Source organism: Chlamydotis macqueenii, chromosome 3 (assembly GCF_036417535.1).
Source record: "Chlamydotis macqueenii isolate bChlMac1 chromosome 3, bChlMac1.mat, whole genome shotgun sequence".
Lineage (NCBI taxonomy): Eukaryota > Metazoa > Chordata > Aves > Otidiformes > Otididae > Chlamydotis > Chlamydotis macqueenii.
Window position 1 is genome coordinate 66586971 of NC_141558.1, and position 69906 is coordinate 66656876.

The following is a 69906-nucleotide window of genomic DNA, read 5'->3' on the forward strand; positions in this document are numbered from 1 at the left end:
CTTGAACATGGGACGTGCTTTGTCTGCCCAGGCTCTGGGAGTGAGTTGAGTTGGCGCTCGGGTTGTTTGGCACTTCTTAAGGACGCCCAGACCTTGCCACTCTAATGGTTTTTGGACTCTGTGCCGGGAGGCTGGACCAAACTGCCTAAAAGAATTAGTTTCCTCATGCCAGCAAAGAGGTCCCTGCTATGCACAGGGAAGAAGCTCTGTGTTACCTGCTGTAAAATCTCTCTGTTGAGGCTTTGCACTATAAAGTCAGGGTTAAATCTGGTCCTGAGATTAAGATGGAGGAAGACATGTCGTGATACCAAAGCCAGGAGCTCCCCGTTGTGGTAATGGTCATGCTTGCAGGGCTGCCAAGCAAAAAGTGGATGTGTACCCACTTGGAGAGACTTACCCCACTGCGAGCAAAGAGGGGACAGGGGTATAACATGTGGCGCTGTGCACTGTGCAAGGGCATGTTGGCCACCTACCCACGTGCACAAGCACTGTCTGTGCACGAGGCCTGGGCACGCTATTTGAGGACCATGCCACTGCTGGGCCAACCTCGTGGCCGGTGTCTGGGCATGTGGCGATGGATGTCAGTTGTTGGCAGGACAGCGTGCGTATGCGCTGAGTGTTGCTGTGTGCGCGTGGAAGCGCGTGGCTGTGCCTGGGCGCCCATGTTTGTGGTGATGAGGGTGCGCGCAGGGATGCATCTCTGCCTCCCTGCCCGAGGTGGTGCAAGTGCGGGGTGTATCTCTGCGGGTGACTCTGGGGGCGCAGAGGGGATGCTCCCAGGGCTGTGTGAATACAGGGATGCATTTGGGTAGGTGCCTCTCTGAGTGGAATGTACCTGTGTGAGTGCCATGGGGGTTCCCAAGGCTGTGAGGGTGCAGGTCTGTCTCTGGGTGTGGGATGCTCCTAGGGGTGTCTTTTGGGGTTCTCTTGGGGCTGTGCAGGGTGCAAGGTGTCTTTGGGTGTGGGATGCTCCCAGGGGTGCAGAGGTGTCTCTTGGGGTGCTCCCAGGGCCATGCGGGGTGCAGGGGTGTAGGGATGTCTCTGGGTGTGGGATGCTCCCAGGTGTACAAGGGTGTCTGTGGGTGTGGGACGCTCCCAGCGGTGCAGCGGTGTCTCTTGGTGTGCTCTCGGGGCCGTGTGGACATAGGGGTGTAGGGCTGTCCCGGGGTGCGGGGCGCCCTTACTCCCTGGGAGAGCGGGGTCCCCCAACCCGCGGCCCCACCCGGAGCCGCCGCGCCGGGGCAGCCCCTCCCCGCAGGCAGTTTCTCCCGGCGGGCGGGGGCGGCGCCGGGGCTGGCGGGGGCTGGGCGGGGCGCGGCCCCGACGGCAGTTCGGGGCTGTGACGGCCCCGATGGCGCTGACGGCGGCTCGAGCACGGGTGCTGCGCGCCCTCAGCCGCCCGTTCCCGCTGGGACGGGTCCCGCTGGCCGCCCGGCGCCGTTACAGCAGCGACGGGAGGGGCCCGGCCGCGCTGCCGCCCGGCGGGTACGGGGCCTGGCAGGAGCGGGCGGCCCGCGACCCCGCCGGTTTCTGGGCGGAGGTGGCGCGGGGGGTTCTGCGCTGGGACAGCCCCTTCCACACGGCCTGCCAGGCCGGCCCGGCCGCCGGCACCGCCCGCTGGTTCCTCGGCGGCCGCCTCAACGTCTCGGGTAAGGCGTCCCCCGGGACCGCGCCTCCCCCGCAGCCCCGCCGGCCCCGGGGCCGCCCGTGCCCGCTTCTGCCTTCGGGGGAGGTTTCCCAGCGGGGCGGTTTTGGCCGACCCTCCCCCTCCCCCTTTTTGAGGAGGGGAAAAAACCCCCGAGGATTTCGGTTGGGTAGCGCTGGGAGAAAGTCTGCGCTGTGGCCCCGCTTCATCCCGCGGGAGCAAGCCCCGGCGCCGCCCGGGGTACAGCTCGGAGGTGAAGGCTTTTAACGGGGATGTTATGTTTCTGACCTTCGTTTTCAGCTCCCGGCAGAGCCCTTCAGTCACCGGTTCAGTAGCGCAGGAGCTGTAACGGCTCTGGCCGCCTTTTTTTTTTTTTGACAGCAAAAGAACAAACCCTCCTCAGGCCTTGCAGAGAACGTCTCCTGCCAGGAGGGGGTCCAGCACCCAGCATCAGAGGGATTGTAGCCAGGCTTCTGTTTTCGTGGATTCCTGTTGAAAGGGAGATCCTGGCTGAGCACAGAAACGTTTCAGGAATCTGTTTCTTTCCTCTGTAGAGTGGGATCAGCACCTTCTTCTGGATCCCGCGTGGGTCAGGTGTCTGAAATCCAGATATTGCTGGGCCTGATTTGAGATCGTGTCTTGGGTCTGGTTCTTCAGCTGGCACTAAACGCCACTTAGTTTCCTTTGCATAGGTAAAAAGAAATCGTAGACCACTGAAACACAGATGCACAGAATTAAACAGTTTTGCTATTGCTGGTTTTCCTCTTTTAAAGCACGATGGAGATGGGACTTGGCCATGGCCGAGTGGCTGGTTTTCTGCTAGGAGGCTCTGGTTTCATCCCTTGATCTCTTCAGTTTGAACATTGGTTACAGAAACAGGGCAACTGTTCAGGTCCCTGATCCAGAGCATCCCATGTGCCCGTCTCCCAGCACAGCTGGACCACAGGCAACTGAGTCACTCCTGCTTTTTGCCTGGGGAGACCTTGTGGTAGGATTTGAGGGAACTGTGAGCTTCAGCACTCCTGGTTTATTGCGCTGTATCTGCTGGCCAGGAGAATAATTCAACAAACTACTGCACTTCCAACCAAGGTGCCGGGTTCTCAGGAGCACATCTTACTGAAATGAATAATTTCCAAGCATTGTTGAGGAGGCAAGAACACGTATGGAGAAACCATTAGGATATAGTAGTAAGTGGAAGGTCACTAAATTCTATTTTGTAAAATGAGCAAAAGGCTCTCATAAGCCTAAGATCAGGAAGGAAATAATAGCATCTGGCCCTGCTTCACCTGCCAGTTCTTACTGAGCAAAGAGCTAAAGCTCTCACTTGGCTCAGCGGGGGCTTGCTGCAACAGAAATTCCCTCTGAGGGCTAGAATGGCTGTTCATGCGTAAGAAATGCTGCCTGGGCGATGAATCCCCGTTAATGTGATTTACTGTAGTGTGGCGCAATATGTGAGGGTGTTGCTGCAATGAGCTTGGAGGTGAGAGTTGCCAAGGGTCGCGGACCAAGCCGCAGTAGATCCAATTACCTATGGACGGATGGCAGAGGAAACCATTGTGTACCTGCTTAAAGCATTCCTCATTAGAGCTTTTGTCTGCCCGTGTGGTATTAGGATGACCTAAGAAATGGCTTTATCTCCTTTATTTTTATAGTATTGCTGTAGGAATTTACATCAAAAAGTAAAAGACTTTAAACAGCTGAAGAGGGCTTTTTCATATTTTTTAGATTGACAGTTGTTCTTGCAATGAAATACACCAAATTCTGAGGAATTTCGCTCTCTGTGCAACTTTAGGGGCTCATTCCCACCTGCTGTGTGGTGGGGCAAATCAGCTGTGATCACAGAACAGCAGAAGCTGACTCCTGGGCTGTGGTTTACATAAACTTCACAAGTTGTGACAGCAATACTCAGCTTTCGTTGCACTTAATTTGTCTAGAAAAATTAAATCCTTTCCCACCAGTATTAATGTTTCCAGGAAATATGATCTGAAACTCAGCATTTTTAAAAAGGCTTTCTCTGAGTTATATAGCAGTGTGCCTGGCTGGTTTTTAATAGCTGTCTACTGAAATGAAGTAACTGCCTTTGGAAAATTATAATGAAATAAGTAAGCATAGTTTAGGGTTGAATTAATGCTTTGCAAGGTTAATCTCTAACCATCAGGCAAGTTGCTGCTGAACATGCAGGCACGTTTCTTGGGTTGATTCTCTATAAGCTTATAGAGAATGGTGGGTGCTCTCCCTAAGTCCACTTGAGCGTCTCACGTAATTGTTCAGGTTTCCTCTACCTGTTTTTGTTACGGGGAGAGATGCACCTTCAGAAGGTGATTTTATACCTTCAGTTTTAGGAGGTGTAGTGCACAGCTTGAGACATGTTCATCTTTCCCAGGTGTCTGGTAATGTGTTGATGTCTGTACTTCATGAGTTCACCCTAGATCCTAAAGTTTTCAGTTAGCTGAGATTCAGCTCTTCCATTATAACCTGAAATAAAAATGTTTCACATGAGCTTTAACTGGAAAATTCAAATGATACAGTACTAAAAATGCAAGCTGGGGAAGACCGTCTGTCAGATTTATGTAGTGAGATGCTGCTCTGGGGAGCAAAAGCATCAAAAGAGTGTCTTGTCTTTGTGCTGCTGGGACCAGGGGAGAGATTTAGGCTGGTTTATGCTTAGCCAGTGGAGCTAAGCTGAGCTGAATCAGCTGAGGCCTCTCCTGAGGATGCCATCTCTTAAGGCAGCTGTACTAATTAAGTGTAGTATTCGCACACTAAGGATACGGCAAAGGACAGCTTTACCAGTGCTACAAGTGCTACCACTGTAAAGGACAACTTCCCTGTGTTATAAAGGAGTGCGTAGCTGGCTAGCTAAGAAATTATCTTTCATCCTCACCCTCTGCTAGCTTCCTGTTACACTTGACCAACCTAATTTTACAGAGCACCTTGCAAATGATCAGGCTTTCTTTAAACCTCTGTTTTCTTACAGTAAATTGCTTGGATCAACATGTTGAAAAGTCTCCGAACAGAGTGGCTTTGATTTGGGAGAGAGATGAGCCTGGCACTGCAGTGCATGTCACATACAGGTATGGCACCTTCTCATGATGTTTTGTGATGCCTGGCAATGTGTGTGTGTGGGGGGCGGGGGGGGCAATGCCTGGCAATGTGTGTGTTACAGGGTGAGAGGTACAGCGGATGTAAGTTAGTGACAGCTACTGAAAATTTCAGATTGGCATCTGGCATCATCTTCTGGTTATGGGGTTAATCATTGTTCTCACCTGCTTGTTTTCTTTTTGCTTGTTAGAAGCATTCATGGGAAAATCTCTGTGAGTGGCCTTTGGTTTCACCACAGCAGCAAATGTCTTGTTGCAAACATCTTGTGTTGATGGTCAATAGCATGATACCGAGTTCTGGCTGGAGGGGACTGGAAGCTCCCAGTGCTCCTCTTCTCCATCCTTAGTGCAGTTTAGAGCAACTTTGAGGCTGCTCTGAGTGATGCCGGCTTGTAATTGTTGCTTTAGATCGTAGGGTTTGTTAGAATCTGGCAGTTCTCAAGCATATTTCTCTTCTCTCTGCTATGTGTCCTCATTTAGGAGATAGGCCTGCCTGCAAATATGCCTTTTACATCATCTGTCTCCCTAGTGAGAAGTGAAGATTTCCCATACTTGTATGTTCATCAGTGTGTATTTTAGGGAGCCAGATGTTTGATCTGCTGGATCAGAAAGCAGAGGAAACATAGAAAGTCCTGGCATCTGACTCTTTTACAGAATGTTTTCTGTAGCTTGTTGGTAGTTGGGATTCCTGGAGCTTCTTGAGTCTAAATAGGTTCTGGTGGTGTGGTTCACCTCCAGAATTTATTAAAGCTCCTGAAAACATTATTCGTTGGATTGAGGAAGCTGGTCAGCAGGGAGGAGTGGCTGAACAAATAACTTTGAGAGGTTAGTGCTCCATGCAACAGAAGTAAACATTATCTGATATAAAGCTGTGGAAGAAGTGGGTTGGTTTTAATCCTGGTATTGTTATTTGACAGGCTGTGTAAGCATGTTATGATATAAATGTGCTGTAACCAACTGGGTAGCTTGGCTAAATGCTTTGCATTTTGCTTTTGCCATTCTGGTGGTAGAAAAGGAGATGGAAAAAAGTTTTCCCCCAGAGTTTGGGGTGGTGTATGTACTTTTACTACTCTCTTCATGCCCTAGGTGTGAAACTGGGAGTAGGTCAGAGGTAGGAATTGTACTCTGATTAACCTGAGAAAGCCAGGTTGGACAGGGCTCTGAGCAACCTGATCTAGTTGCAGATGTCCCTGCTCCTTACAGAAGGAGTTGGATTAGATGACCTTTAAAGGTCTCTTCCAACCCTAACGATTCTATGATTCTAAGGAGAGGAGCCTATCAGATAGCACAGCCTCCTTTACGGCAACTTTAGTCTCTCCCTTAGGCTGTGCTACTTGGAATATGCTGAGCTGCTTCAGACCCTCAAACCATCTTCTCGGGATCTCTGGAGATATGAGAAGGCCTTTCTGAACAGCAACAGAATGCTTTTTTTTTTTTTTTCTTGGCCATTCCAAAAAGTATGTGGAAGAAAGCGTATTTTCAACTTCTGCTTGTATTTGAGAGCCATGTTCCTGTTTCTTCCTGATACTCTTGGTGAGATGTGACTGCATTTGAGTCACAGTGTCTCAAGAGACTTTGGTCCTATGACATGGTAAAACAGGTCACTTGATTCTCTGCTTATCTCATTAAGTCAGGAACAGCTTTGATGAAAACTAATATTATATGGGTGTGTATGCAAGGACAGAATCTAAAGTTTTTCCTTTTCTGTGATCTTTGGGCTGCATTTTTAAAGGTTTTTAATGGGGCAGTAAGGTTTTCCAAGGTGTGTTAGCCCTGACCTCCCTTTGAGGCTGAACTTAGTTGAAAAATTTTTGCAGTAGTGTCTTTTTTTTAGCTGGACCTTTTGTGAAGGAATGCATATCAGAAAAGAGGTGGCTCAGAAACTGTGATGCCGATTGAGTAATCCTCGGAGTGCCTTCTGTAGCAGGGTGGTCTCTGCATGCCAGTGTCAGTGCAGGACAGCTCCAGGGTAAAGAGGGAATGAGAGGGATGCTGGACAGCAGGAGGACCCAAACTCTGGTGTCTGTGGCAGAGATGTTCTCCTTTCCTTAGGATCTGGATGTGCAGTTAATGGGACTGCAGCCTTCAGGTCATGGGCTAGGAAGGTAAAGACTTTAATTTGGCCACTGCCTTACGGACAAGCTTTGAGGAAGGTCCTGGAATCTCAGCTGGGAGGTGCCTAGGGCTTACATTCAGAGAAGTACAAGGCACCCATTATTTTTCATTATCTACTTTGCAACGCTTGCTGCTGTGAGCTTCTCTTTATAGATAAGTCTTGGGTGGCACAGGGAAGGTAGCGGCTGCTGGCGTGAGAGCCCTCTCTTCTTCTCTGGGGAGCTGTCAGGGGCAAGAAAACAGCTGAGTGCTGGCCCCTGCAAAGGAAGCAGGTGGCTGTGCAGGAAAAGGGCTGGAACAGGCTTCCTCCTCCCTGAGGAAGGGAAAGGCCTCAATCAGTGGGACCTCCTCCATGCATTGACAAGAAACACAGCTACAGTGGTGTCGTGCTTAAACCCCAGTCAGCAATTGAGTACCACCAGCCACTTGCTCACCCTCCCTCTCCCCAGTGGGATGGGGAGAGAATCGGGGAAAAAGGACAACTCATAGGTTGAGATGAAGACAATTTACTAGGGTAGCAGAGGAAGATGATGATAATAATACAATATAGGGATAATAAAATTTACAAAATGGATGATGCACAATTTCTCACTATCCCATGGTCCGATGACCAATGCAGCCTGCCCTGGGCAGTGATTGTGGAACGAAACCGAAAGCGATCCTAGAACAATCCTGAGCAGTGAGAGAGAGACCCAGAGAGAGCTGCCCACTGGCCAACCTTTGCTTACATACTGAGTATGATATCTATGGTATGGAATACTTTTTTTGGCCCATGTGAGTCAACTGTACTGGCTATAACCCTCTCAGTTTCTTGCACAATTAGTGAAACCTCAGAAGCTGAAAAAAGTCCTCAGTTTCTTTAGCAACAAGTAATAACATCAGCATTCTTCACATACTAAATCCAAGACACAGGAGCTACTGGGAAGAAAACTAGCTCCATCTCAGCTGAAACCAGGACAAGTGGAAACTGCTGTCCTAACTTGCTCATCCTCAGGAGAAATAAGAGCCTCCGTTTGCCTCTGCTGCCCCACTAACTGCGTGGCTTGCACTGGGCAAAGAGCTGGTGGGGCTCTGCTGTAAATCAGCCTACATCCCTATGCACGCTTGTCAGCAAGGTGGGTTGTGTTTATGCAAGTGCTTGTGCAAGGAGAGGAATCCAAACATCTCCTTATTGGCAAAGATATACAAAGCCATGGGTGAAACATTTCAGTTTTGCTTGAGTGATGATTGCTGCCCTTGCAAGCTCAGTTGTGATGATCTTTTTCACTGCTGAGTTTTGCCCTGTCTCTCCAGCTGAGGCAAATCATCCTTTCAAGGAAAAAAAGTTCCCTGGCCCCTCTTGTGCTTTTTCCCCGTCCTGGGTTTCATTTTTATCAAGCTGAAAATCAGCTAAGTTTCAAATTATCTCCAGTTTTGAATGGGAAGGCAGGAGACTTGGTTTTTTTACTGTTTTGTGACAACATGGCATGCAACCCTCCTGAGATTTGGTGGCTGCAGTCAGCAAAGTGGGGACAGATCACGCCAATCTGTTATTGAGAGGTCTGGCTCTCTGGACGCTAAACCACCATAAACTCATGGGTAGGGCAGTGGTGAAGTAACAGTTAATCCACCATCGTGTGCTGCTGTGAGCAGCCAGCTGACTTTATTGGCAGAAGGGTCCAGCCTGTCTGGGAGTGTTTTGTCCTGCTCTGCGGATGTTGTCAGGGCCCAGGAGCTTTGAAACCTTGCAGAGGAATTCCCCAACACATTGCTGAGCCTGGGTTTTAATTAAGTGCCTTATATAAGCAGACAGGGTTGGTGGCTGAAGCTGTTGGGTTGCAGCCTTCGTAAGCTCAGCAACCGGGAATGTTAAAAACAGCAGCTAAAGTTATGCCAGACCTCCCTTTGTCTGACATGAGGTTATTTATTGTCTCCAGTGTTCCCTTGTTTACCTCGGTCTCCGCAGTTTGGCCACCTGTGAGCCAGTGTCCCCTAGCACCGCAAAATCCTATGGATATTGCCAAAGGGAGCTGTGTGAAGAAGCGGGCAGCAGTCCTATTAGCTAACTTGTTTTTGCAAAGAGTTGCAGGCTGGGTCTTGATGGTGGCGTTTTAGTTTACAAAGGAGCTCACTCTGATGTAGAAAATGCTGTGGGCAGAGGGAATGTTCAAAATGCAAAAAGAAAGTAGGGAGAGGAAAGCAGAAGCAGAGGGGCCAGAAATTAGGGTCCTAGGTAGCTTTTCTTAGGGTCCTATGTAGGTTGGAGAGAAGTGGTTGGACATCTTCATTAGCCACATCACAGATATGCCTTTAACAAGCCAATGGATGGTGGTTTCTCAGCTCGAGCTGAAATGGTTGAAATTGTATTAGAGATCACACTGAAGACTGCAGATGGAAGCCACGTGGATACTTCCCAGGCTGTGCAATACGGAAGGTGTTGCTCATTGACAACAAACTTTTTTTCCTTTGTTCCAGTGTTGGCTTCTCAAGTTGAAGTTACAATTAAGTCTTGCCCAGGCTTTCCGCTTTCCCCATCCAAGGCAGCTCAGGGACTTTTCACTTTCTCACCTGAGAAAGGCCACAAGGGGTTTTCCTTGCCTTGGGTTCAAGATGTCTGCAGGAAGGCTGGAGAACTGTGCCTGGTTTAGCAATTGAACCTATAGCCAAGACGCCTCATGTCAAGCTTTATATTTTTCAGTTATTCTCACTAAAATGGAAAAAAAATTGAGTTATCCTTTTGGGGAAAAAAGGAAACACATGTTTTCTCTATTTAGCAAAAAGTGAGGGAAATTAAGGGTTAAACGGAGGCACTGTCACAGAAGCTGCAGTGAGGAGTGAATAGGCCAGAACATTGACCCATGAAGAAAGGATGGCTGTGAAGACCTACTGTGTCCTAGGGGACTTGAACCCACATCTCAGATGGCAGTGCTTGCAGTGCTGTGATCGCAAGGTATAGAGGCAGGCTTCAAACTGGGCTGCTCCACAGTAATTCACATAGAGCAACAGCTAGGAGCTGAATTATGTGGGTGTTAGGCTGAGAGATGCCCAGGTCTGTTTGGTTTTGTTTGTTTGTTTGTTGTTTTTTTTTTTTTAAACTAACTCGTTTGGGGCATTTGACCTGAATTTTAAAATAGTTTCAGCCTGACCCAAGCTATGGTTCAAGGAAATAAACTGGTCAGTGCAAGAAATCCTCAATTCAGCCTTAGCACTGAGGCAGCAGAGAATATGGCTTGTGCTGAACCTCCTAAACAGGCACTGTCAAAGCTCGTATGTGGCATTGGGTATATTAGGAAAAATGTCTAGAAATGCTTTGCAAAAGGCTGCTTTGCAAAGAAGGTCTTGATGTGATTTTTTTTTTTTTTTTTTTTTTTATGTAAAAAGAGCTGTGTTCCTTTGTTTAGAAAGCCTCAGGCTATTTTGTCATGGCGAAAGATAGCATCAGAGTTTTTTGAAAAATGTTTCTGCCAGGCATCTCTAAAATGTGTCAGAGAAATGCCATGTGTTGGTGATGGGTTTTACAGCAGTCATCGTTTGGGACATTGAGCGATGGGCTTTGGAAACACACGCACCGCTATATCTGGGGAGGGATCTGGGAGAAATGTGGTCTGGTAGTTTCTGAACAGAGATGTAAAGAGAAGTGCTGCGTCTGTTACATTAAACAGAAGCACTGGCCTGAGCAGTGATCTGCTGGCTCTGCTGAGGGGACAGCCGTGCAGGTCTTGTGCTTAGAAGTGATGCGGTGATAGCTGAGGAGATGCCTGCGTAAAGGGTGATGAGTCTCTAGCAGAGAACAGTGTTAATGCTCAAAGTCCTATTTATGGGCAAAAAAGGAAGCACAGATTATATAGAGAGAGCTGAGAGTTTATTCTTAGTATAATTGAGCCCTTAACATTCTGATCTTATTAGTTAAGATGTGATTATTACAGAAAAGGAAAGAAAGAGGTCCTGTTGGTTACCACTTTTGTCCAGCATCAGGTCCACATTTCTTTTACTGGTCATTTGCAGCATGGGGGCCACCAGTGCCAGCCTGTGCGCCAACTCTTTTTGTCCCACACCTGTTCTCCTTCATGCCATGTCCTGTGCCTCCACTTCTCAAGGCCTGTTACCATACCAAGCCTGTATTTCTTTATACTACCTGATTATGCCAGGGTTGTAAACCCATGATGGTAGTGTAAAAAGATAAAGAAGCAGTAAAAAAAAATAGCCATAGTTACCTGGTGAATTAGAAGAATTGCCCTTCAGCTAAACCAAGAGAAGCAAAGCTTCAGGTAGGTCAAGAAGAGCTCAGACAGAGCGAGCATCACAAGCGGTGTTCCAAAGACCTTGCAAACTGACTACAAAGCCTGTGGCGTGTTGCTTGCCATGGCAGTACTGTGTTACAGGGTTGCGGGGACACAACAGGAGCAGACTGCTCTGTCCCTGAAAGAAGATGGTTTTCCAGCAGGTCATGACATGAAACAGCTATGTGAAGGGCTTGCTCCAAAGCTGATGGAAATCAGCGGGCTGTGGGTCAGGAGAGCAAATTCAAGAGCAGCTCTGCGACCTGGTGATGGTTATGAATGTGGAGGCGGCGATTTATGTGCAACCCAGCGTCTCTCTGCTGATGTTTCCTGCTGGCACAGGGGCAGAGCCAGCTCTCTCTGCAGGGCTCTTGTGCATGGCATTCAAAGCCTGTCAGCGTGTCAGCTGCACTGTGAGCAGGCGTGTCATTGGGGTAAGACGGTCCTTCCCTCTGATTTTGGAGGTGCAGAGTTGGGATGGGTAAATTCATGTGAAATCCATGTTCAGCAGCTACCTACCCTCACACCTGCGGTACAGTGAGTGGCTTGGACTTGTCCACATTGTCAGTTGAAATATAATGTTTTCCGAAAGGAGGTCCAGAATCTCCTTCATGTGTCATAGTTTTTCACCTTCCCTGCCCATGTTCATTAGTGCGCCTATGATCTCCCTGGCTTACTTTGTTACATATACTATACATACTGTTCTTTCTCCTGTGCAAATGGCCTTGCCTCCTGGGTCAACTGATTGCTGCTTCCCTGTTCCTCAGCTCCATCCTGATACTTTACCCACTGGAGTGGCATCTTGCTGCCTGATTCGCTCTCTTATTTGCCTTCAGCTCTTATGATCTGCTTTTGCAGAGGCGCTGCAGACCATTGCGCCATGAATTGACTTTGCAATTTCTTGGCTTTCCCTGTCCAGAGGGGCTGCGTGCTTCCTTTTTTTTTGCGGCACATTTCCTTCTCCTGCAGCGGCTTGGCTGAGATCTTCGTGTTGTCTGCTTGGCTTATGTGTGGGGAGCTGGGCGTCCCGGGACCCTCCGTGTGCCCGGCGACTTTGTCCACGTCCAGTAGTTGTCCTGCCTGCCTCAGCTGAGCACTGTGTGCTTGGGCGGCTGCACTGAAATCCTTTGGACTGCAGGGAGGTGGCCACGCTGTGAGCATCAACTGGGGTTTTGCCTTTCTCTCTCTTCTTGTGATTTACAGAAGCAGTGCAAATCTACTCTGAGCCTCTGGGCACCCTCGTCCTTCACTGGCAACAGCTGAGCCCTTTCAGGGTAGACATTTTAACTCTAAGCCTCTGCTTCCTCTACCCTTCGTCTGTACCCTATGTTTCAGTGCAGACAGAAACTAAGTGAAGGTGCCTTCTTCTGCACTGTCTTGCTAGCTCCAGGGTGACAGCGTCTAGCTCTGTTCAGCATCTGGTGTATGTTTTTGGTAGGTGTGCCTTGCTTCCAACACACTTCCTGGGTGTGGGCGGGAGGCAGATCCTTCCCTGTGCACAGCCCGCCGCGCGCGATGGCATTGCCTCCGTGCCAAGGGTAGGGCAGTGCTGGGCCTGAGGCCAGAATTGCTCTTAGGTCTTTTAACCCCGTGTGATGGAGGAATTGCAATGCTAAGCTTGGGATTAGCATTGCAATTAGCCTGTAGTAGCAGGTGAGGAGGGTAACGGCCAAGGTTTCCTCCTGCTCAGGTCAGTTAGGCTTGTCCTACCCTGTTCTGCAGGGCAGCAACCCTGCAGGGTGCTCTTTCTTCCCTGGGACGTGTCTAGGTTAAGTACTGGAAATGTGTAACCTGCTGGCATGTGCTAATTGCCTGCCTGTTAGATAGTAAAACATATGTGAAGGAATGAGGGAGTCAAGGGAAGGATTCCTGACACAGCATTTCTGCAAACTCCTTTTTTTTTGAACCGAAGGGGAAGCCTAAGTTGCTCCTGTAGGAACCAGAAGACACACTTGATGCTCAGGGATTTGTAGATTTCTTTGCTGGAGTTCTTGGCTTCACCTTCTCTTTGCCTTTGTGTCCATTCTCCCATGTGCTGCACTGCCAGGGGACCTCCGAGGACCTTCGTACCTGGGCCTTTCAGAGCACAAAGGAGAAGGCAAAGCGAATAGATCCAGGGGTGAAGACTTGGTCCTCATTGTCTATCAGCTTGCTCACACAATCTCATTAAGCAAATGTTAAACTGGAGTTAATCATAAAAAAAAACAATGAGAGCTTCTGCCATTGTGGTCACCAAATCCTGAATAAGCAAAAGAACCATGGAGAGGCTCAGAAAGGATGCCGTAGCCAGGGCTCATCTGGCATTTCTGTTGCAGAGAGAGAGGCTGCAGCTCTGAAAGCACTTGGGTATTTTCTGTCACAGATAAGTGGTTTTTATTTTGCTTTTTCACAACTGCCTGTCTGGGGCTTGTTTCACTTCCTGTGCTTAGTTTTGTTTCTGCTCTTCAATATTTATTCACATTGTGATTTTTCTCCAGTGCAGCATTGGATTAATTCCTTTTAGTACAAGGCACAAACCCAAATGTTGGGTAGGAATTCGTTATTGCACTGAGTCACTCAGTTCATGAACTTAGTAAAAGTGAGCAAAATAGTACATCCAAACAGACTGTGCGCTTATGCGGATGAAAGGAACGTGCATGGTCATGAAGCACTTGGGAAGAGCTATTGAATGTTGTGTTGTAGAGTTTAGGCTGATCTCCAGCTGTAAGGGATTAGGAGGAAGTTCAGTCGGGGTTAATGCTGCTCCGTATCTACTTTCTGCAGGGTTGTGGTCTCTCTGCGGTGGCAGCTGTTGCCGGCTTCTGTCAGAGAGCGGGCACTGAGCACATCTGGCCACCCCTCCAAGTTCCTGTGCTCCAGGAGTGGTCTGTTTACTTGATGATACAGGAAGAGTCTTAAAATAAATAACACAAAGTGCTGTGGCTGGGATTTGAGGCTTGTTTTCCTTATCTTCCAAAAGATGGCAGGGAAGTGATATCCCTCCAGCCATCACTGTATCTGTCCTCATACTTTCTCTATGGCTGTATTGCTTCACTGCTCTCAGGGCGCAGATGGAGTTTTATCCTCAGGAAGTAAGATGCCAAGTTATTCTCAGCCCATGGTTTTGTTTTGACATTTACAAAGTGGAGCACTTGGGCTTTGCCTGTTTCCAACTGGTGTTCATTTAAAAAAAGAAACAAACCTATTTTTGATGGACCAGAAACAACATTTTATTTTATTTGCAGCTTAGCCACTAACTGAAAACTGGTTTTGTTTGTTTGGTTTTTTTTTCACAGCTATGGGCAGTTCTGGGAGATAAGGATACATTGGTAGGTTCATGCTTTACAGCTTGTTGTGGAACGCAGACCCCCAAAATTCATTTGTTTTTTAACCGTTTTTGGAGTCCCTGTTGGCATAGCTTACAGACCCCTAAAGGTTCATAGGTGACAGGTTGAAGATGATTGTGCTAGGGAGTAGAAGATGTCTTTCTCCTCTGGGCCTTGGTACTCAGCGAGTTCCTGAACCCAGGAATTTTCATTCTTGGTGGACTCTGCAAACCTCCTGTGAGCTGATGGTTGGCACCAGTAAGGGATGCTCTGCTGCCCCTCATGAGGGTCACCCCCTTCCTTGGGGTGAAATCGCTCCTCACCTGGCACAGTTATCTGTCTTCTTCTCAAAGCCCTTCCACTGCAGGCACACAGAGCTGTTCAGTTCATGACAGCATCTTGGTCCCAGACATGCCTGCTATTGTGTTATCCCTTGTTTGGGGATCAGAATAAGTGTACATGCAACTCCTTGCCCACAAACTGCTTTTTCATTCCTTAGAGGAACGTTTCTGCTATTAAGTCAGCATGCTGCAGCGGTGAGCTCTGTGAAAAGAGCCTTTGTTCCTGTTCTTGGTGTTCCCAGTTTCTCTATGCAAGAGTGGCCTGTGGTTTTACTCGGAGCAGTATCTCCATTCTGTGAGGCCATTGCACTCTGAAGCATCTGAAGTGACAACAGAGGAATTTGGGCTGTGGGTGATCTGGCTTTGATGAGAGTCTTGTAAAATCTGCCACTCACACAAGTGTCTCAGGACTTCTCCTTTTCTTCTTTATGCATGTAAGTGTATTGTTTACCCTTGCAAAAGAGAAGCTACTAGTTGTGAAACACTTCCAGCAGTTCCCCAACAGTGCTGGGAGTCTTTGGACAAAGACTTCCAGTTCATCTTGTGTTTATCTCACACATGGTCCCAGTAGCTTCTGACTGAGCCTCGTAGGTAAAAAAGGCAACAGGGATGGCTGAAATGGACATCAGCTTCTAGAGGCAGGAGGACAGCCACTGGCTTGCGGGCTGCTTTACCCAGGCTAGAGCCTGCAAGCTCTCTCTCACTCGTCCTTCTGCAGCAAGCATGGTGCTCTGTCCCCCTTTTCTTCTCTCCCCAGTGGTAGAATCAGTCTGTATTGCTGAGATGACAAGGTCCAGAGGTGATCACGATGCCTCTGCCTGGTTCAAGTTTATCCTTTTTTGCTCCCCCTGCGTAAAACAGGTTGTGCGGTTGCATGACAACATTGCTTCTGTGCTGCAGGGAACTTCTGGATCTGACTTGCCGTCTTGCCAACACCCTGAAGAAATATGGGATACAGAAAGGGGACAAGGTGGCCATCTATATGTCCGTGTCTCCCTTGTCTGTGGCAGCCATGCTGGCTTGCGCCAGGATTGGTGCCATTCACACTGTGGTCTTCGCTGGATTCAGCGCCGAGTCCTTAGCTGGGAGGATCGTGGACTGTAAGTAGATGCAGATCAGGGAACAAACCCCTCTGGACAGTGCTCCAAGACTTATCCCAATTCTGTGTTTTCTTGGCAGAAAGAGAAAAGGTTCATTCTCAGCTGGCGGGACAGTTCGCTCTCCTTTGCAAAGTACTGTGAAGAGCCTTTTCCATGGTGGCAGATGCAGTAGCCTCTGGCCTTAAAGTACTTCATAAATTGCTTAACATTCAGTCTGCGCTGGGTTACTGCTAGACAGCAGTAAAGCTGGAGGGAAAAACAGAGCTTAGGAAAGGGGCCTGATTTGTTCTTTTACAGTATAATAGCAGTGTTTCTTTGATACTCCTGCACAGTGCTAATTCTGCAGTCTCGATTGTGCTGCTGTGATTTATGTATAGCACTAGAAGTGTTGGCAGCTTGCCCCCGCTCCGTTAGCCGTTGTACCAACAGACAGAGCTGTTCTTAGCCCAAAGCACTTGTAGTGTGATTAAGTAAAAAGTAACGCTAAAAATACCAGCAGAAGAACAAAATAGCAAATGGTTCATGTCCTAGCAGTCACATCCGTTTCTTTATGGCTAGTGTAAGGGAATAAGTCTTAAAGCATTTTTCATGCTTTTTTTTTCTGTTTTAGTAGGGTTAATCTATAGAGAGCAAGTACATGTTTTGGTTATGCCTCACTTTTGGCCATTTGTGTGGAGGTGATGGGCTATAGAGCCATTTCTCTGCAGCCACAGCTTTGTAATTAATGTAGTAGGGTACAATTTGAAGTGCTCTGCCGGAGTGCCGCTATGTGTTGCGGCTTCCAGGAGATTTTTCCTCAAGGGGCAGGTGAGTTTCAGAAGGCTGCAGGTATCTCAGAGCAGGGTGCTGCCTCCGAGAGGCTGCTGAGTTTGGTGCTGTTCACTTCAGTTTGCAGTGGACAGTTTTATGCAGCCCCAGAGAGAGGATGAGAAAGGGTGAAGAAGGTGCTTCTTCAGTGAGGTCATGGGAAGTCTTGCACTGGTTTCAGTGTGTGAGTTGTTAGGCTTTAGCAGCAGTATTCACTATAACACAGGTAACTGGGAAGAAACCGTTCTGCATGTCGGCTTTGCTAGGCAGGTGTTGAGGCATTTAAATTGCAGTGAGTGTTGCGGAAGCTAGACATTGGGAAAGACTTTTTCATGTTTGTGATAGGCATTGGAGTGAACTGGCAGGGAGAAGGTAGAATAGCTACCATTGGAGTGTTTTAGGAAGACTGGGAGATTGGACAGCTGTCAGAAATGGTTTAGCTAGAGTAGACCCTGCCTTGGCGTGGGGGAGATGGACTAGATAACCTTTGGAAGTTCCAGCTACCCTTAATCTCTGTGAGTCTCAGGTTTTAAAGTGTTTTCGTCAGTGACACTGACTGGTTTTGATTGATAGAAGTTCTGAGTATTTGTCACACATGTTGTCCTAGACATCATCCCCAAAAGTAACGAAAGTAGGGTGCACATACTAGCCTGGAAGAACAGGCTACTATGTCTGCTAATTCTTTTTCTTTTTAGCTGGATGCAAAGCAGTTATCACCTACAACCAGGGAGTCAGGGGAGGCCGAATCATAGAGCTGAAGACAACTGTGGATGAAGCTGTGAAGAACTGTCCAAGCATCAAACATGTCTTTGTGGCTCAGAGGACAGATAACAAAGTCCAGATGGGTGACCGTGATATTCCCCTTGAGGAGGTATGTTGGTGTTGGTAAACCTTGCCTGTTTCCCTTGATGTTTCTTGAAGTATGTGATATTTACTGTGCTGGGGGAGAGAAATATGGTGCACTAATAAGTGTAAGGACCAGCTAGCACAGACATCTCTGAGAGAGACCTGATGCAGGGCTGTTCAGAACACATGTGTTAGACTCTTGCTGAATGTGTAGATCATGCACACTCTGGTATTTGGCCTTGGTCTTTCATCTGCTGTAGGCTACACTGGGAATGGGCAGCCAGGGAAGATCGGGCAGTCTCCATCCTTTCCTTGTGTATGTGTGCTGAGCTAAAAGCCTATGAAGCAGCCTCTGCACTGCAGCTTGGCACTCTAGTGTAGCTGCACCAGGCTTGCCAGCAACGACTGGCCTTTATGCTGCCTCTGGAGCTGGTTTTCAGTGTGTGCTGCTCTTCCTGTGCTGCCACAGTACTCCAATGGGCTAATGGATACAGCTATGTTGTAGTGACAGCATCTATACGTCCCTGCAGTCGCTTAGCTCTGCAGATGCCCACTGGCACTCTGGATAACTCCTTTTAGGTCTGAGTGTTGGCTAGATCATCTTTCTCTCCATCTGTGCCTTTTGGACCCGCGTTCTGCAGATGAAAGGGAGATGTCCCTTATGGCATCTGGATCTCCATCCTCAAGTGGATTGCTGTTATTTACAGTCTGCTGGGGCTGTGAGTTGAAACAACTCAATCTATATCTGATTCGTCTCAGCATGGGCAGGGGCTGTGCTGGTCCATTTTAGCAGTCTTGCAAACAGTGCTGAGATTTAAGGCACAAGTGTTTCCTGAGATCCAGTGTGCACTAATACCGTTGGTGCTGTTGTTATACTGTGTTCAGATGCTCTGTTATGGTTTGTCATGTGCACTCTCAGACTGGACGCTGTTGAAAGGCAGTGCAGAAAGAATCAAGTTCCTGGAGAGGCTTAATATAGCCTGTGACAGTGTCGTGGCAACTACTAGGGCAAGTTAAACAGAGAAGGCAGGTTTTATTCGGCAATTGTCTTACTCTTTCTTACTCTACAAACCCCATTATGGGAGAATAGTAGTGGCTTGGGAATATTTAGAACCTGTGCTTCCTGGGGAAGAAAACAGCAGTCGTTTTAAAATGTTTAGCTGGTACACATGGGACTGCAGCCTAGTGCGGTAGTTTTATCAGTTTGCTGGCAGCAGTAAACAGAAACCACTCATTGTAATAATGCCTGGAAATCACCCGTCTGCAGCCAAGATAATTACTCAGGAGTCCTTGTGCTGGTCACATGAGATAGGAGCAACTACTAGGGTAAGTTAAACAGAGAAGGCAGGTTTTACTCAGAAATTATCTTACTCCTTCCTACTCTACAAACCACATTCTGACGATTTTCTGTAGTCTGCAAACAGGCTGAGGTGTTTTGGTGATCCAAGAGCTGAACTCAACCCATTGTCAGTTGTAGGGTCTGAAATGTAACAAGAATTAAACTGTTAATGCTGTTAACTCTCTCATTACTGATCTTTACAGCAGTTGTGCTTTCCAGCTCATGTGTAATGGCTTACTGCAAAATTTAAGCTCATGTTGTAATGGAGCATATGAGAACTCCATCTTGCTTTCAGAAACTAGCATGTCAGCCTGAACTAGCAGTGCTGAAATATCGCAAAATATACCTGATATGAGCAGGAGTGATGTAACTCGGAGGCTAAGAATTACATATGACCTTGTCACCTCTTGCTATTTTATTAAGCTTTGTTTGTCAGACACTTTTAAACAACTGGACCTGCTGTTGGTAGTGTTCGCTTGTAAATACAGTGTGTTTACAATGTAGATTTTTAAAAAGGCAGTACCTAGAAATTCCTTCAAAGAGCCACCTAATAACTCTTGCAGGAATCATTATTCATCTAGGACAGTACAGAGCTTGAGAGAAGCAAGCCAGCTGTTCTTTTTCTACAGCCATATGTTAAGCATCTGGAATGCACAGTGATTATTGCAAGTTTGTACATGGATAAGAAAATCCTTCAACCTCATCCTGAAAAATCTATGGTCTGGGCAGACAAGGCCTCTGCTGCTACAAGGTTCAGTGACCACAAGCATCTCTTTCAAAGCACATTATTTCCCCTTCCTCTGCTGGACTGGGCACACAAGTTGGACCAAAAGTTTGCTCTGACCTAGTAGGATACTGCATTCTTCCCTCCCGTGGTTCTGGCTGTAGGGGTGAGGAGAGGATCTTGCCCACCTGGCCAAACAGTGGAGTATGAGGAGAGTGACAAGCAGGAGAGGAAAGCACTCTCCTTCTCATGGGTAGAAGCAGTTAGAATTTGAGGATCAAATGGACAGAATAGTCATCCACTGGTGGTGCCAGGGAAGGGAGATGAACACATAGTTTAACTGTAGCACTGCAGTTTTAAAAAGAAAAGGAAGGTCCTAAACAGTATCCAGTCAGCCTTGCTACTGCTGTCAAGTGTGGTTCATGTTTGCAATTCTAACAGCAGCTTGCAAAGGCTTTACATGTAAGTTATGACCTACTACATTTCATGACCTTTCCTATTTTTTTTCTGGCCAATTCCCCTTGATTTCTACGGCTAGCCAGAGGTATTGGTGGAAAGGCTAGGTTCTATGTGTCCACAGGAACCTTTCCACAAGGTGAGCGCATATAACCTATGGTACATCCATGGACATCTGTGAGGGGGAAGCAGCAATGGTGGTTCTTGTCTCTGGACACTGCTGACATGCTTACAGATGGAGTATTGGTTAGCTCCATACAGGCAAAGTCTTTCTGTCATTTTCACCTTTTTTTTCCTTAGGAGATGGCCAAGGCATCTTCTGTATGCACTCCAGAGAGCATGGACAGTGAAGACGTACTTTTCATGCTGTATACCTCAGGCAGCACTGGGAAACCCAAAGGAATCGTTCACACCCAGGCTGGATACCTGCTGTACGCTGCTGTCACGCACAAGGTAACTCAGCTGCAACCTCAGGAAAAGGTTCACTTACCTTCCGACAGTACTAACGAGAGGGACTTGGGCTGGTGAGGGGTGCTGTATTTTATGTTCACTGCCCAATGGGCTTATTGGGTGTAAACAAACTGAAAAATGTCTGAGAACCTGTAATTAATCTTCAGGATTTTTTTCCTGGGGAATACAACACTATGCAAACCAGAACCTAGAGTTATGAAAGGAAGGAAACTGCAGTGCTGCTACTTTTGCATTTAAAATGTGCTAGTGTTGCAGGCCAGAATTTATGGACATTAAAGTGATGCAGCTGAGGAGATGTGGATATTACTGTAATATTTTGCAGTGGGATGCTGTTTTTTTTTTTATTTCAGAGAGGATTTTGACTCTTAAAACAACCTATTTGCATAGCACTTGTCTGAAGATAAAAAATTATATTCATGCTCTGTGGTTGCACCTTTGTGCTGCTTTTCTATGTGATCTAGGCTAAATGTTTTAACCTCCTTTCTCATGGGAAAAAAAAGTCAAGGCAGTGTTTCTTGAAGTTTCTCGTCTGAGCTCTGCATATGAGAAGGTAACAGTGAAATGTGGAGAGGGCTGTGGTGAAAGATCTTCATCTGGCTTTAGTCGTATCACCCTGTTTGGTAGTCACATACAATTCAGGCAGAGGTTTTCTTTCTTTAGGCTGAAACAGTTGAATTTTTGAAAGATTTGAATGTGCAAGTGTCAGACTTCTCTGCACGAAGAGTATTTGTTACATCAGGTTTTCTAAGTGGTTTCTAAGCGTAACCTCCAAGGCATCTCTTTCTTTCTTAGCCCAGAAGGTAGATCCTGCACTCTGTTGCAGACATGAGGGAGGCACTGTATGCAGCTGCCGTCCCTTTAGAGGTACTTCAGAGCCTGAGAGGGAAGGCATTTGCAAAAGTAAGGTGAGAATTGGCTCTCCTAGGTAGAGGGATCAGCTGACCTGTGGGGCCTCTGTGGTCTTTGCACACTCATGTGTGACGTTCTTGTCACACACTCCTGGGGTTTTCTTTTAGTTCCATCCACTTTCTTTCATTTAAAATATAAAGCTGATGCTGACTTATGAGTTGGGACCTCTTCACCATACAATAGAAGAGTTGGACTTAGAGTGGGAAGCATTTTCCATAACCCAGACAAGATAATGAGTTCTCCAAGATCTTGATCTTGAATTTGATGAGCAGGGAGAGGGTAGCATCTGGAAAGCGATACACTGATAGAGAAGCTGAGCAGCTAAGAGTATTTATGAGAAAGTGTTTCATGGGCACCTATAAGTTTCTCCAGCTTTCTCCTGGAAACCTGTTGCTATTGGTGACGGGTCTGAGCCTTCGAGGCCTGCAGCTTCCCCACAGTTCAGGGTCAGCTCTGCACTCCCATGTGGACTGCCTGGAGTAGGCAACCTTAGGTATCCTGGGTTCTGGGCTTTGGTTGTAGCTTTGTTGCTCCGGTCTGAGCAGCTGCTGTATGTTCTCTGTATGTTTGCAAAAGCAGTCAGGACCCTGGAAGCTCTGGTACTGGTCCCCCTGACTTGCTTCCTCGCCTTGGGCTGGCCTTTGTGCTGCTGTGTCCTACGTGCCTGGCTTCACTTGGTCTGTGCTCTCTCTGCTCCCACTTGGATGTCCAGTCCAGCACCTTACCTTTAAGCTCTTTGGACCTGCCAACAGAAAGTCAGCTGGCCTTACATTTATCTTTACAGTATGTATTTGACTACCAGCAAGGTGATGTTTTTGGCTGTGTGGCTGACATTGGCTGGATCACGGGACATAGCTATGTTGTGTATGGACCACTCTGCAATGGAGCCACCTCTGTCCTGTTTGAAAGCACTCCAGTGTACCCTGACCCAGGTGAGGAAGTGGTGGGCAAAGGTTTGTCTAGACATGGCAGTGTGACAAAGGAGATTTAGAAATCTGTCCAGTGTGGACCCCTCCTCAGGGTAGGGAATCATAGAATCATAGAATCTTCAAGGTTGGAAAAGACCTCCAAGATCATCAAGTCCAACCATCAACCTACTACCACCATGTCCACTAAACATGAAGTGCCACGTCTACATGTTTTTTGAACACCTCCAGGGATGGTGACTCCACCACTTCCTTGGGCAGCCTGTTCCAGTGCCTCTTTCAGTAAAGAAGTGTTTCCTAATATCCAATCTAAACCTCCCCTGCTGCAACTTGAGGCCATTTCCTCTTGTCCTATCACAAGTTATTTGGGAGAAGAGACCAACGTCTTCCTCCCTACAACCTCCTTTCAGGTAGCTGTAGAGAGCAATGATGCCTCCCCTCAGCCTCCTCTTCTCTAGAGTAAACAATCCTGGTTCCCTCAGCCACTTCTCATAAGACTTCTCCAGACCCTTCACCAGCTCTCTTGCCCTTCTCTGGACGTGCTCCAGCACCTCAACATCTTTCTTATACTGAGGGGCCCAAAACTGCACACAGTATTCAAGGCGCAGCTTCACCAGTGCCGAATACAGGGACTTGATCACTTCCCTACTCCTGCTGGCCATACTGTTCCTGATACAAGCCCAGATGCTGTTAGCCTTCTTGGCCACCTGGGCACACTGCTGGCTCATGCTCAGCTGGCAGTCTACCAGCATCCCCAGATCCCTTTCTGCCAGGCAGCTTTCCAGACACTCTTCCTCAAGCCTGTGGCGTTGCATGGGGTTGTTGTGACCAAAGTGCAGGACTCTGCACTTGGCCTTGTTGAACCTCATACAGTTCACCTTGCCCATTGATCCAGCCTGTCCAGGTCCCTCTGCAGAGCCTTCCTACTTTTGAGCAGATCGACACTCCCGCCCAGTTTGGTGTCATCTGCAGACTTACTGATGGATCACTCAATCTCCTCATCCAGATCATTAATAAAGATATTAAACAAGACTGGCCCCAAAACTGAGCCCTGGTGAACACTGCTTGTGACCGGCTGCCAACTGGATTTAACTCTGTTCACCACAACTTTCTGGGCTTGGCCATCCAGCCAGTTTTTAACCCATCGCAGGGTACACCTGTCCAAGCCATGAGCTGCCAGCTTCTCTAGGAGAATGCTATGAGAGACAGTATCAAAGGCTTTGCTAAAGTCCAGGTAGATAACGTCCACAGCCTTTCTCTCGTCCACTAGGTGAGTTACCTGGTCATAGAAGGAGATCAGGTTGGTCAAGCAGGACCTGCCCTTCATGAACCCATGCTGGCTGGGCCTGATCCCCTGGTTGTCCTGCAGGCTCCATTTCTTCAGAACATGTGTCTGCAACATTCAGGAACATCTGTGCATCGAGGGTGAAAAAAAAAGGTTGCCATTGGTTTTGCTCTGTACTCACAGTAGTCACAGCTTTAGCTTTGGCTGTTAACCTTCCTGCTGAGCATTGTAGTGGTATGCCAGCGCCAGACAGATAAAAAGCCTGTTTGTGATTTTGCAGGTCGTTACTGGGAAGTGGTGCAAAGGTTGAAAATTAATCAGTTTTATGGAGCACCTACGGCTATACGCCTGCTGCTGAATTATGGAGAAGAGTGGGTGAAGAAATATGACAGATCTTCCTTGAAGATTTTGGGATCAGGTAAGGGGCATGAAATCTTAATCTGAAAAAGACAGGGCGTTCTAGCTGGTGAAATGAAGGTACCAGAGGAGCTCAGATGACCAGATGGGATGTGATTAAAAATAGATGGTAAAGCAGGCTCCCTGTCTGGCTTTTCAGATATTTTCTCAGCAGAAGGAGAAACAAACTGAAGTTGGGGCCATTGAACCTTAGTGTGATTGCTTTTTTCCTAGCTTATTTTGCAGGATCACTTACTTCGCTAAAAAGATTTATCCAATGGTAAATGACATAACTTTGAATTTTACTGGCATAGGTGGCCTAGGCAGCATTTTCCTGCATTATTTAGAATTCTAGAGGTTCTTATGCATGACCTGCATTGATTAGTTACTTTCAGTGATATTTACTGCTTGCCTTTTGGTCTTTCTGGAAGAAGTCAGTCCTCAGTTGCATGAATGCATTGCAGTCCTTTGCACATCCCAGCAAAAATGCTGTAACCATTCTGCTTAAAGTTCATACATTCAGCATGCTGTGCACCAGATTAACTGCCTGCAACCCCCTGAGTCTCAGGCTGCTTCTTTTCTTATTTTGGTCTAGTGGGAGAGCCCATCAACCACGAAGCTTGGCAGTGGTTCTACCATGTGGTGGGAGAAGGGCGCTGCACCCTCGTGGACACGTGGTGGCAGACAGGTAAACGGCGTCCTAGGGGAGCGTGGAGGGCTTTGACCATTGACAGGTTGCTGGTGTGTAGAGAAGGATTAATGGATTTCAATTCAATCCAATGAATCTGTCAAAAAAACTCTCCTGGCATTTTGATCGGCTTTTGAAAGTCACTATGTAGTTTCAGCACATAGTAGCAATGTAACAGCGTATCAAAGCAATAGCAATGTTGAGTTCTTTCCCCTTCTAAATTTATTTGATATTTTGAGTGCTGGAAAATCTCAATTGGTTCTAGAAACAGGAGGCAGAGGTTGACTTTCTGGGCAAAGCTGGGAGTAGGCAGCTTGAATTGGAAACGTCATTTTGAGTTATTTATCCAACTGTACTGACCTTGATATGGTCTTATCATGAAAGGGCATTTACAGCACCATATAGCCACAATCTGTACTTAGGTGTGCTTTGTTTTCCTTCCTGGGAACGGTCAGAGGAGGATGGAAAACTAAGCGGTGTAGTCAAAGGCACCTAGTGCAACTGCTGTGGCAGGTTGGAAGGGAGTGAGTGGAGGCTTGCTGCCTGTGCATCAGGTGGCTAGAGGACAGTGGCTGTCACCTAGCAGGGCTGCCGGGGAGCAGCTTCATCCAGGAGTGAATGAGTATGCTGTAGTTGCTTTGGCCCTGGTGCCTCAAAAAGGAGTGTGCTTCTGTTTTGGCAATCTGCTTGGCCCAGCTGTGTGCATCAGTTAAAGCTTGTTTTCCATTTCCAACCCGCTGGACAGAGTGAGTGGCTTTCATAGTTCCCGGTCCAGTTGGAGCAGAGCTGCCTCCTGCCCTCCCTGGCCAGCAGCAGAGAGAGGCCCCAGTGCTGTGCTCCGGCTGGGGCTGTGCTGCCTGGTGAGGCTTTGTGCTTCAAAGAGTCCTGCAGCTCCTTCCCGGCTCCTTCCTCAGCACCTGGTCCTCTCTTCTGGGCATCAGCATTCAAGAGTTGCTAAAGGTGTTTTGCAATATGTCCTTCTCAAGTCGTGAACTACAGCTTGTCATGGAGCCATGGACGTTATGGATGCAGCACAGCATCTCCTCTGCTAGAAAAAAGCCATCCATACTCCTGAATTTCTAGTTGCCATTGGGCAGAATATTCATTCCCTTTCCAGTCAAGCTGCTCCTGATTGTATCCTTATTCCTGCTAGCAGGCTCTTTCTTCAGGAGCCTTGTGGCTCATCTCAATGTGATGAATTAGCTTCTGGCTCACAACCAAGTTCCATTTAATCCAGACCAGACTTACAGACTCTTTTTATTTTCAGATTTGAAATAAAGCAACCTCAGAATTCAGAGCAGCAATGTTAACTACTGTCTACTTCAATTACTGATCTCTTAAACCATCTGGGTTCTCACATGCTGAGCAGAGGGAAAGCTGACTGGCTAGGTGTTATATGCTTTCCTCCTCACTGCTCTGAAATAAAACACTGTGGAGAAGCAGGTGATTACTCCGGTGGTGATGGAGTTGAGAAGAATATCTTTTTGCCCTAATATTTTTTTGTTTGTCTTCAGTTAACTGGTACATGTAGGGTGTATGCAGTGTCTTCTATTTTCTCCAAAGTACAGGGTTAGACCTTATATTAAACTATATTTTTCCTGAGTTTTTAGAGCAACAACTGTCAGGTGAGAGGTTAAAGAACATTTGCTGGATGGTCTGTAAGTGCAGAGTGCTTGATCTTACCTTGAACCAAGCATAGTTTTGCAGGTAAATAGCTCCTGGAAGTATAATATAATGATAAATATTAATAAAATTGATTTTGTTAGAAAGTAGAATCAATCTTTCTCCACAGTTGATGCTTCCAATAAAGAGGAAGCCAAATTAGTCTTGGAAGCATTATATACGCCATTTGAATGTAAAGGGAGCATGGAAAGAGATCACAGAAACAGTTTGATGGATGCTGGTTGTGGTCCTGCAGTGTCACCTCTCGTATACAGTTTCAATGTAGCTTGCTAATTGTGCTGTTGTATGCAGTGTCCTCTACGGTACGTTGATCTCTGAAGCAGCAACATGTTGCCAGCTCATAAAGCCTGGTGGGCGTAAAGATTAGCAAATGATGATTTAAGAATCCACTTGAAAGTCTTTGGATGAGCAAATGAGTGAGATAGCAATTACAAGAAGCAATTTAAGTAGCATGATATGTGCAGATGGGAGAGATGAAAAATTCCTATGGCTCTTACCGTTAAAGTATTATAGTGCTGTGCTGTGATTGACAGTAATCGAATCAAAGCTGTGTTTGAGTTTCAGGTGTAGTTCTTCACAGTGCAGAAGAGACACTAGGTATTTTTACTTTCGTTGTTGATTTTGTAAAAAAAGTACAGCTGTTGTGTGCAGCTGTGAACAAAAGCTGGTTTTGAAAGACATCTCTGAATAGATCCCGGAACCTTTTGCTGTCGGCGTTATCTTAAAGCAATTTAGAATGGGCTGGTGCTTCTGAGATGGATTCCTCCCGAAGTAGTCAGTCCAATCTGTCTGTGGAGTGAAGACCACGGTGGTAGAGAGTACGTGCTCCACCCTGCTGCCAGACGTGATTTAGCCACAGCAGAGGGGAGCCTGTTTCGATGCTCAGACTCTGCTGTCCTTTCTGAAAGTCTGGGTGGATTTCCACTATGGTGACAGCACAGGCACAGGTAACATGCAGGCATGGCTCTTCTGACAGCCCTGCTTCTAGAGACAGACTTCATAGGGGCAAGGTAAAGCCTAGAAGTCTTGCAAGCTGTCATCTGTCAGTGGCTAAAATTGGTACTTTTAAACCAGTTTAAAATAGGCCTTTGCCATGCAAATAATTTTTAAAGCACCCTTGCCACCATGCAGCTCCCTCTGGAATGTGACTTTACTGCCTTATGTGCAGCTGACTGCAGGATGAGTAGGATGTGGCAAAACCCATGATGAAACACAGCTTGCAGTGCTGTATTCAGAATGAGTAGTGGCTTAGGAAGAGCAACCATCAGTTTAATCAGGTTCCTTGCTCAGATTTTGTCTGTGCAAACAGAGAACAGCAGATGTCTGCGGTGCCTTTTTTCTTTTTCTGAAAAAATAAAGATGACCATTTCAAAATAAACAAAAACATGTGACGTGGATGCATGCCCATCAATGAAATGTAAAATAATTTTATGTGTAAGCCACGCATGAAACTATTTTCTGCAGTTCTGAAGCTTAGGGTTCCTCAGAGAGACCCTTCCTCATAGCTATGCCAGGGCAACTGGATGCAAATTCAGGGTCAGATTCAGCCTTTCCACCCTGATTTCCGTTTTCACAACCTCAGCAGAGTCAGTAGAGGAATGCACTCTCCAGGTAGCAGAACATACCTTTATTTATAGAGCTGTATTTTTAAAAGCCTAATGCTCCTTTGTTTTTGTTTCTCTCTTGTGTTTCTGAATTAGTTTTAGAATCGAAAAGATCTGATTAAGATTGAAATCTGATTTAATGTTTGTCTCAGCAGGAATGAAAGAGGATGATTAAAAGGTTCAGTTTTGAATAGAAGTTAAGCTCAACCTGCCTGTAAGGGGTGGGTTAATTTCATACTCTGTAATGATAGTAATTCAGACCCCTGAAGTGCTTTTCGTGCTAACCTTAGCCAGCTGTAAAAACAGCATGGGGAGGTAAATCCCCTGACATACTTATAGTTTCCCTGTAAAATCACTTCTGGGGTAGGAAATGGGGCTGGTGAGCACTGCCCCCGCCAGCAGGCAGCCCTGTTAGCGCGAGAAGGTTTAAGTGTGCATTAGAGCTGCCTGTATTCCGTGCTGGTTGGTAGCTGGAGGAACAAGTTTATCTGTGAGCTGACTTAGGGCCAGATGGAGTGAACAGAGCATGTGGGCTGCTGAATCCATGGGGTCTGCACTGTGCCTGATGGATTTGCCATGGACAGGACTGTGGGAAGGCTGTTGAGTGCACACGTCGTGGCTGCTGCTGCAGGGTCCGCAGGCTGGCTGGTGCAAAGTCAGCCGCTGTAGAACCATGTACTGCTCTCCTCTGAGCCTTTGAAGCACTAAGCCAGACGTCAGCGATCCTGGTGCTCTGGGGCATGGCGAGCTGCTCTTCCCCTGAGGCAGCTGCTTGGCCACGCTCTGTGGTTTGTTGCCAGTGTGTATGCAGCGGGCAGTAAATTTTGCAGCCAGCACTGAATGAGACACGATGCAAACAGGGAGTAGGAGTAGCTTTCGATCTGAGCTCACCAAAGGGCGACCTGCATGCAGCAATCCGCTCTCTAACTGCTGCAATGTCCCCTGTAGACAGAACAGTCCTTGGTGGTGTCATCCTGGCTTGCCAGACATTTTTCTATGTTTAAGCCTTTCTTGTATTCACAAAGAGCTCTTGATTTATCAGATCTGTGCTGCTTTCAGATGGCTGTGCTACTTGGTGTTGCATAATTCCTTCCCAGTGGCTTTTTCTTGCAAGGTGGCTTCGCTATTCTCTTCTTTAGAGCTGGCATTTGCTTTCATCCAACATTGGATGAATGCCACATATTTTGTTTTTCTTTATTTTTCCAGAAACTGGCGGCATCTGCATTGCCCCACGGCCTTCAGAGGAGAAAGCTGAGATCGTTCCGGCTATGGCTATGAGACCTTTCTTTGGGATTGTGCCCGTGCTGATGGATGAGAATGTGAGTTGAGTGCCCAAAAGAGAAGCTGGTGTGCGTTTCTGCCTTAATCACCTTGCTAATGGCAGAGAAACGGGATCCGGAAGGATGTTTATCCCTCCATTAAAATGGTAGACTAGATGAGCAATTTATATATTGAGCATATCTCAGATGTCCATACAGACTGCCAACTGGGCTTTGCAAGATGTCTGCAAATGTCTAGAGGAGTGTTTGCATTTTCAGCACCACTTTTATTGTCTTACACTGCTTCTGATCAAGAGCTGCTGCCTGCATTTATGAGAGAAGTCAGAAGTCACACAGCTCCTGGGAGCGGAACAACTGGGGCAGTGCATGCCAAATCCAGTGACATGAGCAGCCAGTGGGACTGGTGGAGTTTCCAGGGGACGTGCAAGGCATGAGGCCCTGCAACTGCGTGTGTCTGTGAGAAAACTAGTGCTGGTCTGTAAAGCTGTGCAGAGCAATCCCCATCTGCACTCCAGTGCTCTGTTAAACAATAAAGTATCTAATCACCTCCTTATACAGTTTGTTAAGGGAATGTGGCAGTTAAAAGTGAAAGTGGAAGGCAGAGGTCCAGGCATTTCCCTCCTAGACTCCTCCCAGGCAACCTCTGGCTGCTCAGCACATTTTTTCTGTCATCTTTGCTGGCATTGCCCTCTGGAAAATCACAGGACTCACTTTTCTTTTAGTTTTATCTGCTGTGCTGCTGGCCTCAGGGGGTGAGGAAGGCACGATACAGACAGTGCGTAGTAGCTACAGGAGTGGATTCATTTTCTTCACCTGTGGCCTTCCACACGCAGTCTGCTGTAAGCAACAGGGTGACTCTTGCTAGATCAATGACACAGAAGGCCTTACTATTCATGTTTTGTTCACCTGATCATCCTTCCTATGCTTGAACCTGCAGGGAAAGGTTATAGAGGGCAATGATGTGTCCGGTGCGCTCTGCATTGCCCAGCCATGGCCTGGCATGGCAAGAACAATCTATGGAGATCACCAGCGGTTTGTTGATGCCTATTTCAAAGCATACCCAGGTAAGGAAAGTGCCAAGGGAAGGCAATTTACCCGCTGTATAAGCACACTGAATATTTTCAGCAGTACTTCGCGATATTTCTGTACCAGGCAGATCTTGTTTGCTTGGGGTTGTGTTGCAAGCATGCCCTGATGGTCTTAGATAGTTTTGACCTTTTTAGCTGTCAAAAGAGAAGCTATTTTTAAGAAAATTTTAATGCCTAAATTTTGAAGTCCATATACCTTTTTTTTTGGGGCCATTTGTGTCTCACTTGGAAACAGGCATATTGGATGGGAAAGTATTTCCTGCATCACTGAATCTCAGCCCTGCTGTCACAGGCTGTGTTACATCCTTCCTTTTTAACACATGGTCGAGCTGTATCTGGCAAGTAATTAGAAGTGGCAGGGAAATATTTTTTTGTAGGAGATTGGACAAGACCACTGTCTTCACTCAGGGGAGCAACTGACAGGGATTTGAAAGCTACAAGGTAGACAAGAATTAGAGAGACAAATACTGCAAATTGTACAAAATGGATTGGAAAATAATGGGAAACTGGTAGAAGAAATTGAATGAGCCCATAGTCCCTTATTACTCACTACATGTTCACATTTGATGTCTTGTTGATATTTAGTTGATAGTTGTTTAATTGATCTGGAAGGGCAGGAGGCATGACTGAAAGTCCATGAATTGGCCAATAATGGGTCCTGGCAAGAACCACCTTCAGATTTTACAGCACTAGCTGCCTGCTGCTGCTCAGAAGTGCCATAGGAGCAATTTGGATGTGGAAATGGCTTTGATGAAGAGCCAACACAATCTGTGTCACTAGATGTGTCCTCAGTGACGCTGGAGTTTTCCTCCAGACACCATGCTTATTGGGAGAGGGTACAGGGTGTGGGTTCAGCTAATCTGATAGCAGTATTTCTGCCATGCTCATGTGCTGGAGAGAGACTGTTATCTGGGATCTGAATCTTTGTTACCCAGGAGGGAAAATGGCTTTTCAACCATCCCAGTGTAAGTGATTAAAAAAACTGGCAGTGTTCCCACATACAAAATGTAATAGAACTGCTCCCTTTCAGCTGAACAGTTGTAATTTTCTGTGACTGCTAAGGTGCAGCTACCAGCAGACCTGAGTCTGACCAATAGCCTGTGGCATGATGGCAAATGACATTTGAAGTGGTTTTATCTTAGTGCTGTGTGTGCTGGGCCTGAACACACAGTTGCTGTGCAGCTGTGCAAGCCTAGGGAGATCAGAGAGCCCCCTTTGGTTTTGTAAATCCAACAGAGCGTCACTGTGTTGTGTTGCTGGACTTGGTTTTACTACAGGGACATGAGCCACTGGTTGCTGCTGATTACCTACAGTGATTCTTCCCATGTTGGCAGAGACCTGAGCTCCACTGTCCTGGTGCTGCTCGGGTGCTTACTAGGAGCCAGCACAGCCCAGGCAGAGCAGACGAAGGTTGGGAATGGCAGAGGGAAGTGGGAAATGGTGTGTGGCAGGTCAGGAAGATGTAAGTTTAGGAGGCTCTGTGAGCTGCCTGATCCACCCTACCCTACTCACCATCCCAGAGCATATTCTGTTCTGCATCAGAGCCCAAAGCAATGGGCTGGCACCCTTCCTCCTGCTGACCACCCACGCATCTCTGCCGTAGGTTACTACTTCACAGGGGATGGTGCTTACAGGACCAAGAAAGGCTATTACCAGATAACGGGGCGCATGGATGATGTCATTAACATCAGCGGACACAGGCTCGGGACGGCAGAGATAGAAGATGCAATGGTAAGTTCCAAGCAGGTAGAGGTCCCTTGACAAGGCATACCTGTGGGGCAGGGTGGCTCTTTCAAAGAAGCTTTATGATTTAAACAAGCGCAGAGTCTCTTGCCTTCAGACCCCTGCACTTGCATACACACAGCTCGATGCATAATGAATAGCAACTGTGCAGAAGGAAACAGCTCCCTTATTAAGGAGACAACGAATGGGCAAGTGAGAGAAGAGCCATACCACGGCCAGTCCCTGCAGTTGAACGGTTAGAGTATGGTACAACGTCACTGTTGCAGTTGTAGTTTTGCATGCTGGTGGAGTTTCCATAAGGGATTGTCTCTCCTGTTTGCTCCTTCTCTGCTAACACCTAACCTCTCCTTCCCAAATCTGTGGTTCTTGCTCATCCGAACTAGCTGAGTATGACTGAGAATTCAGCAGTGTTAAATATGAAGCAACCTTGATTCCTGTCAGCTGCAAAGCTAGCCTGTCATTTCCAGAGCAAATAATATTAGCTCAGGGAACTGAAAACAAAAAGTCCTCAGAGAATTTATCTTCAAAGCTTGACCTGAATATTTATTTCTATATTATGTGCTTTGCCTGCAAATGGCATTTAAATGTAACGTGATAAAGCTGAGCTGTGTTTGCATGGCACACAGGATCTTACTTTCTCCTGTGTAATTTTTTTGCCTGTGTGGGTCTCTGATTGTAGATACAGGATCCAGTTCCTCTCCCACTGTATGTATTTGTATGTGCAAATATATTTATATGCTTAGATTGCTCTGTGATGTTTTCTTTCATATTTTAATCTAATTTAAGATAGCATAATCCAGTCTTTGGTGTGGGATTCAGATATGTGATTTCTTCTGGTCTGTACAGCCAAATTGTTAAATTAAACTCTGAAGTGTGACAGAATAAATCACTGTTGTGTAGCATAATAATAAAAAGATGCATTCGGCAAAACAACCCTTCCCCTGCTCTGCGAAGTTGAGGACGCCTGATTCTTTCTGCCTTCTGGTGTGCTCTGGGCACTTAGAAACACCAGTCAATGTGAACTGTGATGTTGGCAGCTTCACTTTTGCTCTGCTGGCAACAGTTCCCCATGGCACACAGCAAAGCAGGACTGGTTTTGCTTGTGATTTGGCCATGCCAGTCACCACTTGGGACCGTAGCCACGCACACACAAGAGCATGAACAAAGAAAGAGAAAGCAGGTTTCCAGCTGGTGCAAATTCAGCTTGGTGTGCAACAGGCTTAGCAGTGTATGTAAGAGTACTTATTTGTGTGTTCAAAAGCAAGGCAAATCCAGTGAGTAAATGCAGCTCCCAGAGACGTGGCCGTGGCTGTGGCCACCAGCTGACCATGCAGTAGGAAGGCGGCATCCAGCTTGCCTTCTGTGCTTGCAGCGGGATCTGCCAAAGGGAGGGTGAGATATGACAAGATGTGTTGTTCCTAGAGCAACTGGTACAAACTCTGCAGGGCCTGAAGCAGTTGTTATGCTCTGTGTATTTTTATTTCACTTTTTGTGAAGGCTGATCACCCTGAGGTCCCTGAGACAGCTGTGATTGGGTATCCGCACAAGATCAAAGGAGAAGGTATGTGAAAAGCAGAGTCCTGACATGACACCTACATACACTTTCCTTAATTTCTAACATGGGCTCTGTGGTAGGAGGTGCTTAGGGAGCAGGAGGGCAGTTATTGTTAGGATGACTGGCGTTGCAGCCCCAAGAGGCAAAGGCAACCATGAAAATAACTGTAACTAAGCTGGGTGCAGGTATTACTCCTTAAATTGTTTTCGCACACAGTGTTTCTGTATGTGGTAGAGCTTCCTTTAAAAGGATTGTGCTCAGAGATGTCCTTTGAACAGAATGGGAATAGCTGATTTGCACTGGCCAGCTTTTGATCCCAATGACACTTCAGTAATTTATGTAGAGTTTTCACTATCACTGAGATCAGTCTGGTCCGTAGATGAAAAGAGAAGGTTGGGCCATCATTTGAGGGCTGGAGTCTGACTCCCTTTTGTAAACAGGATCTGTGGTTTTCTTGGCCGTCCCTAGATTGTGCATAGCAATGGTTTGAAACCTGCCTTGGCATTTGAGTGAGCATCCCTGGTCTTGCCAGCCAGGATCTGAGTATGTGGCTTCTGCTCGTTTGTCTTCCAGGTGCCTTTGCTTTCATAGTGCTAAAGGAGCAGACAGCTCATATAGAACGTGTCAAAGAAGAGCTCAAAGCCATAGTGGCTTCCAAGATAGCAAAATATGCTGTGCCTGACCACATTATGGTAAGTGGGAGACTGTAACTGGTACCAGGAGCAGGAATGGTCACATTGAGCAAGCCTCACCTTCCTGCCTGCAGTGCTGCTGTTTTCTCTCTCTGGCAGCACGAAAAAGCAGGAAAAGAGGACTAGCTGGGGGGATTCCTAGGTATGGGAGGGCAGGTGGTGTGGTCTGCATGTGCTCCTTCTCCATGCCTGAAGATCAGCAGTGACCCAGAAGGTGGCTCGGATATTACAGCTGCTCCAGCCTGCAGAGCAGCTTCTCGGTGGGGCTGTTACAGAGTGTGTTTTAGAGCTACCCTGAGGCTGCTCCATTTGCGCCAAGTGCTGAACGATCTTTTAAATAGGATGCACAGAGAGTGTTGAGAGCACCATGCTTGGCAAGAGCTCTGGCAGAGAGGAACCCCAGGCCCACCCCGTGCCTCAAGATGCACTTGATGTCCGTGTTCACTATGCAGCAGCATCACTGCTCCATACAGCTCTTGCCCTCAGCTAACCAACCCCTCACACTGCTCTTTGTGGCCCTGTGTGATGGATCAGGTAAAACCCCAACAAACTGTAGGGAAATGTCACAGCCTTCAACAGACAGAGTGACACTTCCCACTGCCCAGCTATTTTGCATTGATAATTAGCATCAACTACAGATTGCAAAGCACTCGCTGTTTCTGTTGCGTAACTCTGAGAGCTGTTCAGCCTGACCCAGGAGCACTGATGGACTCCAGGCTCCGTCTCAAGCCTGGTCGCCTTTCAGGTGCTCCCTCTGTGTGTCTGGGGAGAGTGCACAAAGCTGCCCCTTAGCTGCCCCTCAAGGCCTGACTGCATCCATTCCACTCTCTGCTTGGAGGCAGTGACCAGACCACTTCTCTGAGGGGCTCTGCTTTGGCCACATGCTGGGAAGGTGGACACTAAGACACAGGTTACAGAACACAGCAGGAGCAGGCAAGGGTGGCTCATTCAATTTGGAACATTCCAGGACATCCTCAGTAGACTGGAGCAGCTCCCAGAACTTCGGTTTTGCAAGGAAACACCTGTTTCCCTGTGTTTCGAGGTGGTCCTGCAGAGAAGTCCTACAACTCTTTCCTTGCGTGTTAGTTAAAGCTTTGGAGTTTTGTAGCCTACTGGCCTGATCCTGTAGCAAAATGTGAGACCTGCTGGTGTCTCTGTTCAGTGCCTGAGAATTCTCTACCAGGCTCAAGTTTATGCTAAAGCCTTTGAATCTGCTGCTCAGTCCTTTGCAGGAAGCATAGCCAAGACATTTAACATTCTTCTGGTTATGAAGGAAGGCGTGTAGGCTGACACATAGTCGGGCAGAGAGAAACATCAGCAGACAGGAGTTATCCCTTGAGTAGGAGACCCTGTAGCTGGCATGCAGTATTGTGTACTTTATATTCCTGCCCTGTAAAGGGGAACATGAACGTCTGTGTCATCATCAGTGACTGAGTTTTCAAGTGTTAACTAGCTTTTTAGTTCACTAGTTAGCAGCTTATTCAGGACCTGATTCTCCAAAGAGCTGTGCGTCCTGCAGCACCCAGCTTGGAGATACACAGCAATGAGTAAATGGGGAACAAAGTCTACTTAGATAAGAATAAAACGTATAGCACAAGGAATTGATGCTAGTGACACTCCTTTCCTTGGACATAAACTAATGTGCTCGATGGTCTATTGTTTCCCAGGAAACAGTGCGCCAGAGTTAGGACAGTTCAGCCAAATTTCCTTGTGGTTTTCAGCAGGACCCAGGTTCTAATATAAGTGTGTTTTTCCCTTCTCTGCAGGTGGTAAAACGTCTTCCTAAAACCCGATCGGGGAAGATCATGAGAAGGCTGCTGAGGAAAGTAGTCACTGAACAGTCAAGCAACATGGGAGATGTCACCACACTTGATGATCCAACTGTTGTCAAGGAGATACTGGACGCTTACCAGAAATACAAGGAGAAGAGTTCCTCATAGCAGGCAGCTCTGGAATCTCTTTCCTCTGTAAATGTGGAAGGTCTCAAATAACCAAGCAAACAACATTGTTCTCTCTTGGTGTTTTTTTTTTTTTTTTTTTAAACTCTCTTCCCTTCTAGGGGAACAAGATTTTCTATTCCACAACATATTTTGAGATGCACAGAGATAGGAGCAATCTGCAGTTTTGCACAGTCAGTGAGCTCCCTTTCATTGCTATAGGGCTGCTGTAGAGCAGCCATTGGTGCTCAATGAAATTTAATACTAGCTGAAGCAAGATGCAGACATTAATGTTTCTCATTTTAATGTTACTGTACAGGGAAATGTTTTTATACAATACTTTTGCTGTTTTAAAAGAAGCCCTGGAATACACTTCTCCAATTTTTCCTTCAGCTTGGATGTCCAAGTTCAAGTAGCTGTATTTCACTGCAACTGTGGTGCCTTTTCAGCAATGCTGGGTATTCACATGTGCTGTTAGGAAAATGAGGAGGACATTGCTAGTCTGATAATTCTTTCTTGTGTTTACCCAGTTGTTCTAATACCTCCTTTGGCTTTCCTGATAGGGATTTGTTCCTACCACTCTATGTCCTGGGACTTGCCAGAGACGGTAAGCCTGTGTCCCTTCATGTCCCACCTAGACAACCCAGCACTAGTACTTCCAGCTACAAAACGGAGCCACAAAGCCTGCTGCTGGGCTCCCTACATGTCTTCAATGCATTGTCAGTTGTATAGGAGGGGTCTGATCCCACGTGTTTTTATTCTGCCTTGAGAAACTGAGGTCACCAACTGGGGTTTTTAAAGTAACTGTCCTCTTCCTTATCAGTGATGACAACTGGATCAGTGTTGTTGATTGTGGTTCACTTCTGCATATTAGGAGTGACAGTCTACAACTGGTAGATCTTCGTTGTCAGCTGGTGATTTGTGCAGTTGCCTTTTCTTCTTGAAATTGCTATGAAAAGGGACAATGTTTGCTTGCTGTCTGTCAGAGGACCATTGAGAAACAAAATCGTGAAGTGCTCAAGAGAAGTTTGAAGCTGAGAGGGATGTGCTGGAGGGTTCATCGTGACTTGCCGAGCTATGTGATTTCTGACCAAGGAATGGTTATTTTAGCCCACTCAAATGGCCTGTAATCTTGTTTGCTCCAGGACAGACAAGCACCCAGCTTGGAAGTAGGTTGGTTCTCTTGTCAGAAATTACGACTTCATGCTTATCATTTCAAGTTGGGCCCTATCACGTCTGCCCCTTCCGCAGGCTGCTGTGCTAATCTCCAAAAGAGTTAACTGCCAGATGGGTACCTGCAAATTGCACAATCCACAAAGAAGAAGGAAGTGCCTCTTAGATGCTTTCTGGATGGTACCATTCCAGACCAGCAACCTCAGAATAGCAGGGAACAATAGCCTTTGTCTTTCAGATGCTTTAAAAATTGCAACTAGTATAGTCAGTGTTTTACTTCTGGATTCGTTTTATCATGAACAGATTTTGTTTGAAGTACTCCTTATATTTGAGCTGCTCAGAAGAATTTGCTGGTAGGTCTCCTGTCCTCTACTATGCCACTAAAGGTCATGGAAATGCCTGTAGGTGCCGAATGCCTTTGAAACTTCTGCCACTGCTAAATTTGGTTTGAGCTGACTGAGGTGTTTGGAGGGGCTCTAGACCATGCCAGGAAGGCATGGTAGAGGACTCCTCCCCTCCCCCTGAGTGCTAAAGCTCAAGGTATGTGCAACTGTAGCATTAACAGTGCTGATCCCGGGCGTGTGTGCCACAGGGGCTCAGGCAGAGCTTCTCCATCTTAACCTGCCTAAGCCAAGTGACTGGTAACCACCATTCCAGCACTGTGGTTGGGGTCACTCCATCAAACCTTGCAATCCTGCCTCTGTCTTTGTTAGATGACAGTCTGCTTAGTTTAACAGAGCTGTGTATTTTGGCCTGCGAAACTCCTAATTGTCATAATTGCCAGTTTTTGCCCTAGTTTTACAGGGGTGGCTTATTGCTGAATGTAACTGGAGTAGCACTGCCTTTTCCAGTGTGACTGCATACTGGAAGAACAATCTGTGCAACTAACTGGAGGCAGGAAGAAAATGGCTAGGTGATCCTGCAGAACTGGGAGTGGAGTGGTGAGTTTTTTGGCCAGCAGAGATTCTGGTACCAAATGGGGAAACAGGCTGCTCGCAGTACAGTGTTCTCAAAGACAGGCACATTGTCTTAGATCCCAGAGTTCCCCTGACTACACTAGCTGCATTTGCTGGTTGGGTTTTTTTTTTTTTTTTAATTTATTTTAAGTGTCTCTAGGGACTGGGTAATACAGTAGGGAATATGCTTTGTTAAAATTCCCATCCTTCTGACTGCAGTCTGTTTTTGCTTAAGGTAAGTAGACACCCTGTGGACTTTGTGGGAAGTCGAAGATCTGAAGGTTTGATAAAGTTGAGAGGATGTTAATATTTTAGGAGACAGCCACTACATATATCCTCTATTGCAGTTGCAAAAGAAAAAAGAAAACCACTTAAGGGATTTTCAGGTGGGAATCAGCCCGGGTTTAATGCTTTTGACAGAAAAAGTAGACTCCCTTGTTTAAACAAGTTGTCTCTATGTAGTCTGAAATACACTGTGGAGGAAGAAGAATGACTTCTGAAGAAGATTACACACTTTCCTTTTAGTCAAGAAAACATTTCCGGTATTATGAACGTAGGATTTCCTTGTCCCCTTTACCTGAATTTCCATGCTAAGATGTGACCCAGTGGTCACAGACACACGGTCCAATTCATCTGAACTGTCTCACAAAGACTAGCTATTTGAGGAGCAACATGATTTGGTGCACTGAGATGTTCATCATACAATTCCTCTGCTCAGGGGAAATGGAGGATAGGCATGGTCCCTCACCTGCATCCCTGTTGTCTCAACTTGTGTGGGCTTAGGGACCACGGCTGCCAGGGAGGTTTCAGACTGACCAGGTAGCTGCAGCACCCCAATAAATTCACAGCCATGCCAGCTTTGGTGCGGACAGACTGCAGTTACAAACAAGCCTTATACTGTGAACTTCTGAAGCACCTTTGCTAAAATCACCTCACCAGCATGTGCAGAATTAGAGTGCCAGATGCCTGCCATCCAGTACCACGATGGGCACTCTGTTTCATTCTTGCGCATTTCCACAGCTGAGCTGTGGTCCTTGGGATGTCCACCTGCTCAGAGGCCCCCTCGGAGGATTCAGAGAGAGCATTTGGTGCTGTTGTGCTGCTCACATGGTGTTCTGTGGTGGACTCAACTCCTGCTGGGCAGGCTCAGCCCTCACCTCTCCTGGTAAAACTGCACTTCTGCAAGCATACCACCTCTTGGAGCTAACACCCGGTGCTCAGTTCATGTAATAACACCCCGAGGCTGGTCCAGAGTCAGGCAGAACTTTGAACTGGTGCTTCTTACCAAAACACAAATACTGTGCTTCACTGGACAGGCTATTCATAGAAAGCTTTGCCAAACAGATGACATTTTCCAGCCAGAGAAGTCCCCCTTTCTTCTTTTTCTCCTGATCGCTGCTTACTGCAGTGGTTGCATCTGCAGTGCAAGCCTGAATTGAGCTTTCCATTTTCCTTATTCCTTGGAGGTCATGAACATCAGCACTGGTGCATGGCAACACTGCTTTCTGCTTTGCATACAGCAGCCTTACCCTCCCACCCCCGGGCTTGTGGTTCAGGGTGAGGTTCAGCCTGCAGACCTGGCACTGATGTCCTCAGTCCCCAAAATGCTAGGAAAGCGGGCGCTTGCAAAAGACCCTAGGCCTGCAGCCTTAAAGGCTGATCTTCACTAGCCAGCAAAGGAGCTGATGATATATGGAATACTTTACAGTGGGATCGTGGGAGAAACTTGGGAGCAATTGCTTTGCTTAGAAAAGCAGAACTGTTGAATTCTTCTAAATGTTTGTGTGTCCATCAGTAATCTGTGAGTTATTTACCTGATTGCCTTTGTAGCTTCATTAAAAGAGATCCACAGTCAATTTTACCTGTTGCAGTTTGTTGCGAAGAGCAAATGTCCTTGCTTTTTTTCCCCACTCAGTTTTGCCTGTCAGAGCCAGTCATGGTGCCTTTTGCCCCACGGGAGACACAGACCATGATTTTCTCAATTTCAGAAAGGGAAAGTCTGTCTTTCTAGAGATGAAGTGTGTGTTGTACAGTCTAATATTAAGACTTTAATTTCATTTTGTTTTCTTGTAATCATGCTTTAAACACATTTATTGTCCTTGACCAAAACCAGTTTATTTGGTGATCTCTGTATTCCTGTTTTCATTAAAGGAAATATCTTTCTCTGTGTGATGGGTTGGCTTTGCATCATAGGTGTCCAGCCCTCCATCTTCTAAAGGGTTTGGGACTTTTTCAGTTCTTTGGATTTGCCTGTCCCGATTGATTATTTTAGTCAGCCAGCACAGATCAAAGAAAGGCAAAGGAGTTTGAGATCAGGATGAGTCATCTTGTGGTCCAAATTGCTGTTTTGCTTTGCTGCTTTTCTCTAAACAGCAGCTCACAGGAAATGAGTTACTGCCAGAACACTGCCACTGCAAAGCAACTCAAAAAGTTGTAGCATTGGCATGTCAGTAAGCTTCATGTCTTGTATAAGTCCCAAGATCCCACTGCTCTACACTCATTTTCCTGTGTGATGCAGAGAACAATTAGTGGGAACAATTAATGACCAATAGTTGATATGGACAGTTCAGCTACTCATCTCCTTGTCTTGTGCACAGCAAGCACAAGTAGAAAAAGAATGAAAACAGGATGCATGTGGGGAACATGAGAGACAGCATTGTGGTCAAAACGAGTGTGTAGCTGTCCTAGAGCTGAGCAGATGAGAAGAAAATTGTTTCCAGGTGCCATGGATCATTAAGTGCCAGGAACACAACCTCTGCAGGGCACCTTGTTCATTAAGAAGTGAGGAAGATTGTGTTTCGCCCTCTGCATACCACATGGATAACCCTATAGTTGTGACGCAGCGACAGACACTGAACATCCTCATTAGCCACTTCTCCCGTTACCTCCAGCAGCTTCTGGAGAGCTTCCAAAACCACTCTTAGCTCTTGCAACCCTCTGGCAAGTGTCTCTGACAAGCCACAGAAAAGGATAGCTAGAAAGGCAGGTCCCCATCTCCTCACTTTGTCTTTCACTACTGCAGCTGCCCTGATTTACTCACTCAGAATTTACTGGCAAAATGGAGGCTGTTTTCCAGCCTGACACAATTACATTCAGGGGCTGTCTCTGTGTCCAGTTAAAGCCACAGAAACGAATTTCATCAACAAGTTTCTGGTTTTAAACTAAGCAAGAACAGATGATACTTTTTCAGCTTGAAAACATACAGTTCTCAACAGGGAATTGTCTTCTGGCTGAGTCTAGAGGCGCAGCATGTTTTTCATGGCAGTGAGCCTTGCTTTGTCCTGGACAGGATTTGGGGACATAACCACCTTTTGGGGTGGAAATGGTCACGGCTATGCAAAATTACCACAAACCTACAAACAATGGTCTGCCACAGCAGCTTTTCCCCTCTTGCTTCTGTTCCTCTGCAGCCGGTGTGTATCTGCCTGGACTCCGTGTCTGCAGTGACAAAGCTTCCTTTGGCTTTTTGATGTGCTGAGGCTGGGAGAGTGGAAACCCAGGGCTTTTTAGTGCTCATCCTGCACCTGGCATGCAGAAGACTAATTTAAATTTATTTTTCTGCCTGTTGGACCTTGGGGATGCCATTTTCCTCTTCTGTGCCTCAGCCCTCCGCACCCCCACGAACCTCACAGGGAGGAGAAGTGGACTCCCATCCAACAAGGACCTGGGATGAGCACCCTCCCCGTCCCACCGGAGACTGTTTCCCCGCCTCCCCGGGGACAGTCGCTCCCTCGCGGTTTCCGGGCGCCATCTTGCGGGCCCCTGGGGCTCAGGCTCGCCGTGGCCAGGGGAAAGGGCGGCTGCAGCACCAGCCCTGCCCACGGCATCCTCAGGCTCGGTGGAGCCCGCCGAGATTCCCGCGGCGGCACGGCAGCCACACTGCCCGCCGACGGGGCGGGAGAAAGGACCCGGCGTTAGCCCACAGACCGAGCCGCCCAGCGCCGCCGAGACGACCTCCGCCTCCGGCGAGAGCGGGGGCGTGGCCTGCGACCCCGGGGGGCGGGGCCACAGGGGCGGCTCCTGGAGGGGTGCGGGGGGGCGGGGGGGGCGGGGCCAGGTGCGGGGGGGAGGGCGGGGCCAGGGGCGGGCGGCGGGAGCGGCGGCGGCAGCAGGATGAATGAGGCGGAGGGTCTGCGGCAGCGCCGGCCCTTCCGCCCGCAGGTCATCACCGAGGACAGCCCAGCGCAGGAGGCCAAGGAGGGCAGGTGGGGCCGCCCGGCGCGGTCCCCCTCGACTGGGGAGGGAAGAGGGGCCTGCCGGGACTGTGGGGGTGGGGCAGGCCTGGCCGGTGGGGAGTGGGCGGTGTGACGGGGTGCTGAGGGCCCGGGCCTGGCCGGTGCGAAGGCGGGGGGTATTCGGCTTGACCCCAGGGAAGGGCCTGGTCTGGCCGGGGAGCCGAGGAGGGGGGGCGGGTTGGGAGGCTCTGGCCTGGCCCCAGCTGTAGGGTCCAGCCTGAGGGAAATCCGGCTGGGAAGTGTGCTGGGAGGGGAGAGGTCCCCCCGCCCCGGCCTGACCCGGTAAGGGAGGCCCAGCTCTGGGGTCCGGGGAGGGGCTGTCCTGGGCCAGAAGGGGTGGAAGGGGCCGCCTGGGTGCCCCCGGGGCTGCGCAGGCCGCCGCGGGCCTGGGGAGCGAGGGCTCAGCGCCCCTGGCTTGGTTGGTGCACGGGTCGATGCTGGGGCACCCGTGGGGCACCTCGGGGCACCCCGGGCCCCCAGCACCCCGGCTCTGCAGCGGCGCTTCTCTCTCCGGTGCTCACGCTTCTGCTGGAGGTGGCTGACAGGGGCAGGGCCTGCACACCTGCTTCTGCCGAGCCGTAGAAGAGCTTTTAACAACAGCAAAAGATTTAATTTGTGACTGATTTTTTTTTCCAGTGGATCTGTTTAAATACTGTTTATTTTTTTTTTGCTAGTCAAGAAATAAGTTATCCCTTTATGGCTTGCACAGTTTTATTTTGAGTGTGATTAAGTCCTGTGTAACTCTGGTTAATCTGTTTATATTTGGCAATAGTTTAATCTGCTGTTTAAAGACTACTCTATGTGTATCTGAGATGGAATAACCTTATAAATGATCCATTTGTTTGTGACTAAGTTAAATAATGTTCCATTTACAATCTTCTATTTAGGAATTTTATACAGAATTGGCTTCACTGTAACTAAAGGCAATATCTGCAATAAGAAAGTGGTGATGTTTGCTTTGTCTTCCACTGAGTAAAATGGTTGATGACTTGTAATACTTTGGTTCACCATCTATTATGTCTCTTCCTATTTGAGTACCTTGCAGATTCTTATCTCTGCCCTTCAGGGTCATCAGAAAGAAGGACTGTGTAAGGTCACTTGCATGCATAGCCCCTGTTTTTGAAAGACAGCATCAGCATCTTTCCGATTGAGAGATGACTGTTCTTGGCTTCAGCTTCTCTTGGTAACTTTGCTCGCAAATCAGTTGAATTTCTAGGGCTCTAGCAATGATCCAGAGTATCCACAGGTCCTGTTCTCGTGAGACTGTCCTGCATGAAACCAGTGGAAGAAATTCTGGAGGCTGCCCTTTTTCTGGCTGGGAGCTGTCTCAGAAACTCTTAATGACAGCTGCTTTCCCTTCCAGCCTCCCAGTAGTTCTTCTGCCAAGAGGATGAGGCAGCCTGGACTCACTATGATGACCCAAAGTGTTCTCTTGCCAGCCTACTATCTGTATTCAAGAGCTGGTGCAATGGCTTCTCATTTTACTTCTTAGTGACAACTAAATTGCTGTTATTGTAGCTGGAGTCCTGCTAAGTTGCATTGTTGAGATTTGTGGCTAGAGTCCATATAAGATTAATCATCAGAGACACAATTAAGTAAGGATTTCTGTTTTGCTTATTAGTGTTGATAAACTGAACTATTACTTAAGCGATTCTTTTCAGTGACCAGTCAGTAACTTCCAGTTGTCTGTATTGGGTATGCTTTGTTTGTTTACTTTTATAAGGATTCTGAGCAGCTGACTTTTAATTTTTTAAAAAAAGTTTTTGGGTTTTATTTAAATTCTTGTGGTTTCAGCAATGTCTAAAATAGGTTTTGCAGGTTGCAGGCTTGAAGTGTGGGTTTGCTTGTCATCTCATTATTCCTGCCTTTTTTCCTTTATGATCAATTCCTTGCAAGTTTAAATGGGATCAGAAATACGACCTTTACTTAAACCATGCTTTTGGGAACTTTAATTAAGTTTGCCTTGGCACTTGAGTTCCCATTCATCTTTATCTGCTTCCTTTTGTGTGTGAGCTGTTCTCAGGTGTCACAAAAATGCTTAGGTCTCTGCTCACCATACTTTTAATCTTACAGTATTGAGCCTTCATCTTTTGAAGGGCAGTGGAAGGACAAGGCTGACAGCTGAAGTCTTTGTGTAAACTTGGGGATCGCCTCATATCTCTACCACCTGCTCTCGATTCCAAGTCCGAGGGGAAACAGACTGAGAGGCTGTCGCTTGCTCGAGACATCTACTGTTAGTGCAGGAAGTGCTGAATTCCTCCAATTAATTACAAGGGAATTCTGGCTCTTGGGAAGTATGAAGAGGTCAGCACAGATGAGAAGGCTTGTTTGAGGCAATTTTCCAGCCTGGTCCAGCTCGGATGGAGACAGACTTAGTGCTGTGACGCTGCTGAAATTCATGATGGGAGGGCTGCACTTGAATGCAAGAAATAAATTTTATTTTTAAATATATCTGAGAGCAGGAATACTTGGGCATGCTGGTGGAAAAGAAGTAGTCTCAGGTGGTGAGTGCCTTGGGAGAGCTGGGGAAAGTGTGCTGACCAACACCAGTAGTGCAGACAATGATTTTTGGAGTGGGCTGAACTGTCTGTGGCTTTGGGCTAGCAGCAGCAACAGCTCTTATAATGGCAGACTGTCAGCGTCTTTGTAGCAGTCACCTTGGTGTAGCCTGGTGATTTGCATGGTGGCTTGTGATGGCCCACTGAGTACTGTGCAGAGCTGGAGAAACTGGGGCAGGCCTCCATCCTAACCGCCTGCGTCTGCTGCCAGAAGAGAGGGGCTGGCAGCAGTTAGTTGTGCCATCGGGAAAGAGCTGTGATGGATTATGAATATTCCAACTTCTGTACGCTGTCTGTGCAAGCAGTGACCAAATCCAGGCCTAGTTCTGACCTTGCTGTTCCAGCTGATAATGCCAAAGGTTACCCTGATGCTGATATCAGTATTGCAAGTACGTGCCATTAGCTCTCCAGTTGAGATATTTGTGCTCTGGATGATTGGCTGATGAGGGACGAAACAGTGGAAATGGTTCAAAGATTAATGCAGAACCGTCAGGCACTGTTTGCCTTTATTTAACTGATACTGGAGGAGACTGACTGGCCAGTGGATGGTTCAGAGTAGCTAAAATCGTGGCAGCTGCTTTTCCAGTTCAAGACTGGGATTTGTTGAGCATGGGTCTGTGCCTTCCTCTGTAAATGCCTGATTGATGCCTCTAAACTTGTTGAGAACAAAACCTGTTTTTCTCCTGTGGAAGAACAGTTTTTTACTTTTTTTTATTGTATGTTTTGATGGATAAATAGAATATACTTAATTTATTTTGTATGCTGGGGCTTGAGTTTCAAACCAATGTTCACTAAGTTAAGCAGGCATTCATTTATCGTCCTCTAATGGTTGTTGTTTTAGTTGAACTTCTAATCCAAAATTTGTGCGGGGATGGAAACCATTGCCAAAATTGAAGATCAAGTTAAAAAAAACCCAACCAAACAACATCACCTTCCCCTTCCTCCCAATTCTTGAATTTTTTTTTTTTTTAATCAGCTGTAACTTGTAGCATGCTTGAAACCTGTACTTGAGAATACTCTGCCTCATAAGATGCCAGTATGCTGAGACTGTATGAATATCCCTTCCTCTTACCATAACCAGATCAAAATGGACCTTAAAGGTCATTCAAGATGGTGATTGGGCAAAAGTGTTTCTAGTTCCTTTTGTGAAGAAAATAGACTGGTAAAGAATTTTTAAAGACTATTATATCTTAAAACAGCTTAGTATGTTAATCCACACCTGGGTCATGACAATCCCAGGCACAAATACAGGCTGGGCGGGGAATGGATTGAGAGCAGCCCTGAGGAGAAGGACTTGGGAGTGCTGGTGGACGAGAAGCTCAACATGAGCCGGCAATGTGCCCTTGCGGGCCAGAAGGCCACCCGCATCCTGGGCCGCATCAAGAGGAGCGTGGCCAGCAGGTCGAGGGAGGTGATTCTCCCCCTCTACTCTGCCCTGGTGAGACCCCACCTGGAGTACTGTGTCCAGTTCTGGAGTCCCCAACACAAGAAGGACATGGACCAGTTGGAGAAGGTCCAGAGGAGGGCCACAGAGATGATAAAAGGGCTGGAGCACCTCTCTTATGAGGACAGGCTGAGAGAGTTGGGGCTGTTCCGCCTGGAGAAGAGGAGGCTCCGGGGAGACCTTATAGCGGTCTTCCAGTACCTCAAGGGGGCCTACAGGAAAGATGGGGAGAGGCTGTTCAGTAGGGTCTGTTGTGACAGGACTAGGGGTAATGGTTTTAAAATAGAGGGAGGTAGATTTAGATTAGATGTTAGGAAAAAATTTTTTACAATGAGGGTTGTAGAACACTGGAACAGGTTGCCCAGAGGGGTGGCTGATGCCCCATCCCTGGAAACATTCAAGGCCGGGCTGGATGAGGCTCTGACCAACCTGACCTAGTCAGGGATGTCCCTACTCCTTGCAGGGGGGTTGGACTAGATGACCTTTGAAGGTCCCTTCCAACCCTAACCATTCTATGATTCTATTTCCTTTCTGGTTTTGGCAGTACTTACAGCAGTAAGGTGTTCCGTGTTACCTTCTTGACTTTGGCTGCATCTTTAACTGTGCCCCTGCTTGGAGTAACTGTTCTATTGGATTGTCCTATAGACCCTCAGCCTATAAGGTAAGTTGTTGCTTTGTTTTGAAATAAATGTTACTGAAGTGTAACTTCTTGCATTATGTTCTATTTTTGTTTTTTTTTTTTTTTTTTTTTTTTTCAGCAACCATGGAAAGTGGTTCTAACTGGATTAAGAAATTGGGGAGTGATTGCAGTATTATCCATTGCCATGGCTTGCTTTGCCTACCCAGTCTATTTCTGAGCCATTTCATGCAGTTGTGTGTCACTACTGATCATTGAAGGAGCTGTATTACTTTCTCTGATCATTAATCTAGAAAATTATTTTCTGCTGTCAAGCTGTCAGTGGAGCTTTTGATTACTTACGTGCACTGTTGCCTTCTGTGTGACAAGAACCGCATTTTCACTAAGGACCAAGCTGTACACCTGTTATTGTAGCTCTGTTAAAGAAAGATTGTTTATCTGAGGATGGAAATTGAAATGGATAACCTAACTGGGTTGATTTGGTGCTTTGTACTAGTGGAGGCAGCTGGTGATGTTACATTTAAATGCAGATCTCATAAAGCAGTGCAGCTAGGTAATTTCTGCCCTGTCTGAATTTATAAATATCTGAATCAAGGCCTGTGTCAAATGTGTACTGTAACAGGGAATCAATAGGGTGGAGTCAGGCAGTTCAATGCTTCTAGCATTTTGAAGTAAGTGAAAATGCTCAGTCTGCTAAATATTTCTGATCAACCTGATAATTCCTTAATGGAAAGGAACACCACCACTGTAAATATCTCTAGAGTTGAAAGAAGCTCTTAATGTGGTAGAGTAGTACTTACAAGTCTTTCCAATAGGCTGGTGGACATAAGCTGCCTCATTGCCAATTATAAGAAAATGCTTTCTGCTGTGCTTGGATTTAACAAAAACCCACTTCCCTGAAATACACTGTAACTGAACAGTACTTCTGAAAGCCAATCGAATATGTCTATAATGCTTTTCCTATTATATAGTCCTGTTCTAATTCTGATCCAGATTCTGCATGCTTACATTTCTTACTTTAAGTCCCTTTTTACAGGACCAGCAGAACTATTCTGCCTGAATCACTGGCTGATATTGCTGTATGTTCTTAATTAACTTATTAGCTTCACGGCCAGAAGTGTTTCCAGTCTGTACAATAGATAGGATGACTCTGTGCGATGTTTATGAAATGTTTTGAAAAAGCCCAAGGAGGTAGATGCTGTTTGAAGCAATCCCTTCTGTGAAAGAACACGTGGAAATCTTGTTTGCCAATAGTGGTGTTACTCCATTAGGCATTGGAAATCATGAGGAATAAGAGGGGTGAGAAAAAACCAGATGTGATCTGTGAAATTCCTGCAGCTCTGGTTTATTTCAGGTTCTTTCTCTATGAGCCTGTCTTTGATCACAGGGAGGATTTTCTGCTTGCAAACACAACCGTCCAAAGTTCCCAGCAATTGAGTTTCTTATCATTTTCTAAAACTTTTTAATGGTTGGAAGAAGGGATAGAAAAATGAATTTACGTTAGCATTGTGAAGGCAATTCTATAGTAAATCTTCTGTGGATAAGAGCTAGTAATTCAGTTGGCTTTACCACTGCAGTAATACATATTTAAAGGAAAGTTTGCTGTCTGTAACCAGACAGATAAAAGTAGGCATTTTTCTCTCCTTTTGAATTATTTCTCTTGCGAACCTACCTTCCTCAGTTGTCATGGCTTTTATAGTTTACAATTTCAGTTGGCTTTTTCCCCCAGTCACCGAAGCTCTAGAAGCTGTAATGATTTTCACCATATGGGCAGTAGAGTTGCAATGTGGCTGGTCACAAATAGGTCATGGATCCTGTGAACCTGGGCAAGTTTTGGAGTCAATCCTCTTCTTTTTAAGATTCCACAGGTGGAAATCATTTGCTTATAGTCGTATAAGGAGTTATGTAAAAAAACCCCAAACAAACAGCTGAAAAATTATTTTAAAACTTGGCCTAGGGAGCTTTAGCATACCCTTCTGAATGAACACCTAATGAGCTTACTCCCTTGGATATGTATGCTGCTTTAGTAATAACTTGAAATCATTAACTTGTGGAGACTGAGGTGGTTTACATGTGTGCTTTTAAGAACCTAAGAAACTGAAACATATTTGAATTTGTTAGCACAGTTAAGTCTGGTTTTGGAGCACAATGCTTTGGAGCCTACTATTTAAGTTGAAGCTGTGTAGGCATCTTACTGCTTCCCTTCTCCATGTCTCTGTAGTTGCTTGAAACTCCAGTTGGCTTGAACCTGGCTGTTTATGAGAATAAGCACGTACAAGACTGGACCTTATTTTGTCATTTTGAGATTTCAATTCAATACTGTTTATGTGAAACTTATTCCTTTGAGTTGGTCTTTCTCTATGGGAATGCATTCAAGTAATGAATGAGGATATGTATGTCCTGGTGCTCAAACTACTGGAACACTTTTTTTTTTTTTCTAGCTGTATGTTAATTAGTTATTAAAAATTATTTTTTTTCTCCATGGTCAACATGCTGTGTGGTGTCAGATCTTGTTGTATTGTAAAACACCAGGTTTTTGAATTTTAAAACCTTTTGTTTAGGAATTCACATATATCTACTTAGGAAAAATATTCTGGTACAAACAACTCATTCATCTGAGTAAGAAAGCAGTTATTCTTTTGTGTTGTGGTAATGCTGAAATCCTTTGCCTTTGTAAAGTAGACGAACTGGGAATGTGTTCTTAGACTTGAAGCTGTATAGATTTCCAGATATGTCCTATGAACACATAACTGCAACTTTTCTGACCAGCAGAACCAGAAAATTATGATCCTCGATGAACAAGAGTCAGTTTTTCAGCTTGTCAGCTTTGTTTTCTTTTTTGAAATATGCTTTATGTAAAGCATAGGTCAGGTTTGCAGGAGTTGGCAAACTAAGAAAAAAATGATCCAATATGTTACTCAAGAGTGTTTGCAGATTTGTACAAAGGATCATGAGGTCTGTTTTCTGTTTTGCAGTTTGAAGGAACCTCCCCTCCTGACGGGTGTGTTAGAGCCAAATATCAAGTTACGAAAAGCTGAGCGGTTATGGGAAAATCAGCTGGTTGGACCAGAGTCCATTGTCAATATTGGGGGTAAGCACTGACAAAATAAGCTTTTAAAGAAGTGTCTTTAAATGTTGCTCCATTGGTCAGGGTTTGTTTAGCTATGTAGCTCTGAGATAATAAACTCTGGAAGCTATTTTGAATATGCAGATTTAAAAAAAAAAAAAGCTGTTATGCAGCAAAATCTGGCTGCTATATACTACTTTTCTCCTCTTTCCCCGGTATAAAATAAATCTTGTTGCCAGATTAAAAATCCCTGTCTTCCAGGAGCGAAAGCATGAGCAATGGAGTCAGGGGCTACTTACATTTGGAGGAAGAGGTTCTGTTTTTTCATTTGGCTAGCTCTTATCTGGAATTAATATTTACAGGGTACTACCTACTCTTTTAATGCTTATTGTCTCTGAGGCAGCTGAGTTTTGTGGTGTTAATTGTTGCTTATGTGCTATTTATCAATTTGAGATTTTTTTTTTCTGTCATAGTTACATTTTGGTGCTGTTGCATGCATCACAGGTGCCATCCTGTACTTCTCTCTTACAGCATGTCTGTCCTCACCAAGTCACAAACACATGCTGCCTCTGAGCAGTTCCCTAATGATGTGACTAGGCTTGTAATGGCATGGCACCCACTTAGTAGGAAACCAGCTTTGTGCAACAACCCTCCTGAAGGCTAGAAACTTCTCTTGGCATGAGTCCTTGACTGTTTTCATGTGAACAGGAAGGAGTGTGGAAATTGCAAGCAAGGCCCTTGCTGAAACATCCTTCAAGAGGTGCTCAATAGCCATGTAATTTATTTTTCTTCTGCTGTTTCTTCAAATAAATTAGTAAAATATTTTTAAAAATTATTTTACCCAGCAAGAAACTACTGTAAATTCCTTCCTCAGATTACACTTTTTCTACCTATCTCTGTAACAACGTGCTAAAGTGATTACCTGAACCTACTGATTCTCTTCTGTTACCTAGTTTCATCAGTCTCATTGGAAACACTTTAAGGGAGCCTTCCTGCAAGGGTCAACAGACCTATCGGTGAAATAATCAACCTGCCGGGGAATAAGTTTTGTGTGAATAAATGTTGACATCTTCTTACACCCTTTTAAAAGTTTAATTAGCAAACATAAAACTTCAGTTAAATTTCAGATGAAAAAGTCCAAGCAATGGGCTCTACTAATTCAATGTCTTTCATTTTGTTTGGTGATATGGAAAAGTTTGTGTGCTGTTTGTATTCAGTGAATCTGTCTTATGCTATCACATGGCGTGGCATGAATACAGTAAATTGGCAATGCTTTTGGTTTGGGTGATTGTTCGATTGCTACGGTTTTTATAATTCTCCAGAACTGAGACAATATGAGCATTGGCAGGTGTCCAGCAACCTATGTGAACTATATCAGAATGAAAAGTTTTATCTAGTCAGTCTCTCTTTGAAGAGTGATAAGATGGATGCAATGCCTGATCACATTTTATGAAGATGTAGAAATTTGCCCAGAGGGACCAATCCAATGACTACCCATTAAGTCCACCTTTAACCAAAGATTTGGACCACTTATGGGTGAAAAGCTTCATATCCCATATTCATAACTCCTAAGACTTAAATTCTTCCTCTTCTTTTGGTGTTGGAGGAAATCTAACCAAATACTCTTATTTGCCTTTATCTTTCCCGTACCCTCTTTATTATTTTGCTATGACTGAAGAAGATTCTTACTTTACTACATCTTACATGAGTTCTACTTCATGTTTGAGTAGCATGGTAATCTGGTGAGGTTTCTGCCAACTGGAAAAGGGGAAACATAACCCCCATTTTTAAAAAGGGAAACAAGGAAGACCCAGGGAACTACAGGCCGGTCAGTCTCACCTCTGTGCCTGGCAAGGTCATGGAGCAGATTCTGCTGGAAACCATGCAAAGGCACATGGAGAGCAAGTAAGTGACTGGTGACAGCCAACATGGCTTCACCAAGGGCAGATCGTGCCTGACCGATTTGGTGGCCTTCTCTTATGGGGTTACAGCATTGGTGGACAAGGGATGACCAACTGATGTCATCTACCTGGACTTGTGCAAGGCATTTGACACTGTCCTGCACAACATTCTTGTCTCTAAACTGGAGAGACGTGGGTTTGACAGATGGACCACTCGGTGGATAAGGAATTGACTGGATGGCCGCACTTGGAGTTGTGGTCAATGGCTCGATGTCCAAGTGGAGACTGGTGACGAGTGGCGTTCCTCAGGGGGTCAGTATTGGGAGCAGTCCTGTTTAACATCAGAGGGCTGGAGCACCTCTCCTATGAAGACAGGCTGAGAGAGTTGGGGCCGTTCAGCTTGGAGAAGATAAGGCTCTGGGGAGACCTTATGGCGACCTTCCAGTACCTAAAGGGGGCTTATGAGAAAGATGGGGTGAAACTCTTCAGCAGGGCCTGTTGTGACAGGACTAGGGGTAATGATTTTAAAATAGAGGGAGGCAGTTTCAGACTGGACATAAGGAAAAAATTTTTTACAATGAGGGTGGTGGAACACAGGAACAGGATGCTCAGAGAGGTGGTGGATGCCCGCATTCCTGGAAACATTCAAAAGCAGGGCTCTGAGCAGCCTAGTTGGAGATGTCCCTGCTCCTTGCAGGGGGGTTGGACTAGATGACCTTTAAAGGTCCTTTGCAACCCAAACTGTTCTATGATTCTAGTAGAAGGATCATGTAGAAGGATGTTTGCCACTACAGTTTTGTTATCAAGCTAATCACACCGGTTGTTTTTGCAGATGTGCTATTTACTGGGACAGCTGATGGGAAGATTATCAAAATTGAAGATGGGGAAATACAAACAATAGCCCGAATTGGCCACGGTCCTTGTGGTGAGTGGCAGCTACCTGAAAACATCTGGGTCAGGGCTTGTGTTGATTAAACTGGTGTTCTGTCTGGATTACTCATGCAAGTGTGTATCTTCCTCTGTAGAGATTTGTAAGAGAAATAATATTTGTATGAATGAAGTATGAGTGGAAATATGTATATAAGCACTGGAAAGAACAGCAGAACAAAGGGCCAAAGGTCCTTTTGGTAAAAAAGGACACTGTTCCCAGCAGTAAAATTTAGGAATGTGCGGGTTTTTTTTGTCATGTCAAGACCTGCACTCGTTGTAAGGCTGTGGCACGGGTGACTTGTTGGTAGAAGATTCTGCATCTTAACACTGGGAGGAAGACGAGGTTGAAGTATATCACAAATAATGTTCCTTTTCCTGTTAGTCCATCTAGAAAAAGCACGTATCCTAAACAAGAGAAAACTGGGCAGCAACCTGGCCTAATATTTATGGAAGCTGAATTCAGCAAGATTGAGGTGAAGGGCCACCCCATAAAAGCTGAGGACTCCTAAACAAGTGTGAGTGAATGAAATCTGAGATAATGTGTGAATGGGAAAGATCAACTTACTTAGAGAGTTTTGAAAATAAATATAACCTTCCCCATCTACAGAATTTTGCCTTACATTTTGTTGTGCTAATTTCACTTCCTCTGCTTGTAAATACAGTTTGGGGTTGTGACGGCTGTGCCTGCTTTAGCAGAACTCTTCCATTGATCATGATATTTCTGTTTTCTCACCACTAAATTGCAGCGATTTCTTGTTGAATTCCACATCTCATTCTGAACCACTTATTTGCTTCATTTTATGAGATTTCTGGAACTGAGTGAGAAAAACTGGTAGTGGCTTATTTATGAACAGAACCATTTCTATGGGGAACCTTAACATTGGCCATTTCTGTACTGCCTGGGCAGTCTGAAAAGCCTGGCTGGTGTTTGTTGGAACTGTGAGTGGTTTTGTTTATGATAATGATGTAGAAGCTTACATGAGGTTCTGCAGCCCTGCACTGGTTGCCAGGTCGACAGAAATTATGGGCAGGAACTGTTGCTGTCTTTATGTACCTCGCATTGACAGAGTCAGCATTTTAGCTATATAATTTTATGTGGATGTTCACATGATTTGGCTCTGGGCTGATCTGGAAACACTCTCTTGGCTGCCCAACAGGTAGGACAGCCTTAGTGCTGACAGCCAACAAAGTCTGCTTCCAGCCTATAGGAAGCTGGACTTCCAGCTGCTGCTTAGGCGTGAATATGGGTTGGGATGGATGTGAAGAATCACATTTCCACTGCTCATTTCCATTGGACTTGTGCAGCTCGGGAAAGGTGGGAAAATTATGCTGTCCTATTTCTTTGAGGCCAAAGAGGTACTGGTGAGCCTAGATGTCGTCTTGCCCTCCTCAAGTTGGGAAGGGAAGTGGAAAGGCTGTAGCTGATTACCTTCTCCAGAAGTTTCTCATGCTGATCTTTCAAACTACAGATGTTCTGAAGTTCTTAGTTCTTCAGGACTCAAGTAGACACAAACTTTTCAGGTTTGCAGTGTTCCCCTTCCTCCTCCTATGGAAGTCTTCAGTATCTGTGTCTTGAGAAACTGTCTGTTTCATGACAACATTAGACATTTCCAGAAAAATAAAGTTCAAAGGTGTGCATGTACATTTTACTCTTCAAAAAAATTTTATTTAAAAAAAGAGAAGAAAAAGAAACCAGTAATAAAACAGATTATTCTGAGAAGAAGCATTTAGTTAAATCCAATTTTCTGATATTTAACCCTACTCAGGGTACCTGTTAGCTAGCTACCAGCCTGGCAAACTATATAGAATTGCCTCTAGACTGGTGAAAGCACAGGGATACCTGTTTACTCGCACCTAGGGAAGTAAAAATCACTTTAATGAATCTGTGTGGTGCTAGCCATAGAGTTTTGTTAAGCTGCATCTTGACCTATGTAGGTGGCCTGAGTGCTATTTATTTCTATTTGGAAAACCATTTTAATTTTTTTTTTCTTTAATTGTTTCCTAAGGAACCCGTGAAGATGAGCCAACATGTGGAAGACCACTTGGCATCAGAGTGGGGCCAAATAACACCCTTTTTGTGGCAGATGCTTATTATGGACTCTATGAAGTTAATCCTGGTACAGGTATGACTTTTCTGCTCAGAAGTTCTCTTCCACTGACAAATCTGAGCTTCATTTGCAGTTTTGCCAGACACTGCAGGCAAAACAATGCCTGCGTTTTTTGTCAAGTGCTTTGGAGCTGCCTGGATGAAATATGCCATGCAAGAACTTGATATTTATTTTCTTGTAGTAATTACTCCTTCTGTATATCTGTCTGTCTGGATCATAGTTACCAGTAGTTTATCTTCTGGTGACATATGCTTTTGTGAACCTGCTGATGTTTTAATGTTTGTTCCTACAGATTTATGGGGAAAGAGGGAGTAGTGCTTGGCTTGTTTGTATCCTTCTACAAGGTTGGGACCCAGGTGTGTGCTTGGTTTCATATGAGCTTCAGAAATGTGAAACGTCTGGTACTTATCAATGGGCAACATCATCTGCTGTTTCAGTTTTTCTGAAGAGTATTTTCTCCTGTTCATTCACATTCAGTGTTGAGTTGTTCCATTACAACCCAAAACCTTAATACTTAACAGAGGCACAAATGGAAAAAAACGTTAAGTGCTTGCTAATTTCATGTTAGTGTTTAACTGCTTTCCAGGGCAGGACATACAAAAGCTTGCCTTGTATGTCTTTTTTTAATTATTCTTCTTCTTTTTGTAACCAGGTGAAACCAAAATGCTTGTGTCAACCAAAACACTAATTGAAGGTCAGAAATTGTCATTCGTAAATGATCTTACAGTGACCCGCGATGGGAGGAAAATCTACTTCACTGACTCCAGTAGCAAATGGCAAAGACGGGACTACTTGTTCTTGATTATGGAAGGCACAGATGATGGGCGGCAAGTATCTCTTCCCCAAGGCATTTAACTTACTGTAAACTCAGCTGTAGGCATAGACTTCACCACTTCCTTGGTCTTCAAGTTTTTTCTCTTTATAAACCACCTGTGCAAACACTGCAGTGCCCAGGAGAGGGTGAGAGAATGTGTGAGTAATGCTAATGAGACCTGCAGTGAAATAAATGAGATTACTCTTTTTCCTTCAAGAGGACTTGCATGGAACATCTATTTTAAAAGGGAAGGTGTTTGCATTATGTTCAGCCTAAATCCTTCACAAATGCTGCCAGTCTCAAGTGGCTTAGTATTTCTCCTGTGTTCATGAACAAATGCTTCCTGGCTATTCTGCCTTTTTAACTTAGGTGAGGTGCATGTGAGGGAACGTAGAATGCCTGGAGAATGAAACCAAGATGAAGAAATACTTGTCTTCACTCAGAAGCTTATATAATGCTTTTTTTTTAGCCTGCTTGAATATGATACAGTAACAAAAGAAGTGAAAGTCTTAATGGTGGGGCTGAGGTTTCCCAATGGTGTCCAGCTCTCTCCTGCAGAAGACTTTGTCCTGGTGCAGGAGACAACCATGGCTAGAATCAGGAGGTGAGTATGACTTTGCTGAAATTATTACTACTCTCTGTTTAAAACTTATTTAAATAAGTTGAATGACGAAACACTACACTCTATTCATGCCTAGTTATCAATGGAAAAGGAGGTGACTTTCCTCAGTAGTTAATTTTTTCTTTCACTATAAACATCCTGACTGCCTAATCTTTGCATCACGGTCTCCTTGAGCATAGTGGAGTAAGCTGACTTTTTCTGGGGAATGTGACTGTGCTGTATTTCTCTGTACCAAAATATGAAAAAAAAAAATTTTTTTTTACTTTTTTAAGTTAATTCCTTTCAGGACTTTTATTTATTACTTAGACTGCTTGAGTTAAGATGTCCTAATCCTATTATCTGTAACTTTCAGGTATTATGTGTCTGGGCTGATGAAAGGTGGAGCAGATATGTTTGTTGAGAATATGCCTGGTCTTCCAGATAATATCAGGTTAAGCAGCTCTGGAGGATATTGGGTAGCTATGTCAGCTGTCCGGCCCAATCCTGGATTTTCTTTGTTGGATTTCTTGTCTGAAAAACCATGGATTAAAAGCATGATATTTAAGGTAAAAAAAAAAAAAAAAAAAAAAAAAAAAAAATCACCTTTAATACAGGAATGGAAGTGATAAATATTTGTTTGTCTTGTTTCTTCATCTGCACAGGAAGATTGAAAAAAATTTTTTTAGTACTGTGGTTAAAACTGTAGTTGTCCCCAGGTAGAACAGTCCTTACGTATTCATAGGTAGTAAAGTAACATTTGCCTCTCTGATTAGCAGGTACACATCTCTTAAATTGCCTTCCATCTTGATCTCAGGAAAGAAAAAGGGATTATCTCTGTCCTAGCCATGCAGTAATACAGGATCTACGTTTGCATATGTGAAGACTCCACCTTTGTACCCGAAGTGCCTAAACTATTTATTTCCAGGTGTCCCAAGAGCATTTGGGAAGTCTGACCTGTTCTACCTAGGCATCCTAGGAGGCAATGTGTATGTGACGTATGCTGCTAGGTGACACTCTGTTCTGACTCAGTATGCCTGTTTTTATGCCACACCCCCCTTTAGGATGAGGATGAGCAAGAATAATGTATTTTGTAAGGGATATGTGATGCTAAAGAACTGGAATGGTGCTTTTTAAATAATACAAAGACTTGGAAATACTTCTCTTTTCCAAAAAAAACAACCAAACAAAAAACCAACCAAACAAACAAACCCAAAACAAAAACAACAAAAAACCAAACCAACCAAAATCAACAGACAGTGTTTAGGATGGAAGTGCCATTTCAGCTAAACAAACTCTGTGCTGTCCCTGTAAAACCTGTTGTCTTTCCTGGTGCAGCACAGGAGCCATAACAAACTGATGCCATGCGGAGCAGAGCGTGATGTCTTCTGCTTGGCATCAGCTGTACCAGAACAAGCTCATGTCTGCTGTGTGGACATTCTTTCAGCCTAGTGCTGGAGTAAAGTAGTTTTTTTGTGTGTTGTTTTTTTTTTTTTTTTTTTTTTTACAGTTGGCTTTTCAGATGCTAAAGTGTTAAGCCTGTGTAATAGTGTTTACTCAAAATGTGTGATTATTTTCTTAGCTGCTTGTTCCAAGGAGTGTGTAATGGTCTTTGGTCCTGTAAGTGTCTGAGATCTAATTGTGGAGAACAAATTATTTTGTTGTTAATTTTGTTTTTTTTTCTGTTCTTTTTCTTTTAGTTGCTGAGTCAGGAAACGGTGACAAAGTTTGTGCCCAAGTATAGCCTTGTTGTTGAACTTAGTGAGACAGGATCCTACAGAAGAAGCTTTCATGATCCCAATGGAGTGACAGTAGCTTATGTTAGCGAGGCACACGAGCACAATGGATATCTTTACTTGGGCTCCTTCCAGTCTCCGTTTATTTGCAGACTTAATCTTCAGCATGTTTAACTGACCATCCATGATAAAGTGCCACTATCCTATAATACTCCAGAGGTACGAAGGAAGCATGTGCTTTGAGGCGGTGTGTGACCAAGGACAAAAAGTGAAAGACAGCCTGTTAACGTGCAGTAGCACTGTTCTGTTGCCATAGGAAAATGTACAGCTTGCAGTACCTGTCCTCTTCCTTGGTTTGAATGTTCTTGCTTTGGAGTTGGCATGCGTAATTATTAATATCTGAGGAGTATGGTGAGTCATCTTCATATGGTTATGTGCTGCTTAAAGAAAAAACATTGCCTTTCCATACCCAGCCCTGTTTGGAGTCATCTTAAACAGACATCATCTGTCACCTTTAATGCAACTGTATGTCTTCTTACACTGGAAGGAACTGTGATGTATGGAATTTAATTGTGTATGATTTGGATTGAAGAGGATGTCTTGCATGTGTTTATTTCTGTTTTAGAACCTCCTGTTCAGGAGCGATTGCAGTGCATGTTCTAATGTCACACCATAGTGCTGTGGTAGAGGCAGCAACATGCAGAACATGCCTAGAAATCTAGTTATACCATTTGGGTTTCTTCAATTCCAGCCTGTGTAATCAACATCAGACACTACAATTAACTGTTAATCAACATGCAGAATCAAATTTCATCGTTGTCTGTGGACTCCTGTGTTTCTTTATAGCACCGTAGTCAGATGATGAGTGAAAGTTGCATTTCTCATGTTACTAAAGGCTAGTTCCAGCAGGTTTAAAAAGGGTCACTTGTAGTATTTCCTCTGTGTTTACCAGGTCCTGTAAGTCTCCTGTTCATTACGTAGGTGGCCATTCCTGAGAGGCGTGGGAGGGAAGAGGGCCAGCTGCAGGAATCCTCTTCAGCGTGCTTTTTATGGAGAACTGGTAAAGGTTTTGGGGAAGGTTGGTGTCTGAAGATGGATGTGGACTGAAAGAGACCCTGTGAAATCTAGTAACAGTGGATGAGGAAGTCTTTTTCTGGAAAATCTTGGAATGCAGTAATAGCTGCTTTCTGGCATCTCCAGAGGAAATGGTTTACTTCCTCTGTTAACAGATACTCCGCTTGGTAAATCCAGAGAATGCTTTTCTGTCAACTACTACAAAGGATGGGCTGTGCTTTTACATTTTAAATAAGAGGTTTTGCATCTTGAAGAGCTAAAGGGGTTACTTCAGCAGCTGTGTGATTTGGTGGATTGATTTGTGCTTTGGGATTGAAGACTTGGCTGCTCTCTCTTTTTCTGCCACTGGGTGATAGTCAAACATAAACGTAGGCTTTGCTCAATTTCCTCACCTTTGAAAAGGGAAATAATAAAGATTTGCTTATATATAATGAAAAGCACCAAAGAAGGGGAAAATGATATTAAAAATGTCATCTGCTTTCACTGGCCTTCTGCACTTGTCTTTATTAATGGAGGGATATGCAAATGAAAGTGATTACTTCCTGTCAGTGCTTCTGTCACCTTGTTCTGTGTCACTACCAGGCTGCAGCAGTCCTGTGGCAAGTAGCTGATGGTTGCTGGGTCAGGCTGACTCGTTCCTGTACGGGCTAGGGACTGCAGGCCCTTTTTTGTGATCTGTTGGTTTCTGGATTTGGGAGGGAGCTCAGTAAGAGGTAAAAGAAGCTTAGTAGATGAGTTGCTGCAGGCTCTGAACTTTGGTCCAGCTGAGCCCTATCTTAATAGTTTGTGGACAGAGATGGAGTGATACTGTGGGAAGTTTGAAAGGTTGGAGAAGTGTGACCTGCCTGAGGGGGGGCAGACTTGTTGCTGTGGGAACTCTGAAGAAGGGCTGAGAATGGGATATGCTTGCAATGTCTTTCTAAGAAAACGCAGCACAGGGCAGGCTGTTTAAACAGCAGCTCATTAGCATTGCTCTGCCAGCCCTTGCACCTATTTGTCCTGTTCTGGTGGGATGTGAAAGTTGAGCTTGATGGGATCTTAAACTGGGATTGCAAAAGCAAGTCTGTTGTGGGCCTTGTTTCATATTGGTGCTTTGGTAGCCTTGGGGCAAGCACAGCTTTGCCTGTTACTGCATAGTTACCTCTAGCGATTCGTTTGCCGAAATATCTAACTGAATAACTTGTGCTGTTTTGGCATGCCAAATGTGATGCTGTTTGTGTGACTAATTCCCTTTTAAGACACTGTCCCTGGAGTTATGAAGTAGGAAAGAAAATAAGTTGTAGTGCTGCTGATGCTCAAGAGGAATAAGATGCGTGAAGAGTTGTCTCTTGGGAGTCTTTCGGTTCTGATCCTCTTTCTACTCTTCTACCTCCTTACTACTTCCTGGCTCCTGTTGCAGACTAACTTGGTACACTGATGATACCATGGTCCCACCAAAAATTTCTTGAGTCTTTTTTAGTTCTCTCTGAGCTCTGTAGCAAGTACAGCAGACTCAGGGGTCATGTGAATAACTTGCTTTTCTTGGGGAAGGGGAAATGAGAATGCCAAATATGAGAGGTATCTAACAGTGTGGTTTTGTCTGGTGTGACTTTTGAGTGGTCTAGTCCAAACTGTCAGACAGTGGCCAGGCATAAGTATCTTAGGGGCAGATGCAAGAAGACTAGAAATGGTTAATCATGGCAGAACTGAAGCTGAGAAGCAACTTTGCCTGTCCTAAAGATGATGTTCACTGGGTCTGTTGCGTTCTGAGCTCTTCTCTTAATCCTGTGGTAGCAGAGAGGGCTGTTCTGCCAAATGCCACAGTTGAGAAAGGAGGTTGGACACCATGGAGATATTGGAGCTGTCTGCACAAGAGCCTTCCTATGGGAAGCAATTTGCCTATAAAATCCAGCAAGTCAGTGGTGAAGGCTAGTGCTGTAGCATGGAGGAAGCTGAGCTGATGCCTTGGGCACCTGGGTTCTCTGTTGGCCCTGGCATCTCATGAGAGTTCAGTGACTACTGCTCCTTTGTGGCTGGTGGTGCAGGTTCTTTGCTGGCCAGACTTCCCCAGCTGTACAGAGTGGGCCTCCAGCTACAGCTGCATTAGAAATAACTGCAGGCAGACAAAAGGCAGGCTCTGCACTGACCCACGGGCTGGAGGTGAATTCTAGTAGTAGGGTTCAGAGGCAGGCAGGGATTCATGCCTATAAAAGTAGTTATAGTTCCTGATGTCTTGCCCTGCCTGTTGTTGTGTCCACGCCAGGCAATATAAACTTTTCATTGTTCTTATCTGTGCTTCATTGGAAAGTAGCTGAATAGCTGTCAGTCTAAATGAGTTTGTCTAAAGGTCGAGCCTTTGGACAGAGTGTGCAATTCTTCTCAATTTAATTTCTCAGAATGAATAAAGCCTGGCTGTCCAGCCTCTACAAATAGTGAGATTTCACCTGCTATAGGTCCAGTCAGTCAGCAGTTCTCTTAAAAAAAAAAAAACAAAAAACAAAAAAACCAAAACAAACAACAAAAAAAAATAGAGACCACTGAAGTCTGTAAAGCACTGAATATAAATACGGTGAGTAAATAGGGTAGGTGGCACAACTTAATGTCATTCAAATCTATAAACTTTGCATGGTAACAGGCAGGTAACCAGGCGTGTGGTATTTCACTTGTCATAAGCTCTTAACACTTCATTATAGCTGGAGCTTTATGGACATAGACATAGGTCAGTCTTTTCCTCAGAGGGAGGTGATCTGGCTGTTTCCTGTGTTTTGATACTGACCTGAAACTTGTCTGCAAGGTTTTTCAGCACTGTGCTTTGCCCTGCAATTCAGAGCTCAACCTGAAGCAGAGTGGGATGGTGGCATGTGAGGCACCGGGGTCTAGGAGAAAGTCAGTGTGCTTGACGCTTCCTGAGAGACATGTCTGGCCCAAGACCACCGATGCCTCCATGGCCACTAAAATTGAAAGGAGGCCAATTGCTGTTGTGATAGCTGTAACATTGGTGGGGGGCCAGGGTAGAACTGCAGTACTAGGTAGAGGTGTCGGTTTAAATGTATCTTAACCTGTATCTGAATGAAGAGTCTGCATACTGCTAGTTCAAGGAGACCCAAAGTCTGCACGGGCTGAAAGGAGTGCCTTTTCTGAGCTCAGATGGTGTTGGCTGCCATTCCTGATGCTGTGCTGGGTCCTGGTAGCACGTGCTTTGTTTGCAGAAGTGGAGTGGTCTGCTGTAGAACCCAGATAAAACAGGCTGACTGACACACAGCTCTTTCATTACTCAGCATAGGGATGCTTAAGAACACTATTTTCGTAGAAGCTCGGGTGCTTTTAATCCCTGACGGCTCCTCTAATGCAGTCCTCCCAGAGTAATGCAGTAGCATTAAAATGCCTGTGGAATGAACAAACTGGCATAAATTTCTCTTGGTGCTCCTGTGAAGACCGCTTTTGTGGGCTCATTCTGCTTCCACAGAAGTGTGAGTCAATGGAATGTTGCAATTTCAGATGGATGGTGACACATCTGCCTGGAGCAATGGGGAAAGCTGGAACAAGTCAGACTTGGAAGAAAACAACTCTGTCTTTTTGCTTGATGATATCAGTGCAGGAACATGACACCTTTGCAGCTCTGAGACTGGCTCTTCCTTAGTGTGGACACTCACTCATATTGGAAGAAGCAGGAGCATTTACAGCAGTATCCAAAGATCTTGTCAGGGCAAGATTGTTTTTTGGTGGCAGGAGAATGGGGCTGTGGCGCCCTAAGAAGGGAGGGACCCCTCTCTGCACAACTCAGAGAGGAAGCACCCCAGGCTCCTCTGGCTTACCCAAGCTTCTTTTGGGACAGACTATGGGATGTGGAATTGGAGAGCAATGCCCTGTCTCCTGAAGGGCTTGGGGAAATCTTTGCTTTAGTGTAAGGCCCTGCAGTAAAACACCCTGAGGAAAAGGGACTGAGCTGGAGTACAACATAGCTGTGCATTTCAAAGATATGTTGTGTTTTGCCTTGTTGGTGGGCCAGATGTTTCTGTAGGACACAAGTATCAAGATTTTGCTGAAGGTATTTAAAATGCTATTCCACAGCTAACTGCTCTGTCCTTTTTCTGGAGCAAACTTCTCCTATAGTAGAGCTGCTGGAAGAAAACTCATGTATGCGCCTGACACTTTTATGCAAAAGTGGGTATCTCGGTGTAAACAGCTGATGAAAGTGATTACAAAGCCTTGGCGTAAGTCTGATTCCTTTAAATCTGAGTCTGCTTTGTGGCATTAACCTTTGCAGATGAGGTGATAGCTTCCTAAGCTTCTGGGTCTGTCTGCTCAGTGATCACAACAGAGATCTGATGATCCTGACACTTGGGCCTTCTCATCTAACTTGCCTAGAAAACAGTGCTGTAAAAGAATAAGCACACAGGGCAGCTAATTTTTGCTGCTCTGTTTGAGGTAGGGATTGAAAAAATTAGCAGTAAGTGACTGTAGTTAGCTATATACAAGTGTTTTCCTCTGAGCCAGCAGAAGTCATGTCTCCTTATCTAGCTGCTGCCAGTTAAACTCTGTCTTGGTTCTGTGCAGCTGCATGCATGGCTCCCCCAGCTGTCAGTGGATCCCGGTAGTCAGTCAGGTTGTGAAACTGGTATAGAAAGACCTTTCAGGTCCTTAATGTGGAGCTGCTGATGTGAAGAGAATGCAAAGTGGGAAGTCTGTCAGTCAGCAATGCTTTATATTTTGGTGGCAGGCAGTTTGTTTCCTATGCAATCTAAAAAGTAGGAGTGTGAGGAAATATTTGCATAGTAAAGCTTTTGAGGAAATGCACATCTCTGCCTGAGGATCACTGGGTGCTGTGAAGCTCTGGTGAAACAGATCCTGGCTTGGTTTGAGTGGCACTGTGTGCACGGAGGTCTCCTCAGTGTGCAGCCAGTCCCTCCACGTGGCAGACTGTTAGGGAACTCTTGTCTGGATGAGGCTAAGGAGGTAAGCAGATGAGCAAAGAAGGTATGTCATGCACCGAGCCCAGTGCTTCCAGCATACTGGAGAGAGATCTGAAGCTGAAGGAAGCTGCTCCTTCAGCTTGTTTGTAGCACTCCTGCATGATCCCATACCTCTGAAGCACCTGTCCTAGAAGCTCTCAATGTCACTGCTGGGATTGTTCCTTTTTCCCCAGCATGTGGGGCTGGCAAGAACAGCTTTCTCTTCTCTCCTTATGCCCTAAATCTTTACTAGCAATATTTATTTTTATTTAGTTGCCTTTGTAGCCTGGAATAGATGTCAGAGCCTCAGCAAGCTCTGCAAGGTATGAGCTCCCTGGAGTGAACTGCTGAACAGTTCACCTTGTTGTAGATTCTAGCAAAGATGCAGAGAGCAGAGACGTTGGCTTTTTGACTGCTGCGTGTCATTATGATTAAATGGTACTTAGCTGCAGTTCGTTAGGTCAGTGCTAGCAGTGTCCTGCTGCTGCAAGACTCCTCAATTGTGTAGATCCTTCCTGAACAAAGTGCTCTGGAGTGGTAGAAAGCTGACTTTAGCTCTGCTCCTTTCTTTGGTGCTCATGATCACTCTGTTACCTGGGAGGTTTGTCAGCCTGCATGATGCCGGGTTCACCTGGCTTTAACTTTTGTTTCTTTGATAAATGGGGAAATGACTCCATGAGGAGGTTGAGATTAAGCCCTTTATACCAGAGGCTTGAAGGGTCACACATGGGAGACTGTTCTGTGGTGTGCTTCCCGCCTGCATGAATCTGTGCATACGTAAGCTGACTGTGAGCTGCCTTCTTGCCTCCACTGTGGCTTGTGGAAAGGCAGCTGATGTCTGTTACTGAGTACCAGGTTGTCCTCCTGGCTAACAAAAGAAATGTGAGTCTGTCTGGTCTCTTCTGGGCTCAGGGTATCTGGAGCTGACAGCCTGGTTGGAAGCCCTTGGCACTGTGTGAAGCACTCAGCTGAAGTGGAAGAGGGATTGAGAGCATTGCTAACTCATATGAGATTTGGAGAGTGGCTCCTTTTGCCCTCTTACAAACTTTGATGTGGCTTGGTTTTTCTGCTTTATGAACAACTTGAGCCACCATAGTTGGCTTTCTTTTTCCTTGTCTTTGGCATCAGGCTGTCAGTGGTGGCCTGTGTTTTGGATGAATGTAGCACCACATGGTGGCCTGGAGCCCTTCACTGGCCTTTCTTGACTGAGTGGTTATTACAAAGGCTGAAAGTGCAGGTGTCACTGCTAATGAGAGTTGCAATATTGGTGCAGAAAGGTGATAACTATCAGAAAAAGGGGTGTTTGGAAAGAAAGCATTCTTTGTAGCTTAGATCAAGGCCCTGTCCACTTATAAGTGCTGGTCTGTGTAGGACTGAACATGGGCTCAGACTTTATTGCTGTTTTAAGGCAGCAGTTACCCAGATCCTTCCAAATAAGGGCCTTAGTCCAGTGTAAGCAATAATCTGCCCATGCATGAAGAGTGAATGCTGAAGGAATGGTAGATGGCCACCTAGAGAAGACCATCATTCTACTAAACATGAATAAAAGCTGTGGTCAGACAGAGATTGAATGTCTTATTTTAACCTGAATGAAATGACATCGTTTAACCTCAGCAAAAATAGGCTTTGGGAATATGATTGGGTTTATTCATCTTAGCATTTGTAATGATGCCCTTTCATAGTCTAGATTAGCTTTTGATTAAAGTAGAAGCACTAGTTAGATTGTAATTTCTGGGCAGTGGGTGTGTTTCAAGACAGCCTTATCCATACTCTTATCTTGAAGAAAGAACAACTCTACCTCACGCATTCCTGACAGATCTAACCTTTTCTCTAGCACTGGAGACTCTTAAGACTCTTTTGTGTATGTGTGTGTATCCTCAGACAAAGTATCCCCTTGTTGCAAAGCTTTCCTCAGTGTTGTAGTCACATGTGCTGAGGTTTAGGCTTGTTTACATCATAGCTGCGTGAAGATTCATCACATAATAAAGCAAGTCCAACAGAGCTTCCTGGGTGTGTTCACACCGCCTGGAAATTGCAGCCAGAGGGTGGATGGCTCTCTACTGAATGAATGACAACACGCCCTCATCTGCAGTTTAGTTTTGGAAAAACAGATACACAACTGGATAGCAATAAATTCAGCCAAAGCAGGTCTTTTCTTTGTCACTCAGATTTTGAGCATCTTTCTCAGGGAGAAAAACAACCATGTGCTTTGAGAGAAAAGCTCTGTGGTGATTCTCTACAGCTGTCCCCACTTCAGTTTTGGCCTCAATAGTCCAAGCAAGGAAAAACTCTTGGTGGTAGATCCCCTGTAAGTCAAGCTCTCATAGGGAAAGGTGAGTCAGTGACAGCGAGCAACAGGGACATACACTTTTTGTAACCAAGGCGTTATCCAGACCTCAAAATAGCATCTCAGCATCTGCAAATGAAAGGAGAATTGGTGACAAAGTTCAGGTAGCTGCTGGTTATTCTCAGCTTTGTGAGGGGTAATGGTTTTTAAATAGAGGGAGGTAGATTCAGATTAGATATTAGGAAAATTTTTTTTTATACTGAGGGTAGTGGAACACTGGAACAGGTTGCCCAGAGAGGTGGTGGATGCCTCATCGCTGGAAACATTCAAGGCCGGGTTGGATGGGGCTCTGAGCAACCTGATCTGGTTGGAGATGTCCCTGCTCCTTGCCCTTGCAGGGGGTTGGACCAGATGGCCTCTAAAGGACCCTTCCAACCCAAGCTATTCTATGATTCTATGATGAGGTTGGAGAGAACAGCATGTTTTTGTCTGCTGTGTTTATCCTGGGAAAAGTACTGTTTGCCAAGTAATCATATCTTGGTGAAAAAGCCCCTGTAAGGATTTCCCCTGCTCAGGAAGTCTCTCTATTTAGCACCTACTCTATTTCTGCACAGTTTCACTCATTTATCAAGGAATATTGTCTAGATGGCTGTCTGGTTCAACTCCATGCAGGTGGGAGCTGGCCCTGTATGTATGAGATGTACTACACTGCTTATACTGGTAACGCTGCCTCACCCCAGCTGGCTCTGTACAGAGGATCGTACATCTGTGGGGAGATGGCAGAGCTGGTCTGAAGGTGACTATACAGCTTGAGATGGCCAGGAATCACCTGCAGTTACTGGGTACCCTGAAGGAATTGGACATATACCTGTTGCATGTTTTTTTTCCTCTGGAAGTGACAGCTGTCCAGGCTGGAGTGCTCCCTCTTCTCACACACGGTGCGTCCAATTTCCACGTGGAGCATGTATTTCAGTCCTCTGACAATCTAGAGAAAGTAGTTTCCTCCTTTAAAGTAAGGGCAGGGGAAAGGGATGCCAAAATTGTGCCTAGGAATCAACTGCTACATCTGTGAATAGTGTGTGGTGTTGCAGATATAAGTATTTTGTGTTGAATTACTAGAGCGGGGCAGGGGCGAAGAGCGTGCTCCTGTGGAGCAGTTGCATGGGACAGAGCGACACCGTTCTGTTTATCTTTAGAGGTACATAGCAGTGCTGAGGAAGATCGGGGCTCCTGTGTGTTGGGTGCTCTGTAAGACCGTCAATTGGTAAGTGGTTTGGAGGACCACCAGAAGTCTGAGCTCTTCTTACCTGTACCATGGCTTTGTTTATTTGTGATTCCTTAAACAGAAAGAGGTCATTGGAACTGTTGTTGTATCTGTAAACCCCAAAGCGAGCTGCCTTGCGAACACCAGGATTGTTGGTGTTCATCGGGACAGGGGAGCCAGGTTTCATGGTTGAATGAGGTGGTGGTACATACGTAGCTGAAACAACACAAAACATGAGTGCAAAACACATCAGGTGCCTGAAACAGTGGGAGCTTCAGCCCTCTGAAATAATGCTAAACCTTCTTACTTGTCCCATACACTTGTGCTTCAGAAGGACTGCGCTCACATCCATTACAAAGTAATTTTCCTTTATATGTTTGAAATGGTGAAACAATCCTGTGGAATGAATTGACAGAAAAAGATGCTACTGGAAGTGGTGGCAGAGCTCCAACTAACTTAGAAGAAGCCAAGGTACCATGAATATTATTTAGAACATCTCTGATATGACTCCCAGCTCATAGAAGGCCCAGCTTTGAATTTAGTTATAAAGCTAAATCATGTTGCTCAGAGTACAGTATTGATAACATATCGATATTTGATATCGATATTTGATAACATATCGGACACTGGCTGGCAGAGCCCTGCTGCTCTTAGTTGGTATGCCAAATTTAACTTGCAGACGTAAGTCTTTCCCACTCCCCTTTAATCCTTTGATGACATCTTGAGGTTTTTATTTTAGGAGGATTTAGGTGGTGATAAGGGTGGGAGGAAGATACCCTCCCTCTACATGCTGACAAAGGAAGGGGTGTCCCTGTTCTCCAGCTGGGCAAGGAAGGGCTCAGGGCAGAACCTGGACTAGCTCCTCACTGATCTGGAGAAATGGGCTGCTTTGAGTGCTGAAGTGCTGTTGCTCTGACGCAAATGCCAAGGGCCATCTTATTATCACAGCCATGAAGTGGCGGAGCAAGATGTGTAGGAAATGGAGACTGAGGGGTGGGGAGGGAACCCACGAGCAGTTTGAGCTTGTGGGTTTGAGCAGTTCTTTCCACGCAGCCCTTATTACTATATATTCTTCCTTGGTTGTGTAGTTCATTTCCCTATGCCCTGCTTGTTTTTTCAATAATTTTTAAAAAAAGAGCTTGAAGCTTACAGTTGATGCCATTATTTCCTCCCCTTCTATATTTGCTTTCCCTTCCATTTTCCCACTCCTGAAATACAAACGAGGAAGAAATCCTCAACCTGTGCAAGTTGCCATGCAGCCGCTGCTGATGCCAAGACCTACCAGTGCAGGAGGTGGCCCTCGGAGGTCATGCTGTGTGTGTGTGTAGGCAGTGAGCCTGCATGCACACACAAACATATACACAAATGTGCACCCAGAGCTTGTACTAAATGTGCTGTGAAAGTCAAGCTTTTTATCACCTCTGGCTTTTTTTCCACAGCTAGCTTTCTCACTAACAGCCAAGCCCGGAACATAGACCACGTATTTAAGCCAGTTTGTACTGAGAAACCTGAGTAGAGAGAGGAGCAACCTCGTGACCCAGAGGCTATTTAAAAAAAAAAACCAAAACAACCCAGCATTACATGCCATCATTGGCACAGGAGGCTGCAACAATTCAGGTTTGCTGACGTGTGTTCTAGTTACACTATTCCACCCTCCCCCGCAGGTGGTAATGGCCGCACGCCCCTGTAACACTGCTCTGGGATTAAAGTGTTGACCTGCAAGGGAGAGTATCAGTTCCACATCCCTGCTCAACCCAAGGATGTCCAAATTCACATCTCTTCCTGGCTAGTACCCCAGTTACCTTAATGACCCCCATCTTTCCTTGCAGGTGGGAGCTGAGAGACCCAGGCCACTTGTCTGAGAGGAGCGGATGTTCTGCGTGTGGCTTTGTGTATGG

The 69906-nt window shown here is 45.7% G+C and overlaps 3 protein-coding genes across 3 annotated transcripts in view; 2 read left to right on the forward strand and 1 right to left on the reverse strand.

Annotated features, from left to right (window-relative positions):
* The first annotated feature begins 1351 nt into the window (after positions 1–1351).
* ACSS1 (acyl-CoA synthetase short chain family member 1) lies at positions 1352–40596 on the forward strand. Its single transcript, XM_086744395.1, has 14 exons — positions 1352–1649; positions 4623–4719; positions 15667–15866; positions 17369–17544; positions 20339–20491; positions 22203–22350; positions 23910–24047; positions 24621–24713; positions 29207–29319; positions 30218–30344; positions 31972–32099; positions 33609–33672; positions 34240–34358; positions 36125–40596. The coding sequence occupies exons 1-14, from the start codon at positions 1352–1354 to the stop codon at positions 36296–36298; spliced, it is 2028 nt and encodes a 675-aa protein (XP_086600521.1). The 3' UTR covers positions 36299–40596.
* A 1932-nt stretch (positions 40597–42528) lies between these two features.
* On the forward strand, positions 42529–59265 carry APMAP (adipocyte plasma membrane associated protein). The gene is made up of 9 exons (XM_086745592.1): positions 42529–42629; positions 47206–47322; positions 50274–50389; positions 53099–53191; positions 55203–55319; positions 55957–56131; positions 56588–56722; positions 57093–57285; positions 58417–59265. The coding sequence occupies exons 1-9, from the start codon at positions 42538–42540 to the stop codon at positions 58624–58626; spliced, it is 1248 nt and encodes a 415-aa protein (XP_086601718.1). The 5' UTR covers positions 42529–42537; the 3' UTR covers positions 58627–59265.
* Positions 59266–66544: 7279 nt separating this feature from the next.
* The window catches only part of CST7 (cystatin F), a 6193-nt gene continuing 2831 nt past the window's right edge, over positions 66545–69906 (reverse strand). Inside the window, exons 2-4 of the mRNA XM_010130198.2 lie at positions 68052–68224; positions 67613–67729; positions 66545–66873 (exon numbers count right to left, since the gene is read on the reverse strand). Coding sequence (XP_010128500.2) covers positions 66796–66873; positions 67613–67729; positions 68052–68224 — 368 coding nt within the window. The 3' untranslated portion in view covers positions 66545–66795. The remainder of the gene's footprint in view (positions 66874–67612; positions 67730–68051; positions 68225–69906) is intronic.

Bases quoted from the DNA above. Each gene is read 5' to 3' on its own strand.
- APMAP (XM_086745592.1), top strand. From the start codon at position 42,538: ATGAATGAGGCGGAGGGTCTGCGGCAGCGCCGGCCCTTCCGCCCGCAG. The intron at 47,323-50,273 runs GTAAGTTGTTGC...TCTGTTTTGCAG, and splicing joins ATAGACCCTCAGCCTATAAG to TTTGAAGGAACCTCCCCTCC. The intron at 50,390-53,098 runs GTAAGCACTGAC...TTGTTTTTGCAG, and splicing joins GTCCATTGTCAATATTGGGG to ATGTGCTATTTACTGGGACA.
- ACSS1 (XM_086744395.1), top strand. From the start codon at position 1,352: ATGGCGCTGACGGCGGCTCGAGCACGGGTGCTGCGCGCCCTCAGCCGC. The intron at 1,650-4,622 runs GTAAGGCGTCCC...GTTTTCTTACAG, and splicing joins CGGCCGCCTCAACGTCTCGG to TAAATTGCTTGGATCAACAT. The intron at 17,545-20,338 runs GTATGTTGGTGT...TTTTTTCCTTAG, and splicing joins GTGATATTCCCCTTGAGGAG to GAGATGGCCAAGGCATCTTC.